The sequence below is a fragment of the Rana temporaria genome, chromosome 9, assembly GCF_905171775.1.
Source record: "Rana temporaria chromosome 9, aRanTem1.1, whole genome shotgun sequence".
NCBI lineage: Eukaryota > Metazoa > Chordata > Amphibia > Anura > Ranidae > Rana > Rana temporaria.
This window is the reverse complement of record NC_053497.1, coordinates 49,326,309-49,397,041: the sequence shown is the minus strand read 5'-3', so window position 1 is coordinate 49,397,041 and position 70,733 is coordinate 49,326,309. Positions and strand designations below refer to the sequence as shown.

The following is a 70,733-nucleotide window of genomic DNA, read 5'->3' as shown; positions in this document are numbered from 1 at the left end:
TAAGAGGAATTTCAGATGACACTGAACTGGAGGTTCCATTGTTTCTTTTGGTTCTGGTTATTTATCTACTTACTCTTGGTGGTAACATGATCATTGTTCTTCTGATCTGCCTGCACCATCATCTCCACACTCCTATGTACTTCTTCCTGGCCAACCTGTCTATATTTGACATATTGTGCTCCACAACCACTCTGCATAGGGTGCTTATTAACTTCCTATTAGGAGATAAAAGAATTTCCTTCTTTTGTTGTATGGCACAAATGTATGTATTCTCAGGTCTAACAAGCAATGAATTACTTTTATTGTCGGCCATGAGTTATGATCGTTATGTTGCCATTTGTAATCCTTTACGCTACAACATGAACATGAATCATAAAGTCTGTTTACTGTTGGCTGCCATATGTTGGTCAGTAGGCCTAATACAGGTTCTTCCTATTTCTGTTGTACTCTCAGTTTCTTCCTGTTACAAATCTAATGAGATCAATCACTTCTTCTGTGACATGATGCCTTTGATCAAACTTTTATGTGATGTTTCCTTTATAGAACTTTTCATTTTTATAAATGCAGTGTTTAATGCAACCTTTCCATTCTTCTTTACCTTTTCCCCATACATACCTATTATAACAACCATACTGAGGATCCGTTCCAACACAGGTAGACGTAAAGCCTTCTACACCTGTTCCTCGCACCTCTCTGTAGTCATTCTTCTTTATTCTACCTTAGTCTGCCAGTATCTAAGACCAACATCGATGGACAATGAGGACTCCAATAAACTTTTTTCATTATTTAATACAGCTGCTCTTCCTATACTAAACCCTTTGATTTACAGCCTAAACAATAAAGATGTAAAGTCATCTTTAAAGAAGAGCCTGAGATAAATGTTAGCGTTTGCAACTATTATTTTTAATTTGCAGAGGGAGTAGTCCAAAAAATGATTTGATGCTTCTTGTTTTGTTATTTAGAATAAATTACTTCAATTTATTCACATAATTAGATTTGTTTCAGTATCCATGAATTAGTCAAGCATTTATATAGTGAAATTGCAGCTATCAAGGCATAACACATTAATTGGGTATGCAAAGGACAATGCTTGTATTGTATTTACAAGACGTTCATAGTCATAATTTTACTTTGGACTCACTTTTCAAATTTTACTTTAATATCATTATATGACACATGAGACATTTCCTAAACTACTATTGTGTTTCCTCATATAAATATTTAATTTAGTGCACACTGAGGTTGAAAACAATAAGGAGTTTCTGTTTGATATTTAATTTCTTTGTCCAGTTCTCTTGGGACATATTTCAGATTGCACATTTGTCATCCTCAATAAGTAAAGGATTGTGCACTTAAAGTGGTTCTAAAGGTAAATGGATTTTTACCCTAATGCATTCTGTGCCTCAGGGTAAAAAAAACAATTCAGCTTTCCTCTCAGTCAATTCCCCCCCACCCCCAGCAGTGGGAGCCATTGGCGCCATTGAGGAGGAAGCGGATCCAAGCCACACTTTGTGTGTCAATGGACACACAGAGCTGGCTCAGGAGCGAACATGCGCAAGTGCCTCCACTATGGGGGCACTCGGCAGGAGGGAGGACCCAGGAGTGCCGATTTGTTTGTTAATTAAAAAAAATACTTTAGAATCAATTTAAACACACATATACTGTATGTTAAAAACATACTGGCTGTATTATTACCAGGGGGTATTTGATCCAAATTCTTACCCACCTAAAAGCAGACATGACATCATGGGGAGGGTACACATTTCCTCAATGCCTTACATCAAGGTGTAGCAATTTTATCACTACATGGAGAGTTTAAAAGGCAGCAACTTCCCCATGTAAGTGAATAAGCCGTGCCGTAACTGCCAGTCATTGCTTCTTGAATGCCTGCAAACCTCATTTCATCGCCCTCTAAAAAGCGATATACTACAGATAGCCTTTCATGTGAGCATTAAACACTCCCAGTAGAAATTGCCTTTCATGACTGGAGATTATATTTTATAACATATATGCATTAATATTTGTAATTTCTGTATGAAGATTTTGAACTAGTTTAGTATATCAGTTTTATAGTTCCTTTATGGAACCGATTATAAGATAGTATGCAAAGTGCAGCATTCTGCAGGAATTTTCAATTTTCATGCCTAAGAACAATTTTTCAATTTTGACACATGTTGGTAAAACCATACATATCATCACAACTATTTTGTGCATCTAGGTGATTATACCTTGTTTTTTTTCAAGGACAAATCGGGCTTTCATTTGGTTGTAAATGTTAATGGGTATCTCCTGTTTAATTATCAAAATGGTAAAAATATATATTTTTTTAAGTTTAGCTGTATATTTCTTGTTACTATCATAACCTTCCACGAAACAAATACCTAAAATAAATTCTCCTGATTCAGACGATCACAGAGATACCAAATATGTGTATGTTAGTTGTTGTATGTACCCCGTAGTTGTTACGGAACCATGAACCAGACGTACAACAAGAGATAAGTGAAAATAAGAAGGCTTTATTGAAAATCAAGCTGTAAAGCAAAAGTCCAACGGATGGTGAAACCAGAGGTCAGGAACCAGAAGGGTAGTCAGACGAAGCCAGGATCAGGAACCAGCAGGGAAGTCAGACGAAGCCAGGATCAGGAACCAGCAGGGAAGTCAGACGAAGCCAGGATCAGGAACCAGCAGGGAAGTCAGACGAAGCCAGGATCAGAACCAGAAGCAGCAGCAGTCTTAGAAGCATGTGCACACAGGAGGACCAAGCAAGGAACTGAAGTCACAGACCTCCTATATATGTGAGCCAGGCATCCAGCTCCTCCCAGTGGGAAGGAGGAGCCGCAGGGTGGGAGGCTACAAGAGACCTAGAAACCAAGATGGCCGCCAGCACATGTCAAACGAAGGAGACAGGAGAGAGGTAAGACCATGACAGTACCTCCCCCTCAAGGGCCCCTCCTCCGCGGTGCAAAAAACGGTTTCTGAGGGAAGCGTGCGTGGAAGGCTCGGAGCAAGGCAGGAGCATGGACATCTGCGGAGGGAACCCAGGAACGCTCCTCAGGGCCATAACCACGCCAGTGGACCAAAAACTGCACCCGACCGCGGACCAGGCATGAGTCCAGGATATTGCTCACCTCATACTCCTCGTGATTGCCCACTTGGACCGGACGAGGCCGAGGAACCGAGGAAGTGAAGCGATTGCACACCAGTGGCTTCAACAGGGAGACATGAAACACGTTGGAGATCCGCATGCCAGGAGGAAGCGCAAGGGCATAGGCTACCGGGTTTACCCTGCGAAGCACTCGGAAGGGACCAACAAAGCGAGGAGCCAGCTTGGGAGTGGGCACTCGAAGGTTGAGGTTGCGAGTGGACAACCATACACGGTCTCCGACCTGGTAGGAAGGAGCAGGCGCTCGTCTGCGATCAGCCTGGAGTTTCTGGCGCTGCGCAGAGACCTCAAGGGACCTCTGGATCTGTACCCAAGAAGCACGTAGAGCAGAAAGGTGATCCTCCACAGCCGGAATATCCTGGGGAGAGAATGCCTCCGGTAACACGGCAGGTTGGAACCCATAATTGGCCATGAAGGGAGACGTCCCAGAGGAAGAGTTCACAGCCGTGTTCCTGGCAAACTCAGCCCAAGGCAGGAGGTCAACCCAATTGTCCTGGTGATCGGAGACATAGCAACGAAGGAATTGCTCCAAGGCCTGATTGGATCGTTCTGCGGCCCCATTGGACTGAGGGTGGTAGGCCGAGGAGAAGGAGAGATGAATCCCCAACTGGGAGCAAAAGGCGCGCCAGAACCTGGACACAAACTGACTCCCCCGATCCGACACTATCTCCTTGGGCAAACCGTGCAACCGGAAGACCTCCCGGGCAAAAATCGTGGCCAACTCTTGTGCAGAGGGTAACTTCTTGAGAGGAACACAGTGGCACATTTTGGAAAACCGATCCACAATCATGAGAATGACCGTATGGCCTCGGGATGCAGGGAGGTCCACAATGAAATCCATCCCCAGGTGTGACCATGGGCGCTCCCCGGTGGCTATGGGTTGCAGCAGGCCCAACGGAAGGTGCCGAGGGGACTTACTTTGGGCACAAACGGAGCATGCCGCTACATATGCGGCGATGTCGGAACGTAGGGAAGGCCACCAGAACAGACGTGAAACAGCCCAGGACAGCTGATTCTTACCAGGATGCCCCGCGGTCTTGGAGTTATGGTAGGTTCGCAACAACCGAGTGCGCAACTCCTCAGGCACAAAACATCTGCCGTTGGGTGTCCCAGAGGGAGCACCAGACTGAGCCGCCAAAATCTGCTCACCAAGGGGAGAGGTCAGGCTGGTGCGAATGGCGGCCAGGATCTGATTCGGAGGTATGACCGAAGTCGGTATAGATTCCTCCCTGGACAGCTCGGAGTACTGCCGTGATAAGGCATCCGCCCTGATGTTCTTGGAACCAGGTAGGTAGGAGACCACGTAATTAAAACGTGACAAGAACAGAGCCCATCTGGCCTGACGTGGTGTCAATCTCTTGGCCTCAGAAAGGTAGGTCAGATTCTTGTGGTCCGTCAGGATGAGAACCGGAACCACCGAGCCCTCGAGCAAGTGCCTCCACTCTTTGAGAGCCTGCACTATGGCCAATAACTCCCTGTCACCAATCTGATAGTTGCACTCCGCGGGTGACAGTTTCCGGGAGTAAAACCCACAAGGAAGCAGCGGACCCTCTGGTGTCCTACGCTGAGACAGAAGGGCGCCTACTCCCGTCTCGGACGCGTCCACCTCGAGGACAAAGGGCAACCCAGGGTTGGGATGAGACAGAATCGGAGCTGACACAAAGGCGGATTTTAGGGCCTCAAAAGCCCGGATGGCCTCGAGCGGCCAGACCTGGGAATTACTGCCCTTCCTGGTCAGATCCGTGAGAGGCTTGGCCAGCATGGAGAAGTCCCTGATGAACTTCCGATAATAATTGGCGAAGCCCAAAAAGCGCTGCAGGGAACGAAGACCACTGGGCTGGGGCCACTGTAAGACAGCCAAGACCTTCTCAGGATCCATGGAGAACCCCTCAGCAGAAATGATGTAACCTAGGAAGGTTACCTGGGATCGGTGAAATTCGCATTTCTCAAGCTTACCGAACAGCTTGTTCTCTCGTAACCGTTGCAACACTCGTTTGACATCCAGAATGTGGGCCTCCATGGATTCAGAATATACCAAGATGTCATCCAAATAGACCACCACACACTGCTGCAACAGGTCACGGAAAACATCGTTGATGAATTCCTGAAAGACTGCGGGCGCATTGCACAACCCAAAGGGCATAACCAAGGATTCATAATGACCGGTCCTGGTGTTAAACGCGGTCTTCCACTCATCGCCCGCCTTGATCCTTACCAGGTTATATGCCGCCCTCAGGTCGAGTTTGGTAAAGACCGTGGCCCCTTTCAGGCGATCGAACAGCTCAGAAATCAAGGGTATCGGGTAAGCGTTCTTGATCGTGATGCGATTGAGACCCCTGTAATCGATGCAAGGCCTCAACTCACCGCCCTTCTTTTTCACAAAGAAAAATCCAGCCCCTGCCGGGGACGAGGATTTGCGAATGTGACCACGGGACAGCGCCTCCATCACGTACTCCTCCATGGCCTCATTCTCCGCAACCGACAGTGGATAGACCCTGCCGCGAGGAGGAACGGCACCAGGTTGTAACTCTATGGCACAATCATAGGGGCGGTGCGGAGGTAGGGCAACTGCGCGTACCTTATCGAATACATCCCGGTACTCCTCGTATTCAGGAGGCAACAGAGAGTCCGAGGAAGTACACAGCAACTTGACAGGCCCATGGATGCACTTAGCCCCACACTGTGGTGACCATGAGAGGATCTCGGCCGATCTCCAGTCGAAAGTCGGATTATGCTTCTGGAGCCAGGGGTACCCCAAGACCACCGAGTAGTGTGGAGACGAAATAACTTGGAAGCAGACCGACTCTCTGTGAGCGACACCAATGGCTATCCCCACTGGAAGGGTCTCATGAGTCACGTGTGACGGCTGGAGGGGTCTGCCGTCTATCGCCTCTAGAGCCAGCGGGGAACCTCGAGCCTGTAGAGGAATGGAATTGGCGGCAGCGAACTCACTATCAATGAAAAAACCACCAGCACCAGAGTCCACCAACGCCTGGGTCGTCACCGAGCCCCCGACCCAGGAGAGGACAACAGTGATCAGTGGTTTATCAACACGGGAAACCGGGGACGAGGAGACTCCACCCAAGATCTGCCCCCGACAGGATCTCAGGTGCGAGCGTTTCCCGGACGGTTCGGACATGCCAACCGAAAATGCCCACCGAGACCACAGTACATGCATCGGCCCTCGCGTCTCCGGAGTACCCTCTCCCCCTCGGACAGGCGAGCAAACCCCAGCTGCATGGGTTCACCCCCAGACAAGTCAACACCAGGAGGCGTGGGAGGAGAGGGAGGCACGGGTGGGACAGCAAAAGTAGGCGCCAAACTGTTAGGAGGCCTCCGCAGGCGCTCCTTAAAGGAAGGTCTCTCCCTGAGTCTGGTGTCAATCAAAATCAGGAAAGAAATAAGAGCCTCGAGCTCCACTGGTAGGTCCTTAGCTGCAACCTCATCCTTCAAGGCATCCGAGAGACCATGAGAGAAAGCAGCGACCAGAGCCTCATTATTCCAACCTACCTCTGCTGCCAGGGTACGAAACTCAATGGCGTATTCGGCTACGGATCGTGAACCCTGTCTGACGAACATAAGGAGCTTCGCAGCAGAGGCGGCGCGAGCCGGCACATCGAATACCTTCCGAAGAGAAGCAACAAAACCGGAAAACTCGGCAACCACCGGATTGTTGTTCTCCCATAAAGGGCTGGCCCAGGCCAAGGCCTTGTCCGAGAGCAGCGAGATCAAGAAGCCCACCTTTGATCTCTCAGTGGGAAAGGCATGTGGCAGCAACTCGAAATAAATGCCCACTTGGTTAAGGAAACCTCGGCACTGAGTTGGCTCTCCCCCAAATCGTTGTGGAAGGGGGGCAGAACCGGACATACCCCGAAACACCGCAGGCGCAACATCAGGTGTCGGGGTAGACTCTGGCGCAACAACCGGAGCGGCAGTAGGAGCGGGCCCAGGAGCAACAACCGACCCATCGGCAACGGGAGCGACATGAGCCGTGCGTTCAAGCAGGGTTTGCAACGCCACGGCGAACTGACCCAACAGGGACTCCAGCTGATCAAGTCTGGCAACCAGCGTGGGTAGCGAGGATGGCTCTGTACCGTCAAAATTCATGGCTTGGTCCTAATGTTACGGAACCATGAACCAGACGTACAACAAGAGATAAGTGAAAATAAGAAGGCTTTATTGAAAATCAAGCTGTAAAGCAAAAGTCCAACGGATGGTGAAACCAGAGGTCAGGAACCAGAAGGGTAGTCAGACGAAGCCAGGATCAGGAACCAGCAGGGAAGTCAGACGAAGCCAGGATCAGGAACCAGCAGGGAAGTCAGACGAAGCCAGGATCAGGAACCAGCAGGGAAGTCAGACGAAGCCAGGATCAGAACCAGAAGCAGCAGCAGTCTTAGAAGCATGTGCACACAGGAGGACCAAGCAAGGAACTGAAGTCACAGACCTCCTATATATGTGAGCCAGGCATCCAGCTCCTCCCAGTGGGAAGGAGGAGCCGCAGGGTGGGAGGCTACAAGAGACCTAGAAACCAAGATGGCCGCCAGCACATGTCAAACGAAGGAGACAGGAGAGAGGTAAGACCATGACAGTAGTACAGCGCAAAAAAATAAATGTGCATTTTGCTTTTTTTATCCTACCTAAAACACACTGACACCGATACTAAGTAAAAAAATGTTTTTTTCTTTAAAAATGCTGCCTGAAATATACTGACCATGACCTTTGACCCTTAGTTGACCCAAACACTAACCCTGGCACTGACCTACAGTAGATCAAACATTGATCTAGCTTTTTTTTTTTCTATTGTTATGTTCATTATTATTATTATTATTATTATTATTATTATTTTTTTACACACACTTTTTTTTCTTTCTCTCTACAAGGAAAGATGGAGATACAATGTATCTCTCCCCTCCATTCACAGAGAGAGAAACACAGGGGAGGGCTTCACAGTGAATGATCACTGTGATAGCCAATCAGAGGCTATCACAGCGATCAGGTGACCCAGAAATGGGAGATCCGGGTCCCGATCATTAGTACAGGGCCTGGATCTCTCGGTGAGACCCCAGTATCTGTGCTGGGAGTCCAGTAAGGCTGCATATATGTGTTATGTCGGTGTGAAGGTACCGCTTATCTTCCCCCTCCCCCCAAAAAATTTGGTTGGTTTCTTTTTTCTGCGGATACTTTTTGCTGACAGTTACCCACTCTTGCTTTTCTCACTTTGGCGAGAAATACGTCAGCTTGGCCCCCCACCCCACCCGCAGCTTCTTGGAACACATCACACATCCCAGGAGGCTGCGGGACCAATCTAGCGGCACAGGGCAATCTCACACATCAGAATTTGGGACCCGACTATGAAACAGCAGGAATTCACAGCTGACGCCCATATCCAAGATGGCTGCACTGGGGGATCTGAAGACTGGCAAATAACTGACCGCAGTGAAGACAGTGCTGGAGTTCTGAGCTGGTTACTGTCTGCTAATCTACAATATTTGTAGCTGCTCACTTTTAGTAAAAAACAAAACAAAAAAAAACAACTGGAGTTCCCCTCTAAATATGTTTCATTTTACTTCAGTCCTAGTATTACCTCTTGCATCACTCTAATCTCTTATTAATATATAATATTAATACAAATATTGGCAGAAAAACACACATAGAACTTTACTTTCACAGAAGCAAACTTTACTTGAATAACTTTGCAATTGTGTTGTAATGATCTCTAGAGACAGCAGACTGTACAGGTACAGAGATATATAAAAGCCTGGCATTCATAACATGACTCAGCCTGTGTTATATGAGGTTATTTGTGGGTACATATAGAAAATAATGGTAAATGAATGCAAATCACTGCATTTTTCACTACAACATTTGTAGTATACCCAAAGTTCAAGGTGAGTTTTTGAAATGTTTTTTTTCCCAAGTCAGACAGATAAATAGACAGTTGAAAATGATTAGATTCCTTGCCTATTCATATTGCTACTCTACTCATGAGAGAATAATTTAGCTCTATAATTTTTTAAGAGAGTAGAGATAAGGAGGCAGATTTACTAAGGGGGTTGATGATCTTTACTTAAAAGAAAATGTGTAAATATAAAATGTAATTATTTATTCTTCTGAAAATAAAATGAACAGGAATATGTCTTTAACGTGACATGGATAATGGATGTAAATATTGACGCAACTTTTTTTTTTGTGAAGGTTATCAACTTCTTTAGTAATATAGTATAATATAGTATTATATTGTAGTAATGAAAATTCTATTTTAAACTGTTTTCATCTGCAATCAATCTCTTACAACTGTTGTGGTCAAACTATTATTCAGTGAGTGTAATTCTGGAGAAAGCTGTCAGAGATTGCAGATATACAGCGGGCTAAAGCTCTCTCTAGGCTGATGTCACAGAGCCGGTGCAGGCGCAGGAAGGATTCTGACCATATGGTCGAGATCCGCCCACATACCTGGACCAGCAATCAGCTAAGCCTCTCAGCGAGCCGCTGAAAGCTTAAGCCGGATGCTCCCACCCCCTTCACAGCCCAGCGCTCCAGTAAAAGCGTGAGGGTGGGCATAGCAGAGATCTGCTGACTGACAGTCACCAGCTTTCTGCTTACGGAGCTCTGAGAACCGAGTGATAGACGGTGTTAGATTGCTGCTTCTTAGTCTTAGAGGTGTCGGGGGACAGATGCAGCATCTGTATCAGTATGATTCTGAAATAAAAAGTAAACTCATACTTCTCTTTTAACCTAAAGGGTAAGTTCACCTTTGTACACTTTTTTTTTTCTAAATTCCAGCTCCCCTATGCACCAATATAGCATTCATATACTTTTTTTGCAAAAACATTAAAGCTTTCCATTAAATCCACAGTCCCTTTCTTTTCTTATCCTAATCCACGTTTCCAGATGATTCCATTAGTAATGTCTTTGGGCCAGATTCACAAAAGAGATACGACGGCGTATCTACTGATACGCCGTCGTATCTCTGTTTCTAACTATGCGGCTGATTCATAGAATCAGTTACGCATAGCTAGTCCTAAGATCCGACAGGTGTAATGGACTTACACTGTCGGATCTTAGGATGCAGATGGGGGCATTTCTCGTCGTAATCCAGCGTCGGGTATACAAATTAGCACTTACGGAGATCCACAAAGCTTTTTCCCTTCGTGAAGTCGCCACAAGTGTTAGTTTGCCGTTGCAAAGATAGGGCTACTTTTACAAAGTGTAAAGTTAGTACACCATGTAAAAGTATACCCGTCTTTCCCGCGTCGCTGTCAATTTTTTTTTTACATTTTTTTTCCCGCCACATCTCTTTTTTACCCGTCGCGATTCACAAAACCTCAGCGCAACGTAACTTCGCGCAAAGCACATTGGGAAAATAGCGTCGGGAGCATGCGCAGTATGTCCGGAGTGATTTAGGATACACCGCTGCAAATTTCCAGGTAAGTGCTTTGTGAATCGGGCACTAACTTGTGTAATTTGCGGCGGTGTAACTTAAATCAGAAAAGTTACGTTGCGCCCGCTGGTTGTGAATCTGGCCCTTTGTTCCTGATGAGACTTTAGGTCATGACACAGGAATGAGTTGACCAGCTAATCTCATTAGCACACACCCTGCATCATCCACCCTCCCATTCCCAGGTGCAGGTTTTTTAAATGAAATGCAATCAGTGATCACCCTTCTCACTAAATACACAATCAAATTGCATAGTGTATGGCCATCTTTATACAAGTACATAGAAGAGAGTGGACAGAAACACTCAGCTGTCAAGCCCAATTCACAACTCTGCATAGCGGGAACTCACAATCCCACATGCATTTTTTTTTTTTTTTTTAGCAAGGGGGGAGGCGTTTCAAGGCATTTTTACTCATCACACATAGGGCAGCCCATCCAGATAAATGTGCTGCCCTACACACAGCAATCCCTCCAAAGAAGCTTCAGAACTTTTTTTAGAGTGGAGCTAGGTGTGTTTTTTACTGCTATTTTTGGTGCAGCGCATTTCTGAAATGCAAGAAAATGCACAGATGTGAATGGAGCCTTGTTGTTCTTGTGTTATCACACCAATATCACATTCAGGACCCATTCACATCTATCATAGTGGGAGCGCACATTTTGTGTCTAGTTTTTAGGGTGATATGTATAGAGAAGCCCGTTGATTTCAAATGACTACACTGCATGTGGTTAATGGGACATTTTGTGGGTTACGTGTTTTTTACTGTGCGTTTGGCAGCATTTGTCCCTCGTTTTTTCACATGGCAAAATGTGTGTTTGCTTCTGTGTTTGGTGTGACATTAACAATTAATGGCACTGATAGCACAACTAGTAATTTTAGGTGTATAAACTTTGCCATACACTATGCAATCTGATTGTATATTGTGTATTTAGTGAGAGGGGTGCACCTGGGAATGGGTAGGTGTATGATGCAGGGTGTGTACTAATGAGGTCAGCTGGTCAACTCCTTCCTGTGTCCTGACCTAAAGTCCGATCAGGAAGAAAGACATTACAAATGGAAACATCTGGAAACATGGATTAGGACAAGAAGAGTAAGTTACTGTAGATTCAATGAAAAGCTTTGATATTTTTGCAAAAAAAAAGTAAATTTATTCTATATTGGTGTATAGGGGAGCTGGAACTAACAAAAAAAGTGTATAAAGGTGAACTTACCCTTTAAATGTAAATAAATTGCAGCAACTACTAACAATAAATAAAACAATACATGTTAAATGACTACCGCAGTTACAATTATTTCAGTCCCAAAAACTTATTTTTTTACCTATGTCTCTTTAAAACCTGAGAGTGCAAAATCTGGTGCAGCTTTGCATGGTAGCCAATCAGCTTCTAACATCAGCTTGTTCAATTAAGCTTTGACAATAAAACCTGGAATCTGATTGGCAGAGCTGCAACAGATTTTGAACTCTCCGGTTTTAGTAAATCAACCCCACTTTGCATTGACACAAAGTCATGTAACTTCAACATCAAGACACTGAGAAACAAACTGGCCACCCATAAAGGGTTTTTGCTGTATAAATCTATAGTAAAGAGACATATTCACAATATGTCAAAAGACCTAGCAAGAGCTCATTCCTCAAATTAGAAGTCAGGATCTCTGTAAAACAACGTGCCTAATGAGTGGTACACACAATGAGATTATGGCCCCATACACACGAGAGGATTTATCCGCGGATACGGTCCAGCGGACCGTATCCGCGGATAAATCCTCTCGAGGATTTCAGCAGATTTCTATGCGATGGCGTGTACACACCATCGCATTGAAATCCGTGCCAAAATCCTCTGGCGATGACGTGTCGCGCCGTCGCCGCGATTATGACGCGGCGACGGGCGCGACGCTGTCATATAAGGAATTCCACGCATGCGTCAAATCATTACGACGCGTGCGGGGAATCCCTTTGGACGGATGGATCCGGTGAGTCTGTACAGACGAGCGGATCCATCCGTGGGATCCGATTCCAGCGGATAGATATTCTGTGCATGTCGACAAATATTTATCTGCTGGAATTCGGAAATATCCGCGGATAAATATCCGCCGGAGTGTACACACCATAGAATCTATCCGCTGAAACCCATTCGATAGGATTTATCTGCGGATAGATTCTATGGTGTGTACGGGGTCTATCTGATGAATGACCGTCCATTTTTTCTTTGCATGCTAGTCCCTTTTTAAAAATTAAGAAGTTACTAAAGTTATAAAAATTCTCACACAACAGAATTAAAATTTGGAAGTGATGTAATGTGTCAACTGTACTGATTAAATGAAAATCGTACAATCTGTTATCTTATGAGAAAAAATTTCGTGCTTGTCCCATAGGATAATTTTGCATACATTTTCACGATTGGCTCTTGAAAGCTGTGTACTAACGATCAGATTATCGCACGATCGCTTTAAAAGCGGTATTTTTCATACGATTTTCTGATGGTGTGTAAGGGCCTTGAGACAGAAAAAGAAAAACACAGGTGGGACTATCAAACATATTTAACATTAGAAAAGGAATACTTAAAATGACTAAAAAGGATAAATATATATAAAATGGCTAAATAACTGCATAAATATAGTTTGCTCAGTAATCATAACATAAAGGGTGTTCACTTTAGTTTCTGTCCAGCTCTTGATTTCTTTCTTTTCGTGCCTCCTAGGCCACTTAATTTAATGACAATAGGAGGAAGTCCAGAGTGCCATTAGGGGGTCTATTTATAACACATTTTTGGTACAAATATATTCCCTCAATGATGAAAATAGCACTCTTGCAGATGTTTCTAAAATGTGCAAAGTGTATTTTCTTATATTTATGTTGTCTTGTGCAGGAGGAATGTAATGCCCTGTACACACGATCGGTCCATCCGATGAAAACGGTCTGATGGATTTTTCCATCAGTTATCCGATGAAGCTGACTGATGATCAGTCGTGCCTACACACCATCGGTTAAAAAAACGATCGTGTCAGAACGCGGTCACATAAACCATGTACGATGGCACTATAAAGGGGAAGTTCAAATCCAATGGCGCCACCCTTGGGGCTGCTTTAGATGATTTTGTGTTAGTAAAAGACGATTCGCGCTTTTCTGTCTGTTACAGCGTGATGAATGTGCTATTTCCATAACGAATGCTAGTTTTACCAGAACGTGCGCTCCTGTCCCCTAATTTAGTCTGATCATGCGTGGATTTTTAACCGATGGACGTGCCTACAGACGATCGTTTTTTTTCTATCGGTTAGTTAACCATGAGATAATTTTAAAACAAGTTCCTATTTGTTTAACCGATGGTTAAAAAACCAACGGGGTCCACACACGATCGGTTAGTCTGATGAAATCGGTCCACCAGACCGTTTTTCATCAGACAAACCAATCGTGTGTACGCGGCATAACATTCACTTCATGAATCCTGCTGTCTTGTTTTCTTATTTCTAGAATATGTTAACTATTTTATATGTATCAATTTCTGGCAAATACAATCAATATTGAATTCAACATACTCTAAGAACATTCCATTCTAAAAATAATTCCTGAGGAACCCTGGCTCAGAAGAGAAACTACCCGGAGAACATTTGACTAACAACATTAATTTCTCATTGACGAATGAGCCAATATTCACAATAAACTTTGAAACTTATATCATCACTTGAAAGCAAAGTTCGCCATAGAACATTCCTTTTACCCAAAAGCCAAAACGTTATACATTATACAAAAAAAAAACTAAAATAATTAAAAAATTCAGATTTATTTACACAGAATGAAAGGACATGCAATTTTGCTGGATGGATAGCTATGCATTTTTTTTGTGCACTTCCTCCTGCACTTTCTTTGTAGTAGTAAATTAGTTACTGATGAGTCCAGCTGTTTCTATGGCTGATTAAATGCAAGTAAGTCACAGACACATATAGAACTTTCATAACACAGATACTTTGGGGATGATTTTCTAAAGGCTTACATAATCTTCACTTAAAGTATTGTAAACTATAATCACATGAAAAGCAATTTTCTGTTTATTTATTGTATCCTAATGTGATTTGGCATTCAAAAAGCTACAATTTATTGAGTAAAACAGCTTCTATATGTCAGCAACTCTGGAGCTACAGAGCAAAATATGGATATCTCCTCTTTTGTCTATATTGGATATCTCCATGCCATAACAATATGTATTTGCAGTGATAATTTTGTAGAGGCCACCTTAGAAGACATCAGTAATCCTAATTAAACAATGATGAACAGTTATCCATAGCAATCAATCAAATATCACCTATTGGGTACAGCTAGAAAACAGACAGATAATTGATTTAATGCATTGACTTTATATATAAGGGTCAAGTGTTTCACTTTTTTTGACTTTTGAAGTACAACGCATGATTATATTTCTAAAGATATTTTATTCAGAGAACTATGTCATGTATTTAAATAATTCCAGTACCAAATATTTAATTATTAAAGGAATTTCAAATATTCCAGAACTGCAAGTTTTAGTTTTTCTTCTAGTCCTACTTATTTTTCTTGTGACTCTTGCTGCTAACATGACCATTCTTCTACTGGTCTGTATAGACAATCATCTCCACACTCCCATGTACTTCTTTCTGGCCAATTTGTCCATCCTGGACATGTGTTGTTCTACAACTACTCTACACAGAGTTATGACAAATTTTATTTTGGGAGATAGAACAATCTCTTTTGTTGGCTGCCTCACACAGATGTATGTATTTGCCTCACTCACAAGTGATGAACTTTTTATTTTGACGGCCATGAGTTATGATCGTTATGTAGCCATATGTAATCCCTTAAATTATCATGTGATTATGAATCATAGAACCTGTGCTCTTTTGGCCACCATTTTTTGGCTGTTAGGGTTCATTGAAGTTTTCCCCGTTCTTGTAAACTTTTTGTTGGTCAGTTGTGACCTGTCTATAGAGATAGATCACTTCTTCTGTGACCCTCTGCTTCTTGAAAAACATATATGTGTCTACTCTTATTACTTAGATCTGTCAATTTATTTTGGTGGGATTTTTGATGCAACCTGTCCACCTTTTCTTACTTTCCTTACTTACAGTTTTATAATTGTAACTATATTAAAGATCCGTAACAGCACTGGTAGACAGAAAGCCTTCTACACCTGTTCTTCTCACCTTACAGTGGTAATTTTACTCTATGTTACTTTGATTTGCCAGTATTTAAGGCCAACCTCCAATAATGTGAACTCCAATAAGCTCTTCTCTATGTTTAACACTGCTGCTGTACCTATGTTGAATCCATTGATCTACAGCCTGAAAAACAAAGATGTAAAATCAGCCTTTAGGAGAAAAATTATGGGCATGCTGAAACCGTTTTCTTTACATTAACACATATATATATATATAATATTACATATATCTTTAAAAAAAATGTAGTACATTTGTGATATTTGTGTGAGATCTGTTAGAGAAATTTAATAAAATTGAGTATTTTCTCCACCCGGGTCAGAATTTTTTATTAAATATCATAGATATTTTGAAAGAACAACATTCTAAAACATTAATGTCAACTGTAACGCAGAGATCTGACAGAAGATTTTTTTAAGTGAAATAAATACAATTTTATTAAATAGTTTAGATCATCAATACAGTTGAATACGTACATTTTTTAGGACAATTATTTGGGACATGTACTTTCTTGTTCTGGTCCAAGCAGCACTTAGCAAAGATTCTGAAATAACAATAAGCCTTGCAACAATATGCACTGCAAACTGTGCAACCACATGAAATCACAAAATGTGACATACATGCAAAAAAGAATCTTCAACAATATAGGATCATACAGCTGTGCCTTTAGTAATGTGGTGTATTTCATTCAATGTAAAAAAAGCAACTGAGAATGTTACACTGGTGCCAAAACAGAAGCAATTTATGTGGACAAAATTTCTAAATTCAAAGCACTATGGAGCCCATGGATAAATCAACATTTACCGCAAGTCTTTGACCTTACATTAGTACTGACTTAAATGCAGAACTTCGACCACCTCCCAATCCAATTTAGTCACATTATTATCAATACCTAGTTCCCTCTGGAGAAATTTCCCATTTTCTACCCCTCCCTTCCTGTTCCCCTGAATTTAACAAACATCATATAGGTTTACATAATCTATTGCTATTTACTAAACTGTGTATACTCATACCACAAACAATATACGTTTTTATAGATCTACCATTTTTAGATTCTGTTTGCTATTTATTCGTACATTCTAGACAGTTGATGACCCTTTTCTTGCCTTCAGGACAAGCCAAGCCACTTACCCGAATCCTGGCTCCTGTTACATTATAAGTTGATCCCGACTGTCCCCTGACAGATTGTTAATTTGAACTGTTTGCCTTACCTTCTGTATGTCTAAAGCTATGCCATTAATGTATAAGTATACAAATGGTAAAAGTTACCGTATTTATCGGGGTATATCGCGCTCCCGCGTATAGCGGTGTCTTGCGCGGCATCCGAGACTGCCCGAAGATACACGAGTGTTCTGCGCTAGGTATATGCCGGCGCAGTATTCAAACTCGTGGCGGGAAAGCGGGTATCGGCGTATACCGCGCACCCACGATTTTGCCCTGATTTTCAGGGCAAAATAGTGCGCGGTATACGCCGATAAATACGGTACCTTATTTCATTATTATTTTTATTTTTTTTATTTTTTTCGACAAAGGTTTTTATTTTATATTTACTTAAAAATATTGTAGAGAAGATAAAAGTTACATATATATTTAACTACTTAATTTTAAAATGTGTATAACCAATATGTATTGTATTGTACAATCTTCAATAAAATATTTAAAATAAAGAATGGTAAAACAGGTCAGCAATTGCAAAACAATAATACATTCACATACACACACCATACCAGGACTTAGGGATACCTGTTGAACATTAAATTAAAGGGCAGATCAATTTAAACATTTTCTTAAAGAAAAACTGTTGTGTCAAAAAACAACAGGCAGAGGACAAATGACTATTCATCTGTATGGTTTGTGGTCTCCCTGCAGCTGATCATTTCCCACTTACAGCTCATTGGTTTACATTGTTTTCATCAGGGCCCTAGATGAGGGGCTACCAGCAGTCCCCTGTATGGGCCCTGGGCCCCATCAGATCAACAGGGGGGCCTGGAAAGCTGACAAGCAGAAAGAAGATGAACCTGGACAGGAAGGGTGGCAGGGGGGTGCATTTTCTGGAACAGATGCCCTGTAGTACCCCCCTACAGCGGCTAAAAACAGACTCCTCCTCTCCCTTCCACCATTTTCAGCTGCTTCATGGTGGATCTACAGAGGATCAGTTCCATCAAATGCCACCCCACTCCCCTGTCCAGGTTAACCTTTCTTCTGCTTTCTAGGCCCCCTGTGTGCTCCCATGGTCCCTCCTTCCCTCCGCAGCACTCACTGTGTTCAATCGTAACTGAATTATATTAAACCATGTGAATGAACAGGACGGCTGTGCAGAGCTCTTCCTGTTCAGTCATTCTGTGCAGCTGAGAATTTTCTCAGTTTTTGTCTTCTATGTGTTTGCCCTTTCATGCGCTCCTTGCTGTGAAGGTCAGTTATAGGTGGGGGCAGGGGCCATTTGTTTGATTCTGTGCAGCTGAGGCTGCAGAGATAGAGATTATCCACAATCGCTTTCTCTGTCTCAAAAGTTGGACAACATTCTTCGTTAATAATATCCTTTAATTCAGAAAGGAGTAAAAAATTGTAATGTTCATTCTCCAGATGCTTAAAGAAATTCCTCTACTTAGCCGGGGGAGTGGAAGAATCTTCCCACTTAAGGGCCTCTTTTACCTCTTTAATTAGTGGGGAAACCAGGGTAAAGTTGAAGCCACCAACAAATTCATCTCCCTCCAACTCGCTGTCCGAAGACTCAGGGGAGGCATCAAAAGGCTGGAAATGGGCCCGGATCATCCTGGGCCTCATCAAACAGGGAGCCAGATAGTGTGGTGGACTGGCTCCGCATGTGGGATGCGCCCTACTCCTTCAGGGATTGCTGCACCACCCACTTGACTAGCAATTCCATTTTACAGCTTTCAGACGTTTTTTTCCCCTGACCGCCTTGGCATAACAAAGGCCACATAAAGATTTGCCATCTGGGACTCAGGTCCCACATACCCAGCAGGCTCTGCGATCAGAGTGGCTGTCATAGCAGTGTGTGTGGACACAGGGACCTTCCCAGGGACTCCATATACACAGATGAGCCTATGATATTCTTACTTTTTGTAAGTATGTTTTTATACCTTGCCATTAAAGCTGCTTTTAAAACTGCACTTAGGTGCCGCTTCCCGTGTTCTCCCTTTTAAAACAAATCTAAATGACTAAGAACAATTATTCAATTTTGACACATGTTGGTAAAACCATACATATCATCACAACTATTTTGTGCATCCAGGTGATTATACCTTTTTTTTCAAGACAAATTGGGCTTTAATTTGGTAGTAAATGGTAATGGGTATCTCCTGTTTAACTATCAAAATAGTAAAAATATATATATATTGTTTCTTAAATCTAGCTATATATTTGTTGTTACTACCATAACCTTCTACCAAACAACAACCTAAAATAAATTCTCCTGCTCCAGATGATCGCAGAGATACGAAATATGTGTATGTTAGTTTTTGTATGTAACCCAAAAAAATAAGTGCGCATTTTGCTTTTTTTATCCTACCTAAAACACACTGACACTGTCTGACACTGATACTAATTAAAATAATGCTTTAAAAAAAAAATCCTGCCTGAAATATACTGACCATGACATTTAACCCTGACCTTTGACCCTTAATTGACCCAAACACTAACCCTGGCACTGACCTACAGTAGATCAAACATGATCTAGCGTTTTTTTTTTTTATTATTATTATTATTATTATTATTATTTTTTTTTTTTACACACACTTTTTTTCTCTCTCTCTCTGAAAGTAAAGACAGAGATACAATAAATCTCTCCCCTCCATTCACAGAGAGAAACACAGGGGAGGGCTTCACAGTGACTGACCACTGTGATAGCCAATCAGAGGCTATCACAGCGATCAGGTGACCCAGAAATGGGAGATTTGGGTCCCGATCATTAGTATGGGGCCTGGAATGCTCAGTGAGACCCCAGTCTCTGTGCTGGGAGCATGCTGTGACAGGTGCTTCCAGCACAAAGACAGATGCGCATATATGCGTCCCCACAGCACAAAGCCCAGTCCAGTGAGGCTGCATATATGTGTTATGTCGGCGTGAAGGTATTGTTCCCATCCAAAAAAAATAATGTGGTTGCTTTATTTTTCTGGGAGAAGGTACTTTTTGCTGACAGTTACCCACTCTTGCTTTTCTCACTTAGACGAGAAATATGTCAGCTTGGCCCCCCACTCAACCCGCAGCTTCTTGGAACACATCACACATCCCAGGAGGCTGCAGGACCAATCTGGCGGTACAGGGCAATCTCACACATCTGCAGTGGGGTCCAGACTATGAAACAGCAGGAAGTCACAGCTGAAGCCCATATCCAAGATGGCTGCACTGGGGGATCTGAAGACTGGCAAAGAACTGACCACAGTGAAGACAGTGCTGGAGTCCTGAGCTGGTTACTGTCTGCTAATCTACAATGTTTGTAGCTGCTCACTTTTAGTAAAAAAAAAACAACAACTAAAGTTCCCCTCTAAATATGTTTCATTTTACTTCAGTCCTAGTATTACCTCTTGCATCACTCTAATCTCTTATTAATATATAATATTAATACAAATATTGGCAGAAAAACACACATGGAACTTTACTTTCACAGAAGCAAACTTTACTTTGCTGAATAACTTTGAAATTGTGTTGTAATGATCTCTAGAGACAGCAGACTGTACAGGTACAGAGATCTATAAAAGCCTGGCATTCATAACACGACTCAGCCTGTGTTATATGAGGTTATTTGTGGGTACATATAGAAAATAATGGTAAATTAATGCAAATCACTGCATTTTCGCTACAACTTTTGTAGTATACCCAAAGTTCAAGGTGAGTTTTTTAAATGTTTTTTTTTTTTCCAAGTCAGACAGATAAATAGACAGTTGAAAATGATTAGATTCCTGACCTATTTATATTTCTACTCTACTCATGAGAGGATAATTTAGCTCTATCATTTTTTAAGAGAGTAGAGACAGGGAGGCAGATTTACTAAGGGGGTTGATGATCTTTACTTAAAAGAAAATGTGTAAATATTAAATTTAATTATTTATTCATGTGAAAATAAAATGAACAGGAATATGTCTTTCACGTGACATGGATAATGGATGTAAATATTGACGCATTTTTTTATTTTTTTTGTGAAGGTTATCAACTTCTTTAGTAATATAGTATACTATAGTATTATATTGTAGTAATGGAAATTCTATTTTAAACTGTTTTCATCTGCAATCAATCTCTTACAACTGTTGTGGTCGAACTATTATTCAGTGAGTGTAATTCTAGAGAAATCTGTCAGAGATTGCAGACATTCAGAAGGAGACAGAGCTTTTGGGTATGCTATTAGAGAGGATCAGAGAATGCAGACATTCTATAAGACACCAATATAGGAGGATGCTATAGGACACAGGCTTGTTTGGCTGTACTTCTTCTCTGTGGATCACTGGAGTGCAGTTTGTTCTGCATTCCTGAGACCCTTTTTCAGCAGACAGTGGGCTAAAGCCCTTTGTCGGCTGATGTCACAGAGTCGGCAGGTTCAGGAAGGATTCTGACCATATGGTCGAGATCCGCCCACATACATGGACCAGCAACCAGCTCAGCCTCTCAGTGAGCTTAAGCCGGAAGCTCCCACCCCCTTCACAGCTCAGCGCTCCAGTGAAGGCATGAGGGGGGGCATAGCAGAGATCTGCTGACTGACAGTCACCAGCTCTCTGCTTACGGAGCTGTGAGAACCGAGTGATAGACAGTGTTAGATTGCTGGTTCTCAGTCTTAAAAGGTGTTGGGGGACAGATGCAGCATCTGTATCAGTATGATTCTGGAAAAAAAAGTAAACCCATACTTCTAAAAACAGAATACATATATGGTAGAGGGGAACCCTCTTCCAAATGTTGGGATTTTTGATGTGAGATGTCAATTGTAGTAATAAGGTAAGTACACCAAACACAGAGGTTTACAAATTTATCAAAAGGATTTAATATATGTACATAAAGTTTTCATAAAAACACATATTACATTAAATGGACCACAATAGTTACAAAAAGTGAGGGTAAGATATAGTATGCAGAATGCCAACTAGTTTCACACTTTCGTGCTTCGTCGGGGCCTTGCAACTTAGTCTTTTTGGATTTAGTGGTCTGTGTGTGACATAAAAATGCCGTTAATACACAAATAACTAGTACATTGTAATATATTGTACATTTTAATATCAAAGAAAAGAACATAGGGGGTAATCCACAAAGCCGCGGCGCAACGTAACTTTTCGGATTTAAGTTACTCCGCCGCAAAATTCCCAAGTTAGGTGCCGATCCACAAAGCACTTACCTGGAACTTTGCGGCGCTGTAACTTAAATCCGTCCGGCGCAAATGGGCGAGTCCCATTTTAATTAGGCGTGCTCCCGCGCCGGACATACTGCGCATGCTCCGTCGGGTAACTTACCCGACGTGCATTGCGCTAACTGACGTCGCTCCGACGTCATTTGCTTAGACGTTAACGTAAATGGCGTCCAGCGCCATTCACGGACGTCTTACGCAAACGACGTAGAATTTAAAATTTGACGCGGGAACGACGGCCATACTTAACATGGCTTAAGACAACTAGGGCTTAGCCCTAGTTTTACGCGGCGGAACTCGACGTAAACGACGTAGATTTAGAGCGACGGGCCCGTCGGAGCGTTCGTGGATTGCCGTAACTGGTCATTTGCATATTCTACGCCGGCCACAATGGCCTCGCCACCTAGCGGCCGGCCTAGAATTGCATCCTTAAGATCCGACAGTGTAATTCAATTACACATGTCGGATCTTCGTCCTAACTATGGGAAACTGAGTCTGTGGATCAGTTCCATAGTTAGGACCAGGGATACGACGGAGTAACAGCAGTTACTCCGCAGTATCTCTTTTGAGGATCTGGCCCATAGTATCTGTGTGCTCACCAATTCTGTCAACGACTGGACCAAAAAACATGTCAGAAAACCCATACTTCTCTTTTAACTTAAAGGATAAGTTCACCTTTGTACACTTTTTTTCTAAATTCCAGCTCCCATATGCACCAATATAGCATTTATGTACTTTTTTTGCAAAAACATTAAAGCTTTCCATTAAATCTACAGTCCCTTTCTTTTCTTGTCCTAATCCACGTTTCCAGACGATTCCATAAGTAATATCTTTCTTCCTGATGAAATTTTAGGTCATGACACAGGAAGGAGTTGACCAGCTAACCTCATTAGCACACACCCTCCATCATCCACCCTCCTATTCCCAGGTGCATTTTTTTTTTCAAATTAAATGCAATCAGTGATCACTCTTCTCACTAAAAACACAATCAAATTGCATAGTGTATGGCCATGTTTATACAAGTATATAGAAGGGAGTGGACAGAAACACTCAGCTGTCAAGCCCCATTCACAACTCTGCATAGCAGGAACTCGCAATCCCACATACGTTTTTTTTTTTGCAAGGGGGGAGGTGTTTCAGGGCATTTTTACTCATCACACATAGGGCAGCCCATCCAGCTGAATGTGCTGTCCTACACACATCAATCTCCCCAAAGAAGCTTCAGAACTTTTTTTTAGAGTGGAGCTTGGTGTGTTTTTTACTGTGATTTTTGGTGCAGCGCATTTCTGAAATGCAAGAAAATGCACAGATGTGAACGGAGCCTTGTTGTTCTTGTGTTATAACACCAATATCACATTCAGGACCCATTCACATCTATCATAGTGGGAGCGCACATTTTGTGTCTCGTTTTTTCTGTGATATGCATAGAGATGCCCATTGATTTCGATTGGCTGCACTACATGTGGTTAATGGGATATTTTGGTATTTTGTTGGTTGCATGTAGTATTTGCCCCTCATTTTTTCACATGTCAAAATGTGAGTTTGCTTCTGTGTTTGGTGCGTCGTTAACAATTAATGGAACTGATAGTGCAACTAGTAATTTTAGGTGTATACACATGGCCATACACTATGCAATATGATTGTATATTGTGTATCTAGTGAGAAGGGTGATCACTGATTGATTGCATTTCATTTAAAAAACGTGCACCTGGGAATGGGAGGGTGGAGTTTCTGTAGGTTTAATGGAAAGCTTTTATATTTTTGCAAAAAAAGTATATTAATTCTATATTAGTGCATAGGGGAGCTGGAATTCAGAAAAAAAAATGTGTATAAAGGAGAACTTACCCTTTAGATATAAATAAATTGCAGAAACTACTAGTTGAAAAACAGTAAATGTTAAATGACTACCGCAGTTACAATTATTTCAGTCCCAAAAACATATTTTTTAATCTATTTCTCAGGTTTTAATCTTCAGTCATGTGAGGCTGTTTTTAATCTCCTCTTCCATAAAGCAGAGGTAAACACTTTCCCCATCTGTGTACTCTGCACTCCTGAATTCAGTTTGACATCAAGGCTGGGAGTCACTGTCAATCAAAACAGCAGGATTGGGCGGAGGGTGTGGTGGTTGAATTGGTTTCTATGCAGAGCTGCACCAGATTTTAAACTCTCCAGTTTTAATAAGTCAACCCCACTTTGCATTGGCACAGAGTTGTGTAACTTCAACATCAAGACACTGAGACACAAACTGTTTTTGCTGTATAAATCTATTGTAAAGAGACATATTCACAATATGTCAAAATACAAAACAAGAGCTCATTCCTCAAATTAGAAATCAGGATCTTTGTAAAACAACATGCCTAATGCCTGGTACACACAATGAGATTATCAGATGAATGACCGCCCATATTTTTTTTGCATGCTAGTCCCTTTTTAAAATAGGTTACTAAAGTTATAAAAATTCTCACACAACAGAATCAAAATTCAGAAGTGATGTAATGTGTTGTAGTGTTTGTGTATTGTATTTTTGAATGACAACTGTACTGATTAAATGAAAATCATATGATCTGGTATCGTATGAGAAAAATTTTCGTGCTTGTCCCATCGGACAATTTTTCATAAATTTTCATGATTGGCTCTTGAAAGCTGTGTACTAAAGATCAGATTATCGCATGATCGCTTTAAAAGTGGTATTTTTCATACGATTTTCTGATGGTGTGTAAGGGCCTTTCTGATGGTGTGTAAGGGCCTTGAGACAGAAAAAGAAAAACACATTAACATTAGAAAAAGAATACTTAAAATGACTAAAAAGGATAAATATATATAAAATGGCTAAATAACTGCATAAATCTAGTTTGCTCAGTAATCATAACATAATGGGCATTCACTTTAGTTTCTGTCCAGCGCTTGATTTCTTTCTTTCCGTGCCTCCTAGGCCACTTAATTTAATGACAATAAGAGGAAGTCCAGAGTGACATTAGGGGGTCTATTTTTTAACACATTTTTGGTACAAATACTGTATATTCCCTCAATGAAGAAAATAGCACTGTTGCAGATGTTTCTAAAATGTGCAAATGTTATTTTCTGATATTTATGTTGTCTTGTGCAGGAGGAATGTAACATTCATTTCATGAATTCTGTTGGTCTTGTTTTTGTTGTCAAATTACAGTATTTCTAGAACATGTTAACTATTTTATATGTATCAATTTCTGACAAATACAATCAATATTGGATGCAACATACTCTAAGAACATTCCATTCTAAAAATAATTCCTGAAGAACCCTGGCTCAGAAGAGAAACTACCCTAAGAACAATTTATTAACAACATTCATTTTTCATTGACGGATGAGCCAATATTCACAATAAACTTTGAAACTTATATCATCACTTGAATCAAAGTTCGCTATAGAACATTCACTTTACCCAAAAGCCAAAACTTTATACATTATACAAAAAAAATATATAATAATTAAAAAATGCAGATTTATTCACATGAAAGTACATGCAGTTTTGCTGGATGGATAGCTATGCATTTTTTTTTTTTTTATAAATACGCTCCAACTTTTTGCACTTCCTCCTGCACTGCACTTTCTTTGTAGTAGTACATTAGTTACTGATGAGTCCATCTTTTTCTATTGCTGATTAAATGCAAGTAAGTCACAGACACATATAGAACTTTCATAACACAGATACTTTGGGGATGATTTACTAAAGGCTTACATAATCTTCACTTAAAGAATTGTAAACTATATTCACATGAAAAGCAATTTTCTATTTATTTATTGTATCTTCATGTGATTTGGCATTCAAAAAGCTAAAATATATTGAGTAAAACAGGTTCTATATGTCAGCAACTCTGGAGCTACAGAGCAACTTTTGGATATCTCCTCTTGTGCCTATATTGGATATCTCCATGCCATAACAATCTTGCAACTGAAGAAAAAACTGTGAAAGAATATGAAATGTTTTTATGAGCTATTAATTAAGCATGTGTGGCATAATATGTATTTGCAGTGATAATTTTGTAGAGGCCACCTTAGAAGACATCAGTAATCCTAATTAAACAATGATGAACAGTTATCCATAGCAACCAATCAAATCTCACCTATTGGGTACAGCTAGAAAACAGATAATTTATTTAATGCATTGACTCTTCTCTTTGTCCATTGCTCTCTTTGTATATAAGGGTCAAGTGTTTCACTTTTTTGACTTTTGAAGTACAACGCATAACTATATTTCTAAAGATATTTTATTCAGAGAACTATGTCATGTATTTAAATAATTCCAGTACCAAATATTTAATTATTAAAGGAATTTCAAATATTCCAGAACTGCAAGTTTTAGTTTTTCTTCTAGTCCTACTTATTTTTCTTGTGACTCTTGCTGCTAACATGACCATTCTTCTACTGGTCTGTATAGACAATCATCTCCACACTCCCATGTACTTCTTTCTGGCCAATTTGTCCATCCTGGACATGTGTTGCTCTACAACCACTCTACACAGAGTGATCACTAATTTTATTTTGGGAGATAGAACAATCTCTTTTGTTGGCTGCCTCACACAGATGTATGTTTTTGCCTCACTCACAAGTGATGAACTTTTTATTTTGACAGCCATGAGTTATGATCGTTATGTAGCCATATGTAATCCCTTAAATTATCATGTGATTATGAATCATAGAACCTGTGCTCTTTTGGCCACCATTTTTTGGCTGTTAGGGTTCATTGAAGTTCTCCCCATTCTTGTTAACTTTTTGTTGGTCAGTTGTCACCTGTCTATGGAGATAGATCACTTCTTCTGTGACCCTCTGCTTCTTGAAAAACATATATGTGTCTACTCTTATTACTTAGATCTGTCAATTTATTTTGGTGGGCTTTTTGATGCAACCTGTCCACCTTTTCTTACTTTCCTTACTTACAGTTATATAATTGTAACTATATTAAAGATCCGTAACAGCACTGGTAGACAGAAAGCCTTCTACACCTGTTCCTCACACCTTACAGTGGTCATTTTACTCTATGTTACTTTGATTTGCCAGTATTTAAGGCCAACCTCCAATAATGTGAACTCCAATAAGCTCTTCTCTATGTTTAACACTGCTGCTGTACCTATGTTGAATCCACTGATCTACAGCCTGAAAAACAAAGATGTAAAATCAGCCTTTAGGAAAAAAATTATGGGCATGCTGAAACCGTTTTCTTTACTTTAACTTTTATATATATATATATATATATATATATACACATACACACACCAGTATATATATATATATATATATATATATATATATATACAGTATATATATATATATATATACATATATATATATATATATATATATATATATATATATATATATATATATATATATATATATATATTATATATTTTAAAAAATATGTAATACTTTTGTAATATTTGTGTGACATCTTTTAGAAAAATTAAATAAAATTGAGTATTTTCTCCACTTGGGTCAGAAATTTTATCATAGATATTTCGAATGCTAACAACATTCTAAAACATGAATGTCAACTGTAACACAGAGCGCTCACAGAATTTTTCTTTAAATATTTTATTAAAATAGCTCAGATCTTTAGGACAATTATTTGGGACATCTACTTTCTTGTTCTTGTCCAAGCGACACTTAGCAAAGATTCTGAAATAACAATAAGCCTTGCAACAATATGCACTTCAAACTTTACAACCACATGAAATCACCAAATGTGACATACATGCAACAAAAAAATCTTCAACAATATAGGATCATACAGCTGTGCCCTTAGTAATGTGGTGTATCTCATTCAATGTAGGGATGAGCCGAACTGCCCCACGGTTCGGTTCGCAGCAGAACATGCGAACAGGCAAAAAAATGGTTCGAACATGCGAACACCGTTAAAGTCTATGGGACACGAACGTGAAAAATCAAAAGTGATAATTTTAAAGGTTAATATGCAAGTTATTGTCATAAAAAGTGTTTGGGAATCTGGGTCCTGCCCCAGGGGACAGGTATCAATGCAAGTGACTTTAAAAAGTGACTTTAAGTGACTTTAATAATGCTTAAAGTGAAACAATAAATGTGAAATATTCCTTTCAATTTCTTACCTGGGGGTGTCTATAGTATGCCTGTAAAGTGGCACATTTTTCCTGTGTTTAGAACAGTCCCTGCACAAAATGACATTTCTAAAAGAAAAATAGTAATTTAAAACTACTCGTGGCTATAATGAATTGTCAGGTCCCTGCAATACAGATAAAAGTAATTAACCTCCCTGGCGGTATGATTCTGTCTGAAAAAACATGCTGAAAGCGGTACAATTATTTGCAAGGAAATTTGGTGTTTTATACTGTAGGCCTGTAATTTTTAGGAATAACTCACTTAAATCTGACCAAACAAGAATCTAATAGGCATCCCGGGTATGACATTTTTTTAAAAACAAAATTTTAAATTATAATATAATAAATAATTATAAATAATTATAGCAAGTAATAATATAATTAAAATAACAATTATTCAATAATGTAATCAACTCAAAATCACTGAAATTTGCTCAGTTGCAGAATTGTCGCTGTCATTATTATTATTTTTTTATGACAAATTTCCCCACAAATCGCTATCGCACATTTCTGCAAGTGATTATAATTTATTATCGCTGTTTTCTAGCTGATCTAAAACCATTTTTGACATAAAGGGACACTTTTGGACAATCTACAGTTTTTAGGCAGAAATTACATTTTTTATTTTTATAAAAGAACATGTATGACACTGGACAGACCACTAGGGACAAGGGGGGTGTGTATTTTTTACATACAGTACTGTAATCTATAAGATTACAGTATACTGTATGTAAAGTGTTTGTTTACTTTTTTGAATTTGGCGCCGTTCTCCGCTCCCGTGCGTCGTAACATCGCAGGGAACGGAGATCGGCGGCACACGGAGACTGTGAATCGAGCGAGGAGGACCCGCTCGCTCACACAGCGGGGTGGCATCGCTGGATCCAGGGACAAGGTGAGTAACTTGCCTGTGGATCCAGCGAGAAGGTAAACCGCGCCGCTGCACACTCTGCACGTCCACCCCGAGCGTGACTCGGGGTTACCGATCCTAGCATAAAAAATCAACCCCGAGTCACGCTTGGGTTTACCGCCAGGGGGGTTAAACAAAAACGTCACGGGTTACCCCCCCAGTCCATTACCAGGCCCTTTGGTAATGGACTGGGGGTCCATTACCAGGCCCTCCTGAACCATACCAGGCCACATGCCCCCAACAAGGGCCTCATCCCCACAAACCTTGCCCGGTGGTTGTGGGGGTCTGCGGGCGGGGGGCTTATTGGAATCTGGAAGCCCCCTTTAACAAAGGGGAACCCCACATCCCGGCCCGCCCCTATGTGAGTTGGTAACGGGGTACCTGAAGGGTCTGGTATGGATATTGAGGGCGACCCCTACACCATTTTTTTTTAAATTGGCGCAGGGTTCCCCTTAATACCCATACCAGACCTGAAGGGCCTGATATGGAATTTGGGGGGGACCCCCACCCATTTGTTTTTATTTTGGTTTGTTGTTTCGTCTCCATTTACCCATGACTTTTTTTTCAATGACTTTTATCTGTATTGCTGGGACCCGACAATTCATTATAGCCGCAAGTAGTTTTAAATTACTTTTTTTCCCTTTAGAAATGTCGTTTTGTGCAGGGACCGGTGGGGGGTCGGCTTGAACGAACCATCGGGGATCTGGTGACCGGAACATTGACAGGTACACTTGCACTGTCAACCGGTGACCCTAACGCTAATTACTGGGAGGACTTGCTCAATCATTTAGCTCATCCAAGTACTAGGCCTGTGGCAGAGATCTCATCTGAGTCAGGTCTGTGGCAGAGGCCTGTTTCTCCCAGCAACCTTAAAGTGGCACTCCGGCTGCCAGGCCTGTGGCAGGGGTCTGTCCGGGGGCACTTCACCCACTCTGGCTGGAGTGGCGACGAACTGTATTACTGCGGAAAGCAGGATTGCTTTCCTTCTATCCAAAGCCTGATACCGCAAAGTTCCTTTACTTCATCACCCTTTTCTGTCTACCTCAAGTTGATGTTGGTCGTGTTGGGCCAAGAAATAAAGCATTCAGAAAACCTTATCTACGAATTGGACATTCGCTTATTGCTCTACTCACTACCTTCACCCCTAGACAACACATAGAGGTAACTTAATACGCCGATCCCAAAACAATCAGCGGCTCCTGAGGGGGTAGCGCTACATAAAAATTAAAACCACATAATTAAGGGCTCATTCACACATGTTCTCTGGCCCATACAGTGTGAATGAGCAGTTTGTTCAGCTGTAGCCATCTGTTAAGCCTAGTACATATGGGCTGAATGTCAGACGGTATCAGCCGGTTCAATAGAAATCTGCCGACATTCAGCCCGTGTGTACTGGATACAGTCTGACAGAAGCTGGCCATTCGATCGACTTCTGTCTAAGGGGCATGACTGCAAAAAAGGTCTGCCAATCGACTCCCGATCAGCGCTTTTAGCCAATGGCAGAGAGAGCTGACCGGAGTGTTCTGGCAGGGGGGCCAACCCCCTGTCAGAACACAATAGCACAGCAGGGGAGGTTGATGTACTAACATTGGATAGTTAGTACAGGGTCTCTTCCTAAACTGTCAGGTTTTTTCCCGATTAGCCCGATGGGTTGTACAAAAAAAAAATACTGGTGTGTACAAGGCTTTACTCCATGGGGACACAGCGGCAGTACAAACACAGCCATAGGTTTTTTATTATGACAGGTCCTGCGGCTGTGTTTGTACAGCTGCTGAGTCGCCATAGAGTAACATAGGCTGCCTGCACACAGCTCCAGCCATGTAAAATAAATGTTGATTCACACCATATAAGGCCACAGCATCCATATGAATGAGCCCCAAGACCTCATTCACACAAACAGAATATTCGGTCATCACATCTATAGACTAAGAATATTTAACTTTCCTACTTCTGAGTGAACATCATATGAAGTCCTCTCAGAAGGCACCACTCACGCAGCCACGGGGTTGCACAGGGATGCAATTTGTCAAAAAAGCCACCGACACAGCCAATGACTGATTTATATACCGGCCCACTGCCTGTGTCATGTGATCATTATGACGTGACCAATCACAGCAGATCACATGACAATTGTAAACACTGGATGGCTTCCTTTCATGCCAATCATTGTGCAAAATTGTGTTGCTAGCTGTGATTGGTCAAAGTGATCACATGGTACAGACAGGGCCAATTACAGCCCATCTATACCTGTCACTGTCTGGAGTCAGGCTCAGAGGCCAGTAGCTATAGCAGCAGAGCGGATATTCACACAGGTCACCCTGGCTGATGACACGGATTCACCTGAGGTGCGGGGTCTAAGCACTAACCAGTATTCACCAGAGCTCCTGATGGTGGAGATGGGCTTTGCTGCGTGTTAGTGCCAGGTCGCAGTCCTCATGATAGCCCCACCAGGAGGTGAGCAAGCCGGGGTCCGGAAGCAGATATAACAGGTAGGGATCAAGCAGAATCGTAGCCGGGGAACGAGCCAAAAGTCGGTAACAGATAGTTGCAGGTTGGGATTCAGCAGAAGCATAGTCGGTGGACGAGCCAAAAGTCGGTAGCGAATGGTAGCAAAGATCGGTCTGCAGCAAGAGAGACAGGAGCAAGATATTGGCTGGTGAAGGCACAATATTCTGGCAACCAGGAAGTGCAGGGACATGGCTTTTATAGGAGGTTCATGGGAGGAGCAAAAGGGTTCAAGGTTCAAGGCAAACAAGATTCAAGACAAGATCATTCAAGGAACTATCCGAAGAACTGTCCAAGGAGCTGTCCAGCATTCCAGATGGCTCAGCAAGAAGAGTCACTACCAGACACACCAGAGGTCCTAGGTTCAAGCCCAGGTCCTAACAATACCATGTGAATAGCTTTGGTCAATCAAGGCTAATCAGAACAAAATATGCTGAATGAATCAGTTTCATTCAATACAAATTGTTGCTTATAACAATGAAATTCATTGGTATAAACAATCATAATGTGTAAAAATAAATAAAAACCTAATCACTTCTACAGAGTAGTACAGTGATAATATGGTAACACTGTATTACTGTGGTCACAGTGTGTTAAAAAAAATCCTTGATCAAAGAAAAGTAATATAATATAAAAGAACATTTAATTAAAATAAATTGAGCAAAAATTATAAAAAAAATAGTAAAATAGAGAATAGTTATTACATACAGACCACCCTTGCTCTGTCTTGACTAATCAGACTGGCAAGTGGTATCTTAAAGTGGATGTAAAGCCATTTTTTTATGTCACAATGTAGAGAATGAGATTTCCTATCATCTGTGCCCAGTCTTGCCACACAGAGTTAATCCAGCTCTGAGCAATTCTCTTTTATTGTTCAGTGAAAATTAACAGACTTCCAGATAAAACCCTGTCTAAATTAAAAGTAAAAGGGACACAGACACAAACAAAAACACATATTTAGTAAAGTTGGGAACTGTTTCTGACAATGCATTATTATTTTTTTATTTGAGAAAAAGCTTGGTTAACAAATAAACAATTCCATGGTAAGTATCATCAAAAAGAAAGTCAAATTGACCGTGAAATACAATGGTCCAAAAGTGGGTACAAAAACGTATTCAATCATAACCAAGCATAATAAAAAATGGTGTACAAAAACACGGTATATCACCAATTTCAGTAAATACACTGCTCAAAAAAATTAAAGGAACACTTTGAAAATATATCAGATCTCAACAAACAAAAATCTTATGCTGGATATCTATACTGATATGGACTGGGTAATGTGTTAGGAATGAAAGGAAGACACATAATTTGATGGAAATGAAAATTATCCACCTACAGAGGGCTGAATTCAAAGACACCCCAAAAATAAAAGTGAAAAAATTATGCAAAAAGCTAGTCCATTTTGCTGAAATTTCATTGTAACAACTCAAAATGGTCCTCAGTAGTTTGTATGGCCCCCAAGTGCTTGTATGCATGCCGAACAACATCGGGGCATGCTCCTAATGAGACGACAGATGGTGTCCTGGGGTATTTCCTCCCAGATCTGGACCAGAGCATCACTGAGCTCCTGAACAGACTGAGGTGCAACCTGGCGGCACCAGATGGACCAAAACATAATGTCCAAGAGGTGTTCTTTTGGATTTAGGTCCGGTGAGCATGGGGGCCATTCAATGGTATCAATTTCTTCATCCTCCAGGAACTGGCTGCATGCTCTCGCCACATGAGGCTGGGCATTGTCGTGCACCAGGAGAAACCCATGATTCACTGCACCAACGTAGGGTCTGACAATGGGTCCAAGGATTTCATCCTGATACCTAATGGCAGTCAGGGTGCCATTGTGTAGCCTGTAGAGATCTGTGCGTCCCTCCATGGATATGCCTCCCCAGATCATCACTGACCCACCACCAAACCGGTCATGCTGAGCAATGTTACAGGCGGCATAAAGTTCTCCACGGCTTCTCCAGGCCCTTTCACGCCTGTCACATATGCTCAGGGTGAACCTGCTCTCATCTGTGAAAAGCATGGGGCACCAGTGGCGGACCTGCCAATTCTGGTGTTCAATTGAAAATGCCAATCGAGCTCTACAGTGTCCGGCAGTGAGCACAGAGCACACTAGAGGACATCGGGCCCTCAGTCCACCCCATAAAATCTGTTTCTGATTGTTTGGTCAGAGACATTCACACCAGTGGCCTGCTGGAGGTCATTTTGTAGGGCTCTGACAGTGCTCATCCTGTTCCTCCTTGCACAAAGGAGCAGATACTGGTCCTGCTGATGGGTTAAGGACCTTCTACGGCTCTGTCCAGCTCTCTTAGAGTAACTGCCTGTCTCCTGGAATCTCCTCCATGCTCTTGAGACTGTGCTGGGAGAAACCTTCTGGCAATGACACGTATTGATGCGCCATCCTGGAGGAGTTGGACTGCCTGTGCAACCTTTATAGGGTCCAAGTCAGAAAAGATGAGTAGGGAAAAAAAATGTCAGACACCTCCCCCTGAAAAAACATTCCTGTTTTGGAGGTCGTCTCATTGTTGCACATCTAGTGCATCTGCTGTTAATTTCAATTAACAGCAAAGCAGCTCAAACTGATTAACAACCCCCTCTGTATACAACCCTCCCCCTCTGCTACTTAACTGACCAGATCAATATCCCAGGAGTTCCGATTCAAAAGTGTTCCTTTTTCATTTTTTTGAGCAGTGTACAATCAAGTACATACATCAAATTTGTACCCTTTAAAAGCCGGAAACAAAGTTGTGTACCTTAAAGGCAGCTACTGAATATTTGGAAAAGAGAAATGATATGATATCGAATAGCCAATCAAACGGCATTCAGGGTGGAAAGTAATAGTAAGTAGACATGTGCACACTGAAATATTTTGTTTCAGAATTTCGTTTTCCTCAGAAAAAAAACATTTATTTAGTTACTCCCAAAATTAATTTTTATTTATTTTGTTTTGTTAAAAAAAATGCATTTGTTCGAAAATCCGAAAAAAATTAAGGTCAAATTGAAGGCTTATGGTGTCTGTCGAATGTTCTAAGAAGATTCGATAAAGCAGCTAAACTGTACGATGCAATCTTACATTTCCGGGCGAATGCTCCGCCCACAAGCTATTGTAGAATTCTAATGTTGTATGACTAGTAATAATTATATTTATTAAAATGTGTAGATATATAAGCGCTATTACAGTGCAAATTCAAGTGAAAACAAACAAAGGATAAATAAATGGTAACAGCTGTGACCATTCAATGGTAATCTGGAAACCAAAAGAGCAAATAATGAATAAATAATGATGCGCTAAAACCAACCCTAGTGCAGTACACTGTGATGAAAAAGGTATAAATAAATCCTTAAAAATGTACACTACTCCTTGCACCAATGTGCAAAATCGTACGATAAACTATATATGTCGTGAACCAATGTGCAAATACATTTAGCCAGAGAATCAGAAGCGCATAACTCAGCTCAGTGGAGCGATCTCCTGACTCAGCTTCTAATACGATCAGAACACCACTGGTAGCGTCACTCTGCTCCTCCCCCTATGCGTTACGTCACACGCCACGTGACTTATTCATGGGTTCACATGGCATGTGACGTAACACGTAGGGGGAGGAGCCGAGTGACACTACCAGCAGTGTTCTGTTCACGATGTATACTTTATCGTACCATTTTGCACATTGGTGCATGGAGTAGTGTACATTTTTAAGGATTTATTTTTTACCTTTTTATCACACTGTGTACTGCACTAGGGTTGGTTTTAGCGCATCATTATTTATTAATCATATTTATTAATTATTGAAATATGGGGAGTGTTATGGCGCTTGCTAATAAATAAATAATACTAATAATAATATAAAGTGCTGAGTGCAATCAAATGTGCAAATCCACAAAGTGCAAATAACTCTAATGACAAAGCACAAAATGCTGACAAATTTCTGCTGCAAGAAATGAGCATAAATAATTATGTAACAGACAAACAATTTCCGGTGTAAAAATCTCCAAAAAAGTGAAAAATTCCTATATAAAAAAATTGTGAATGCACTGTATACACTGTATGACCTCACAGATCCGGGGAATGATGGGACTGTGAGGTCATATGGGGGCGTGGTCACCGGGTGCCTAAATAAATCATTGCGCACCGTGCAACCGGCACTACAGCGGGGGGAAGCATTGAGTCAACATCTCAAGAAGAGAAGAGGGAAGAAGGCGACGAGGAAGACCGGGCCCCCGCTAGTAAAAGAGCTACAAGAAGATAGCAGTGGTGCCTGGCAGAAGGAAGAAATCACCGGAGAGCGGGAGGAGAACCGTAGAGCACAGAGAAGGCACCGGAGAGCGGGAGAAGAGGCTGGAGAGTCACAAGAGACCCCCGAATTCAGAAGAAGACCCCCGGAGCTGCCTAATAAATAATTATTGACATTTTTCTTCCACCAGGTGAATGGGTAGGGGTACGATGTACCCCATACTCATTCACATAGGGTGGGGGCTGGGATCTGGGGGCCCTGTTATTAGAGGGGGCTCCCGGATTCCAATAAGCCCCCCGCCCGCAGACCCCGACAACCAATGGCCAGGGTTGTCAGGAAGAGGCCCTGTCCTCCTCAACATGGGGACAGGGTTCTTTGGGGTGGGGGGCCCGGGGCCCAGGGCCCCCCCACCCCCCCACCCCAAAGCACCCACCCCCCATGTTGAGGGCATGCGGCCTGGTACGGTTCAGGAGGGGGGGCACTCGCTCGTCCCCACCCCCTTTACTGACCGGCCGGGCTGCATGCTCGGATCGGGTCTGGTATGGATTTTGGGGAGACCCCCACACATTTTTTTTGGCGTAGGGGTTCCTGTTAAAATCCATACCAGACCTAAGGGCCTGGTATGCTCATGGAGGGGAACCCATGCCGTTTTTTTATTTAAAATACTCCTCATGATCCCTGTTCAGAACGCAACACATGTGCGAATCAGATGCGTGCCCATAGAAGATAATGGGCCTGAATTCGCATCTGAGCCACACCGCAATGCCTAGAAAACACACGTCGCACATATGTGAACCAGCCTAATTGAAATGAATGTATTTTATAATGTTATGCAAATTGGATGCGGTTTAAGCTGCAACCAATTCGCATAGGTGTGAACCCGGCCTAAAGGTTCTGAGGATTGTTTTTTTCCTTGTAGAAAATGTAAAAAATGTGTTTACAGCAAAATTAAAAAGATTTACAACAAAATCAGTCAGTAGCATCAGACAACAAACTATGTACTATATACTAAACACTAAATTTTTAACAAACTAATTAAACTGATGTATACATACAATTAAGCGCTAATTATTACTTCAAACCAACATCCTTAAAGGTAAACATTTGCTGCAGAGTACCAAGGGAGTTATGTTTGTAGCAAATGTGCTAATTAGTACTAACAAAGCTTCAATGTACACAGATATAGGTGGTGTACAGTATATAAATAGGACCAGGTGTAAAATAATGTATTTCTGTCCTCAGTATGGTAAATGCATACATACCAGATGTGCAGAGGGCCATTACGAATCTAGGAACATTACTAAAATTCAGATTTTCATCACCATAAATTTTAGCATGTGAACAATTTTACTATGCATGCTTTTGGACACTGTACCTGACAATTTGTTAAAATTAGCATAAAAAGATAAGCTTTCCCAAAGAACAAGAGCGCAAAACAGCATCCCACCAAATAGGTAAGACTGTTGTTAACCAATATGGTGGCTAAGAAATTGACATTGTTGTCTTGTAGGGCTGAATTGTTGGGTTTAGGTCCAACTAAGAACAATATGTGCATGCAGTTTCTATGTCTTCTATCTACCTGGGTTTGTGTTTAGTGTATAAGTTTCACCCTCCAGTTAAAAAAAAACGACTTAACTGTCTATCTATCTATCTATCTATCTATCTATCTATCTATCTATCTATCTATCTATCTATCTATCTATCTATCTATCTATAGTATCTATCTATAGTATCTATCTATCTATCTATCTATCTATCTATAGTATCTATCTATCTATCTATCTATAGTATCTATCTATAGTATCTATCTATCTATCTATCTATCTATCTATCTATCTATCTATCTATCTATCTATCTATCTATCTATCTATCTATCTATCTATCTATCTATCTATCTATCTATCTATCTTGTATAGGTAATGATAGAACATTTAAAGCAGTATTAAACCCAGAAACAAAAATGTACACACTTATATTGCAGTTTACCAATCCATAAATGTAGTGGCTGCATTATTTATTTGTCTTTTTTCCTTTATTGCTACCTGGTAAGTCTTTTATTTCCTTTAACAGAACAAGCTGTCCAGCAAAAGTACCAGTTAGAGGGTTGATATAAACAATTTACCTCCAAGAGGAGTGGAGCCAGCTTTTATTCATTTACTGAATGTTGTTGAACCAGCTTTAAGTTATTACTCAAGTCCATTAAAATCTGCTAGTGAATCTAATACTACTCTGTCCAAAAAGAATCTCTGTTGCTCCTCCATGTACAGAGGAGACACCCTAGGACCGGAAGTATGCTATTTGCTGGATCATCAGGTGAAAATAAAGGTACAACAGCCTAAAACAAAAAAAACGAAAGCAGCCAACACATCTAAGAATTGTTAAGATTCAATATATTACGTGTTTTGTAGTTTAATACTGCTTTGAGCATGATATTGAGTTTGGCTAAATTTATTCACAGATTTCAAGTTAAATCAGTTTCTAGACTTATTATTTATTTAATTATATTCCAGATCCTATCTCTATTGATTTCCAATGGGACATAATTTTATAATTCTAATTTGTTTCCCTGTGTGCAAAGAAGATTAACTGAAGAGTGTTTTATTATTGTGAAAAAAGGTAAACTGAGTTTCGCATTAATAGCTTGTTTCTGTAGTTAGGTGAATTTCATAGAAAATTTGTGCACTGTGTCAAATTTTTACATTGTTATTATCACTATTCTCTTTTCAATACAGTTTTTATTGCCATCTTTTAATTTTTTTTTTTTAATTAGGTGTTTTTTTTGTACTGTAAAACAATACAACTATAACTAAAAAACGATACAACATACGATAACATATTTCCTGCCTTAAGCCTCATACACACAATCCAACTTTATGGTCATAATTGTCTGATGGACGTGTTGTGTTGGATAATCTGACTGTGTGTATGCTCCATCAGACAATTGTTGGCTGAATTAACAACAACAAAAGTTGGCTGTTCATGCTCACCAACTGTTGGGCAATAAATCTGTTACGTCGGTTTATCCGATCGTGTGTATGCAAGTTTGTCCAACTAAAATCCAATGTACAAACACGCATTCTCAGAACCAATGTTAACCACTTAAGGACCCGCTCATGTACATATACGTCGGTACTTTAAAGATGGATATCTCGGTAACGGCAGCAGCTGCTGCCACAATCCAGATATCCATCTTTTCTTTGAGCGGTCCTGTAAACGATGCTGGTGGTCTCTGCGGTGGATTCACCGCAAGATCACCGTTATCGGCAGCGGGAAAGGCTCCCGCCAATCTCCAGAGCCGTCGGCAGCGGCAGAGGCGATCGGGTCCCGTCCCCTGCTCGGCTGGGATACGAGTGAGGGCAAGATGGCCCTCACCTGTCTCCATAGCATAGCAGGGCGGAAGCGATGTCAAAACGTCACTTCCACCCATGCTTCCTAAAGTGACATCTTGTTGTAATTTTTTCAAATGATTTTTTTTTTTGCATTTTAGTCTAAATATGGAATATGGGAGGTCTTTTTGACCCCAGATCTTATATTTAAAAGTGACTCATTTTTTTAGTGTAAAATTTAATAAAATAAATAAAAATAAATAAGACAACAACATTTTTTTTTAAAGCGCCCCGTCCCGACGAGCTTGCACGTAGAAGCGAACGCATATGTGAGTAGCGCCCGCATATGAAAACGGTGTTCAAACCACACAAGTGAGGTATCACCGCGATTGTTAGAGCGAGAGCAATAATTCTATCCCTAAACCTCCTCTGTAGCTCAAAATATGCAACCTATAGAATTTTTTAAACTTTGCCTATGGAGATTTTTAAGGTTAAAAGTTTGACGCCATTCCACGAGCGGGCACAATTTTGAAGCGTGACATGTTGAGTAAAATACTCAGCGTAACATTATCTTTCACAATATAAAAAAATTGTGCTAACTTTACTGTTATCTTATTTTTTTATTAAAAAAAGTGAATTTTTTCCTAAAAAAGTGCGCTTGTAAGACCGCTGCGCAAATACGGTATGACAAAAAGTATTGCAATGATCGCCATTTTATTCTCTAGGGTGTAAGAAAAAAAATATATAATGTTTGGGGGTTTTAAGTAATTTTCTAGCAAAAAAACCTGTTTAAGCCCAGGTTCACACTGGGTACGATTTCCTTCGATTTGAGATACGATTTCACATGTGAAATCGCATCTCAAATCGGCGGCATTTGCCGCCAATTGTCGGCAATGATACTGTCCTAATCGGTGCGACGCCGCATCTGCGGCGCTGCACCGATTTAAAAAAGTAGTTCCTGTACTACTTTTTGCGACTTCGGGCCACGATTTACATAGACATCTGTGCAGAAACCTGCACAGATGTCTCTTAAATCGCGGCCGAAATCGGGACTGCCGGTGGGAGTGAAATCGTGCGAGTTCAGCTGAACTCGCACGGCTTCACTCCCGCAGCCCAGTGTGAACCAGGGCTTAATCTTGTAAACACCAAATCTGAAAAACAGGCAAGGTCCTTAAGTGGTTAAACATCAGCCAACAACATCAGAAGTTGCCCAAAGGGTGGTGGTAAAGAGCTGAAAAACCACAGGGTTTGGTGAATGTTGGCTGAAAATGTTGTGCCGTGTGTATGCAGAACAATTTCACGGCCAACGCCCTTCAGACCTAAATCCACAGAAAAGTTGGTTGGAAGTCTGATCGTGTGTACAAGGCTTTAGGGTGACTACATGTATTCACTGCACTGTGTCTATGGATCATCAGCTTTGTCACCCTAGACTCCAGATTTGGAGTACAGAACACCTCCCCCTCAAATCAACTCAATAACTTGGAGGGAAGGGGCGTTCTGTAGTCCACAGACATGAACTGGGGAACAAAACATGGAAATGTATATGGATTATAGAGATGTCCTATGTTTTTTCTTTCTTTATGTTGCCTATACATATGCATTAAACTGATGGTTCAGTGATAATCATTCTTTCATGCACAACTTTTTTAGGTTAAGTCTTTCAGAAAGCAGCTATGTACACAAATCCTTCAAATCACACCACCTTCATCTTTTTCATTATAACTGGAATTTCAGACATTGAAGAGTTTCAGAATCTGATCTTCATTCTCGTTTTGTTTATTTATCTCCTCACCCTTGGTGGTAACATGACCATTTTGCTTTTGGTCTGCTTTGATCGTCATCTCCATACTCCAATGTACTTTTTCTTAGCCAACTTGTCTATTTCAGACATGTCTTCCTCCACCATAACATTGCATAAGAGTCTTGTTATCCATATTACAGGAAACAAAATAATTTCTTATTCTAGTTGCTTGGCTCAAATGTATATGTTTGCATCACTAACAGGACATGAACTTTTTATACTGACAGCTATGAGCTATGATCGTTATGTGGCCATCTGCAACCCATTGCGTTATCACACTATCATGAGCAATAACACGTGTGTTCTGCTGGCCATGTGCTGTTGGGTGTTGGGTTTTGTAGTGGTCATTCCACCAACTGTCACTGTATCAGGATTTATATGCTATACCTCCAACAAAATCAATCATTTCTTTTGTGAGATGGCGTCACTTACAATGCTAACTTGCAGTGACACTTCCGTTCTGGAACTTCTGAACCTTACGGAAGGGCTAATTGTGGCAACACTCCTACCTTTCCTCCTGACTTTTATTCCCTACATATTCATTATATCTACCATATTAAGAATTTCATCCAGTACTGGTAGGCGTAAAGCCTTTTATACATGTTCCTCCCATCTCACTGTCGTTGTACTTCTCTATGTGATTCTAACTTGTCAGTATATCGTACCAACTTCTACAGACTCAAAAAAGTTTTTCTCGCTCTTTAACACAGCTGCTGTCCCAATGCTAAATCCATTGATCTACAGTTTAAAGAATAAAGATGTGATGTCAGCTCTTCGAAGATGTCTCAGATGGTGTAGGGTCAAGTATGGAAAAACACATGGGCTAGAAAGAAATATTTAACTTTCATGACATACGTTTGCCAAAATGGCAAACGTATGTCATGAAAGCTAAATAAATAAATAAATGTTTTCAAGTACAAAAGACATTCAGCCTCACTAAGCAAATTAAACTACATAGGAGTACCTGTGTAGCGCATAGACAAAACAGATTAAAGTTTTTGTTGTCTAACTGCTTTTTTCTATTAAATAAAAGATTTAATCTCATTGGTATCTTGTGGTCAAAACAAACATATTTTATGTAGCACAAACTGTTTAGCAAGGTTTTTTGTAAAACAAGTAATGCCGCGTACACACGATCAGTCCATCCAATGAGAACAGACCGACGGAGCGTTGTCATAGGTTAACCGATGAAGCTGACTGATGGCCCGTCGCGCCTACACACCATTGGTTAAATAACCGATCGTGTCAGAACGCGGTGACGTAAAACACAACGACGTGCTGAAAAAAATGAAGTTCAATGCTTCCAAGCATGCGTCGACTTGATTCTGAGCATGCATGGATTTTTAACTGATGGTTGTGCATACTAACGATCGGTTTTGACCTATCGGTTAGCAATCCATCGGTTAAATTTTAAAGCAAGTTGGCTTTTTTTTAACCCAAGGTTACATAACCTATCGGGCCTACACACGATCGGTTTGGACCGATGAAAACGGTTCTTCAGACCGTTATCCTCTGGTTAACCGATCGCATGTACAAGGCCTAATGTTACTATTGGTTTTCTTTGTTGAGATTTATTGAGCGTGAAGACGTCTTTCTAAAATAAGAACATTTAAATATAGAACAAGCAAAAAATTATACAAATATCAGATATTTAACGTTTCTGATGGCCTTACCTTCTGATAGAAGTATATTCTTTATAATAAAACTCCTTGTTTTTATGTATATTTGATATTCAAAGCTACTGTAAAGGCAAAAAATAAACTTTCAATTGATTACTTTAAAATAAATATACCTTGTGTAATTACTGGATGTTCTTTCATTTTTTTAAGGAGTTTTCTGTACATATATTTCTGGTACGATATAATTAATATTTTTATGTTTTAGCTCCAAGCATGATCCAAATTTACCTCCTAGCATCCCTCTCCCCTCTAGAATAGGTCTAATGCTGACCTTAACCAGTAGATTTCCATTTGAACATTTGGATGAGAATGGATCAAAATTGTTTATCCGAGCAATCAATGGTGCTTTCACGGACTCAACTAATGCCGAACAACTTTTCATTTGAGTACCATGTCAATGTCTTGATTTTCGATTGATGATCTGAATTACCTTTGATGAGTGCACTTGCATAACACAAGTTAGATTTTTCTCATCTGGAAGCCATTTTAACAAATAGAAGTTTGTTTATTACTATTTTATTTGACTATTATTATATTATTATTATGATACAGGATTTATATCGCACCAACACTTAGTGCAGCACTTTAAATAAAGGGAGACAATACAGCAATACAAGAGGATTAGGAGGGCCCAAGGTAATAACTGTAAGGGATGAACCGATGGGAGAGTTAGTAAATTTTGTTATTAGCTGAAAGCAGGATAGGCTTCCCTGAAGAGCTGAGTCTCAAGGGATCACCTTAAAGTGGACACAGTAGGAGATAAAACATTGCAAGTACCCAGGGAGCATGCCAGAAGCTCTGTGACATACTATTTGTTTTTATTGTAGACCAACAATGCTACCTTCTGCAGAAAGGGGGTGGGGAGTGAGCATGCAGGGAGGCTGATCTTCACATGCTGGCAGTGGCATTAAAGGGTAACTAAAGTTTTGTTTTTTTGAACAAACATGTCATACTTACCCCCTATGTGCAGTTGGTTTTGCACACAGTGGCCCCAGTCCTCCTCTTTTGGGGTCCCTCAGCAGCACTCCTGGCTCCTCCTTATAGCGGCTACAAAATAGGGGATAGAATTATGATTTTTTTTACTAGTAATGGCAGTTATCTGCGATTTTTGTCAGGGCTGTGATATTATGGCGGACACATCGGACACTTTTGACACATTTTTGGGACCATTCACATTTATACAGCGAACAGTGCTATAAATATGCACTGATTATTGTATAAATGTGACTGGCAGGGAATGGGGTTAACACTAGGGGGCAAGGAAGGGGTTAAATGTGTTCCCTGGGAGTTATTCTTGCTGTGGGGGGAGGGGACTGACTGGGAGAGGTGACCGATATGTGTCCCTATGTACAAGGGACACAGCATCAGTTTCCTCTCCCTGACAGGACGTGGATCTCTGTTTTTACTCACAGAGATCCAAATCCTTGGCTGTGTAATGGCCGATCGCGGGCACCTGGCGGACATCGCGGCTGCCAGGCACGCGCAATGGGAGATCTCAGTGATGCGCCGGGCACGCACGTGCACCGCCGGCGGCGCTCGCACGCACCCCAGTGGCCGGAGGCCAGACTGCCTCCCGGCATTGTAGAGCCACCTTGTGGCCATCTTTTTACAATGGCCCAGGTCTGAAGAAGTTAAACCAGCTTTTGCTGAAATATTTCCCCCACAGCAAATTTCCCCCACAGTACTTTTTCTGATGCTAGTAGTCCTCAGTTTTATTCCTGCTTCAAGGTGATAGCCATCTCTGAAGTATGCAAAAACAGCTTTCCATTAATTCTACACAGACTTACCTCACTACCAATATAGCATTAATGTACTTATTTTGCAAAAAACATCTTTCCATTAATTCTACACTAATTCGTACCTAACTCTCTTCATAGCAGTTTAAAAACACTGCTCCGTTACTTCTGCCTTACTTCCTGGTCAGACTTTAGATCATGACACTAAAAGTAGTTGACCAGTCGAGGGTAGATGATGCAGGGTGTGTGTTAATGAGATCAGCTGGTCAACTCCTTCCTGTGTCATGACCTATAGTCTGACCAGGAAGTAAGGCAGAAGTAATCAAGTAGTATGTTTAAACAGCTATGAAGAGAGATAGGTAAGCCGGTGTAGAATTAATGGAAATATGTTTTTACAAAATAAGTACATTAACCTTCCTGGCGGTATGATTCTTTCAGAAAAAACATGCTGAAAGCGGTACCATTATTTGCAAGGAAATTTGGCGTTTTATATTGTAGGTCTGTAATTTTTAGAAATAACTCACTTAAATCTGACCAAACAAGATTCTAATAGACATCCCGGGTATGACATTTTTTTAAAAACAAAATTATAAATTATAATATAATAAATAATTATAAATAATTATAACAAATAATAATATAATTATAATAAAAATTATTCAATAATGTAATCAAATCAAAATCACTGAAATTTGCTCAGTTGCAGAATTGTCGCTGTCATTATTATTATTTTTTATGACGAATTTCCCCACAAATCGCTATCGCACAATTCTGCAAGTGATTATAATTTATTATCGCTGTTTTTTTAGCTGATCTAAAACTATTTTTGACATAAAGGGACACTTTTGGTTGCTATGGACAATCTACAGTTTGCAGGGAGAAAGAAAAGTTTTTATTATATAAAATGACATGCATGACACTGGGCAGACCACTAGGGACAAGGGGGGGTGTTTTTTTTACATACAGTACTGTAATCTATAAGATTACAGTATACTGTATGTATTGTGTTTGTTTACTTTTTTGAATTTGGCGCCGTTCTCCGTCCCCGTGCGTCGTAACGTCGCAGGGAACGGAGATCGGCGTCACACAGAGGCACTGTGTGAATCGAGCGAGGTCCCGCTCGCTCACACAGCGCGGTGGCATCGCTGGATCCAGGGACATGGTAAGTAAACCAAGCCTGTGGATCTAGCGAGGCAAGCCCGAGTCTGACTCGGGGGTTACCGCTCGCAGCAGGAAAATCTAACCCTGAGTCAGACTCGGGAATTCCGCCAGGCAGGTTAATGTTATATTGGTAGTGAGGTAAGTCTGTGTAGAATTAATGGAAAGCTGTTTTTGCATACTTCAGAGATGGCTATCACCTTGAAGCAGGAATAACATAAACAAAGTCCTTCAAAAATCACTAAGTATTATTTTAATGAAATCTACAGATTTAAAAATAAAATTATAAACACAGAACAAACTGTGTGCTTAGTGCAAAAGGAGGTAATACAGCAAACAATATTCCAGACACAAAAGAATTACAAAAATAATTGCTCTAAAAGGTGCACCAAACCAATATCTCTGTAGTGATAAATACAACAATATGTTTATGAAAAAATCAGGTTAACTCATATTAAACCATAATAAAAAGTGTGCATCAAATAAATGATGAAATAGTAGTCTCATAACACATAAATTACTTATGCATAACAAAGAAGTAAACTTCAAAGAGAAATATATAAAAGTCCAAATGTAAAATCTTGAAAATTATCTTACGTGTAAGAATCCCAAACCACCTCACAGACAGGTGTACCAGTTCCCTTACCAAACAGTAATGATCTCCAGATTTCACATTTGGACTCTTATTTAGTTATCTTTGAAGTTTACTTCTTTGTTATGCAAGTGATTTATATGTTATAGGACTGCTATTTCATCATTTATTTGATGCACATTGTTTATTATGGTTAAATATGAGTTAACCTTTTATACTAGATATGTCGGGCTAGTGGTAGAACACCCAATTGATTAGCACCTCATCCCAAATAATTAAATATGTAAAGTGGAAAATAAGAAGGGGATTATCATGGTGGTTACAGATAATAATGGAAACCATGTATTAAAAAATATATAATTTTAAAAAAATACAACAGAGCTGATTTGTTCAAGGTTAAAATAAAATTGGAAGAAAATATAATTGTCGAACGTTTTTTCTGGACAAAAATAAACACCCTTCCACCCTCTTACTGGTTCAGGCTTTTTTCTAACTATCTCCTAAAGCAGGGATATACTCACCTAATGAGAAAAATATAAATCGCGCTACCTCTAAAACATGTGAAAAAAGTGTTTAAATCACAAAGCAAAAATAAGTAATGTATGATGGTATATATAAATCACTAATATACCAAAAGCAGGAGAGGTTGATTGCCACTATAGAACACTATAGAGCACTCTCATACCCCTCAATAACAGTGAGTCAGTGATAACATTAATAATGAACATCAAAATAAATTAACCAGTTCCCGACCACCGCATGTACATATACGTCCACAATATGGCACGTACAGGCACATGGGCGTATAGGTACGTCCCCGCCTTACCTCGGTTCGGGGGTCCGATCGGGACCCCCTCCGGTACATGCGACGGCCGGGAACGGTGTACGGGAGGTCCGGGAGGAGGGGGCGGCTATTGGTTTCCAGCCGTCCCCTCTCGATCTCCCTCGGCGAATGAGATTGCAGCAGAGCCCTCCCTGCCTGTGTAACTGTAAACACAGGCAGGGAGGAAGTGACGTTTTCTCCCCTCTGGCGGTCTTTTCGTCTGATTCCAGAGGAGAGAAGACGTCAGTACTGTGAGTTGCACCAACAGCACACTGACACAGCACACATAGGCACATAACCCCCCCCGATCACCCCCCCAGCACCCCCAGATCACCCCCTGTCACAGTGTCACTGATTGCAGTGATCATTTATTTTCTGATCACTGCTTTTAGTGTCAGTGTGACAGAAAAAAGTGTCAGGGCAGTTAGGTTTAGGCCCCTTTAGGTCCAGGGTAGCCCCCTACCCCCCCCCCCCAATAAAGGTTTAACCCCTGATTGCCCCTAAAGTTAACCCTTTCACCCCTATTGCCAGTGTCACTAAGCGATCGGTTTCTGATCGCTGTATTAGTGTCCCTGTTGCCGCTAGGCAGTTAGTTTTTTTTGAGGTTCGCCGCCAGGTTTATATAGCGTTAGGTACCCCCATAAATAAAGGTTTTAACCCCTGATTGCCCCTAGAGTTAACCCTTTCACCCCTATTGCCAGTGTCACTAAGCGATCGGTTTCTGATCGCTGTATTAGTGTCACTGTTGCCGCTAGGCAGTTAGTTTTTTTTGAGGTTCGCCGCCAGGTTTATATAGCGTTAGGTACCCCCATAAATAAAGGTTTTAACCCCTGATTGCCCCTAGAGTTAACCCTTTCACCCCTATTGCCAGTGTCACTAAGCGATCGGTTTCTGATCGCTGTATTAGTGTCACTGTTGCCGCTAGGCAGTTAGTTTTTTTTTAGGTTCGCCGCCAGGTTTATATAGCGTTAGGTACCCCCATAAATAAAGGTTTTAACCCCTGATTGCCCCTAGAGTTAACCCTTTCACCACTGATCACTGTATAAGTGTCACTGGTGACGTGGTTAGCCAGTTAGTTATTTAGTTATTTTAGGTTCGCCACCAGGTTTTTAGAAAGCGTTAGGTACCCCCATATATTACCGAATAAAGGTTTTAACCCCCTGATTGCCCCCTAGTTAACCCTTTCACCAGTGATCACCGTATAAGTGTTACGGTTGACGCTGGTTGGTTAGTTTGCTGTTTATAGCATCAGAGCACCCGCCGTATATAACCCAATAGGTTTAACCCCCTGATCACCCGGCGGGTGATATAAATTTAATTTTAGCGCCAGTCAGGGTCTGCGTCACCCCAGGCAGCGTTAGGTTAGAGCCAGTACCGCTTACACCCACTCGCTAAGCATACACCCCCCTTAGTGGTATAGGATCTGAACGGATCGATACCTGATCTGATCAGATCTATACTAGCGTACCCAGCAGTTTAGGGTACCCAAAAACGCATTGTTAGCGGAATCAGCCCAGATACCCGCTAGCACCTGCGTTTTCCCCCCTCTGCCCAGCCCAACCCACCCAAGTGCAGTATCGATCGATCACTGTCACTTACAAAACACAAGACACATAACTGCAGCGTTCGCAGAGACAGGCCTGATCCCTGCGATCGCTTACAGTTTTTTTTGAAGCGTTTTCTACATTTGCTTTTCTATAGTCAGGTGCTTTTTTTACCTGTGAATCCTTACCATTGTACCACTAAATTTAGAGTCCAAAATGGCAAACCGAAGGTACAATGATAAGCAGGCCTTGGAGTTCATGTGCATGTCAGATAGTGAAGAGGAGGAGGTCACGCATCTGACAGATTCTGGCTCAGAATATGAACCCATTTACGACAGCGGCTCCATGTCAGATAGCTCGCACGACGAAGTTGAGGTCCCTGCTAAGGCCAGGCGTACCCGATCCCATTCTGATGTTGTTGAGCAGCAAGAACCGCAGGACCCTCGTATGGAGCAGAGATCCAGTACTAGCGCCGCTATTCCTTCTGGTGAATTGGCAAGCACCAGCGGCCTAGTACACCCTGGTCGTTTATCCAGCACTGCAGTAACACTTGGTGACGTGGCGAGTCCCATAAGTGCAGTTGAAGCTGGCGATGTGGCAAGCACAAGTAGTGTCCCGCTGCCACCAAGAAAAAGACAGAGACAGGCCCGTCGTGCCCATAGTGCCCTTCCTGTAGAATTTGCCTATCCTGATTGGGTCCCCACCACTTCTACAGCACCTGTACTTCCCCCATTCACTGGCCAAGCCGGTATTCAGGTGGATACAGCGAACTTTATGTCACTTGATTTTTATTCGCTGTATTTCACGGAAGATCTCTATAGATCTATTGTGGACCAGACTAATTTATATGCTGGTACTTACATCGCCGCTAACCCCCAGTCTCGCCTTGCCAAAGAATGGAAACCTCTCGAGGTTTCCGAATTTAAGACCTTTCTGGGCCTTACCCTCAACATGGGCATACACAAATTTCCGTCATTGCGGATGTATTGGTCCACACATCCCATTGACCATATGTACATTTTCTCTGCTCACATGGCCAGGAGACGATACGAGGCGATCCTGCGGTTCCTGCATTTCAGTGACAATGCACTTTGTCGTCCACGTGGAGACCCTGAATTTGACCGGCTCTACAAAATTCGGCCCCTCGTAAACCATTTCAACGAACGTTTTGCAGCCTTGTTTAATCCCCAGCAGGTTGTATGCGTTGATGAGTCCCTGATTAAATTTGCTGGCCGCTTGTCTTTCAAACAGTTCCTTCCCAGCAAGCGTGCCAGATACGGGGTCAAGCTCTATAAGCTCTGTGACAGGGCCACAGGCTACACATGGAGCTTTAGGGTTTACGAGGGAAAAGATAGTCAGGTAGAGCCGGAAGGATGCCCAGATTACATGGGGAGCGCTGGCAAGATTGTTTGGGACTTGGTGTCACCCTTATTCGGAAAGGGGTACCATTTGTATGTGGACAATTTTTACAGCAGCGTGCCACTTTTTAGCCACTTATTTGATCAACAGATTGGAGCATGTGGCACCGTGCGACCTAATCGCCGGGGCTTCCCCCAGCGGCTTGTAGATGCCCGTGTTAGGCCGGGGGCGAGAGCCTGCTGCAGATGTAAAAATTTGCTCGCTGTGAAGTGGCGGGACAATAGGAATGTTTTCGTTCTTACCACCCTTCACGCAGACACGACAGTCCAAATTCGTACGGCGACTGGTGTTGTGGAGAAACCCCTCTGTGTCCACGAATATAACCTTAATATGGGAGGGGTGGACCTCAACGACCAGTTGATGGCGCCGTATCATATTGCCCGTAAGACGAGACGCTGGTACAAAAAAGTGTCTCTACATTTATTTCAATTGGCTCTACTGAATGCTCATGTCGTATACAGAGCTTCAGGACGGAATGAATCCTTCCTTCAATTCCAGAGGGATATCATCACAGAACTCCTGTATCCAGGCGGTATTGTACCTCACCATCTCCTACCAAATGCAGTAAGCCGACTGCATGAGAGGCATTTTTCTTATGTCCTCCCGAGTACCCCTACCCAACGAGCCCCCCAAAGAAAATGTCGTGTCTGTACCAAGCGCGGATTTAGGCGTGACACCCGTTATTTTTGTCCCAAATGTCCTGGCAATCCTGGTCTTTGTATTGGTGAATGTTTTGAACGCTTCCACACACACGTTAATTATTAGTGTAGGGTGAAACATTTCACAGGCTAGGCACACTCACACAGGGTCTCCCAAGATGCCATCGCATTTTGAGAGACCCAAACCTGGAACCGAAAAGTTGAAGTTACAGTTCACAGTTACAAAAAAAAGTGTTAAAAAAAAAAAAAAAAAGTAAAAAATAAAAACACACAAAAAAATATAAAATAAAAAAACCAAAAATAGTTGTCGTTTTATTGTTCTCTCCCTCTCTATTCTCTCTCTATTGTTCTGCTCTTTTTTACTGTATTCTATTCTGCAAAGTTTTATTGTTGTTATGTTTTTTCATGCTTGCTTTTCAGGTATGTAATTTATTTTACTGTTTTCAGGTACGCCATTCAGCTGTTGCGCGGACTTATTTATCTTGACAGCAACAGCGTTTGCTCCCACGATATATAAAGCCGCGACTCCAGTGCTGTAGGAGGTGATTTCACCACCACAGTTAAAAAAAAGAGCATATATGCCGAAGCATGCGGGCAGCAGGGGCGGAGGAGCGATTTTGCTCCTAATGCCGCGTACATACGGTTGACATTCCTACGGAGGCTTTCCCGTGGAAAAGTCTGACCATGTGTACACGGCATAGAAAAGTCCCACCGTGTGTACGCGGCATAGAAAAGTCCGACCGTACGCGGCATAACTTTTTTGCGGGAGGATGCCCCCATGCTTTGGCATATATATATATTTTAGGCACAGGTTGCGTTAAAAAATGTTTTATTTTTTACTATGTTTTTTTATAGGTATTTGCTTTGCAGGTATGGTATGATCTTACTGTTATACTGGAATGTTACTTTGTTTTAATGTTAACCATCATTTGCTTAGCAGGTACGCCATTCAGTTGCAGTGCGGATTTATTTAGCGTGACAGCAACAGCGTTTGCTCCCACGATATATAAAGCCGCGACTCCAATGCTGTAGGAGGTGATTTCACCACTACAGTTCAAAAAAGAGCATATATGCCGGAGCATGGGGGCATTAGGGGCGGAGGAGCGATTTTGCTCCTAATGCCGCGTACATACGGTTGACATTCCTACGGAGGCTTTCCTGTGGAAAAGTCTGACCATGTGTACACGGCATAGAAAAGTCCGACCGTGTGTACGCGGCATAGAAAAGTCCGACCGTACGCGGCATAACTTTTTTGCGGGAGGATGCCCCCATGCTTCGGCATATATAAATGGTGCATGTATGCCCATCATTAGAAGTGGGTGGATGAAGGGAGGTATTCTAATGGTGGGCATACCCACCGATCAATCTTTTTTTTGTTCAGCCAACAGACTGCATGAAAAAAAAAAAGATTACAATACATGTCCAACAAGAACCATCAACGTACTGGTATGTTGCAGGACTTTGAATGGTTATACCAGAATGATGCCTGCGGGTTTAGGCATCATCTTGGTATCATTCTTTTCAGCCAGCGGTCGGCTTTCATGTAAAAGCAGTCCTAGCGGCTAATTAGCCTCTAGACTGCTTTTACATTCAGTGGGAGGGAATGTCCCCCCCCCCAGATATAAACGGCGCCATTGAGAATATGGGAAAGCATTTTATCACACCGATCTTGGTGTGGTCAGATGCTTTGAGGGCAGAGAAAAGATCTAGGGTCTAATAGACCCCATTTAAAAAAAAAAAAGAGTACCTGTCACTAACTATTGCTATCATAAGGGATATTTACATTCCCTGAGATAACAATAAAAATGGTAAAAAAATAAATAAATGGAAGGAACAGTTAACAAATAAAATAAAAAAAGCGAAATAAATATATAAAAAAATAAAAAAATAAAAAAAAGCATCCCTGTCCCCCCCTGCTCTTGCGCAAAGACGAACGCAAGCGTCGGTCTGGAGTCATATGTAAACAGCAATTGTGGTATCACCGCGAAGGGCAGATCGAGGGCAGTCATTTTAGCAGTAGACCTACTCTGTAAATCTAATGTGGTAACCTGTAAAGGCTTTTAAAGGCTTTTAAAAATGTATGTAGTTTGTCGCCACTGCGCGTTTGTGCGCAATTTTAAAGTATGTCGTGTTTGGTATCCATGTACTCGGCCTAAGATCATAATTTTTATTTCATCAATAATTTGGGCAATATAGTGTGTTTTAGTGCTTTAAAATAAAAGTGTATTTTTTCCCCAAAAAATGCGTTTGAAAAAACGCTGCGCAAATACTGTGTGGAAATTTTTTTTGCAACACCTACCATTTTAATCTGTAGGGCCTTTGCTTTAAAAAAATATATAATGTTTGGGGGTTCAACTTTACTTTCTTGCAAAAAAATAATATGTTTTTATGTAAACAAACAGTGTCAGAAAGGGCTTTTTCTTCAAGTGGTTAGAAGAGTGGGTGATGTGTGACATAAGCTTCTAATTGTTGTGCATAAAATGCCAGGACAATTGAAAACCCCCCCAAATGACCCCATTTTGGAAAGTAGACACCCCAAGCTATTTGCTGAGAGGCATCTTAAGTCCATGGAATATTTTAGATTTTGACCCAAGTTGCGGGAAATATAAATATATATATATATATATATTTTTTTTTGCGCAAAGTTGTCACTAAATGATATATTGCTCAAACATGCCATGGGCATATGTGGAATTACACCCCAAAATGCATTCTGCTGCTTCTCCTGAGTACGGGGATACCACATGTGTGAGACTTTTTGGGAGCCTAGCCGCGTACGGGACCCCAAAAACCAATCACCGCCTTCAGGCTTTCTAAGGGTGTAAATTTTTGATTTCACTCCTCACTACCTATCACAGTTTCGAAGGCCATAAAATGCCAAAATAGCACAAAAAAAAACCCAAATGACCCCATTTTGGAAAGAAGACACCCCAAGGAAACTGCTGAGAGGCATGTTGAGTCCATTGATTTTTTTTTTTTTTGTCCAAAGTGATTGAATAATGAGAAAAAAAAAAGAAAAATGTGTCACTAAATGATATATTGCTCACACATGCCATGGTTATATGTGGAGTTGCACCCTAAAATACATTCTGCTGCTTCTCCTGAGTACGGGGATACCACATGTTTGGGACTTTTTGGGAGCCTAGCCGCGTACGGGACCCCGAAAACCAAGCACCGCCTTCAGCATTTCTAAGGGCGCAAATTTTTGATTTCACTCCTCACTACCTATCACAGTTTCGAAGGCCATAAAATGCCAAAATAGCACAAAAAACCCCCAAATGACCCCATTTTGGAAAGTAGACACCCCAAGCTATTTGCTGAGAGGCATGTTGAGTCCATGGAATATTTAATTTTTTTGCCCCAAGTGATTGAATCATGACCAAAAAAAATTAAAATAAAAAAATGTACAAAACATTGTCACTAAATGATATATTTCTCACACATGCCATGGTTATATGTGGAATTGCACCCCAAAATACATTCTGCTACTTCTCCTGAGTACGGGGATACCACATGTGTGGGACTTTTTGGGAGCCTAGCCGCGTATGAGACCCCGAAAACCAAGCACCGCCTTCAAGATTTCTAAGGACATAAATTTTTGATTTCACTCACACAAATCTTGAAGGCAGTGCTTGGTTTTCGGGGCCCCGTACGCGGCTAGGCTCCCAAAAAGTCCCACACATGTGGTATCCCCGTACTCAGGAGAAGCAGCAGAATGTATTTTGGGGTGCAATTCCACATATAACCGTGGCATGTGTGAGAAATATATCATTTAGTGACAACGTTTTGTATTTTTTTTTTTTTGGTCATTATTCAGTGACTTGGGGCAAAAAAATTAAATATTCCATGGACTCAACATGCCTCTCAGCAAATAGCTTGGGGTGTCTACTTTCCAAAATGGGGTCATTTGGGGGGGTTTTGTGCTGTTTTGGCATTTTATTGCCTTCGAAACTGTGATAGGTAGTGAGGAGTGAAATCAAAAATTTATGCCCTTAGAAATCCTGAAGGCGGTGATTGGTTTTCGGGGTCCCGTACGCGGCTAGGCTCCCAAAAAGTCCCACACATGTGGTATCCCCGTACTCAGGAGAAGCAGCAGAATGTATTTTGGGGTGCAATTCCACATATAACCGTGGCATGTGTGAGAAATATATCATTTAGTGACAACGTTTTGTATTTTTTTTTTTTTGGTCATTATTCAATCACTTGGGGCCATAAAATTAAATATTCCATGGACTCAACATGCCTCTCAGCAAATAGCTTGGGGTGTCTACTTTCCAAAATGGGGTCATTTGGGGGGGTTTTGTGCTGTTTTGGCATTTTATTGCCTTCGAAACTGTGATAGGTAGTGAGGAGTGAAATCAAAAATGTATGCCCTTAGAAATCTTGAAGGCGGTGCTTTGTTTTCGGGGCCCCGTATGCGGCTAGGCTCACAAAAAGTCCCACATATGTGGTATCCCCGTACTCGGGAGAAGCAGCAGAATGTATTTTGGGGTGCAATTCCACATATAACTATGGCATGTGTGAGCAATATATCATTTAGTGACAACTTTGTGCAAAAAAAAATCAGTTTGTCATATTCCCGCAACTTGTGTCAAAATATAAAATATTCCATGGACTCGACATGCCTCTCAGCAAATAGCTTAGGGTGTCTACTTTCCAAAATGGGGTCATTTGGTTTTTTTTTTTGCTATTTTGGCATTTTATGGCCTTCGAAACCTTGATAGGTAGTGAGGAGTGAAATCAAAAATTTGTGCCCTTAGAAATGCTGAAGGCGGTGCTTGGGTTTTGGGGCCCCGTATGCGGCTAGGCTCCCAAAAAGTCCCACACATGTGGTATCCCCGTACTCAGGAGAAGCAGCAGAATGTATTTTGGGGTGCAATTCCACATATAACCATGGCATGTGTGAGAAATATATCATTTAGTGACAACTTTTTGTAAACATTTTTTTTTTTTTTTTTTCGTCATTATTCAATCACTTGGGACAAAAAAATTAAATATTCAATGGACTCAACATGCCTCTCAGCAGTTTCCTTGGGGTGTCTACTTTCCAAAATGGGGTCATTTGGGGGGGTTTTGTACTGCCCTGCCATTTTAGCACCTCAAGAAATGAGATAGGCAGTCATAAAATAAAAGCTGTGTAAATTCCAGAAAATGTACCCTAGTTTGTAGACGCTATAACTTTTGCGAAAACCAATAAATATACGCTTATTGCGATTTTTTTTACTAAAGACATGTGGCTGAATACATTTTGGCCTAAATGTTTGACTAAAATTTAGTTTATTCGATTTTTTTTACTTTTTGTTATAAGAAAAATCATTTTTTTTCAAAATTTACGGTCTTTTTGCGTTTATATCGCAAAAAATAAAAATCGCAGAGGCGATCAAATACCATCAAAATAAAGCTCTATTTGTGGGAAGAAAAGGACGCAAGTTTCGTTTCGGTACAACATTGCATGACCGCGCAATTACCAGTTAAAGCAGCGCATTGCCAAATTGTAAAAACACCTCTGGTCTTTAGACAGCGTATTGGTCCGGAGCTTAAGTGGTTAAATAAGAATTAAATAAAAATTATGCATTCAAATGAATCTTCTTAAAATGAAACAAACATTTTTAATTAAAGTTATAGGATACTATAGCAGAAAAAGTCCATAAATGTTTAACACATGAAATGCCAAACACCCATGCTCTGTGCCAAATTCCAGAATATGTTGAAAACGTTTTCAGAGAAAAGTGATGTATCCTCCACCAAACAATAGATTGGCTCCTTACCAGATCGCCATGATCCCTTATGACAGGGGATCATGAACAGCATATAATAGGTAGTCACTTCCAGCCACGCAGTTCAGACAGATTCGTTCCTTAACATTGGGTCTCATCCACAAGTGATAAAATCACCAGCATAAATGCCCACCATGTAAAAAACAATAACAGCTCCACATAGAGCATTAAATGAGTAGAAAAATTGATTAAAAAGTTGTATTGCACTTACAAGCATGCAGTAAAATAATGCCTCAAATCTGATGTGCCGGCCGGTACACAAATTTCCAGACACCCGTCCTCTGGGGGAACGTTTGGAGCTCTTGGGTGACGACAGCGCAATGCTTTTTGGGCGGAGCGGCGCGCTGTCTTCGGAGGTTGGCCCAAGATGGCTGCAATAGTTTTCTATCCTAGGGTAACAGTTCTCACTCACTGTATTGTATCTTTTGAGGAGCTGCGTTTTATTCTATTTTATCCTATGAAAGGAAGTGTGTTAGGACTACAGAATGCGCCACATCATTTATATAAAAAGGGAGATGTGTTCTGTAGTCTTAATACACTTTGTTTCTTAGGCAAATTAAGTTATCAGGCCACTGAACTTCTGGAAAGATTAACAGGTATTTTTTGCACTTACCAAAGAAATATATCGAAACAGTTTCAATGGTATATTTAACCAGGAAGATTTAGCTACTCAATGACCAGGCCATTTTTGCAATAAGGCACTGCGCTGAATTAACTGACAATTGCGCGGTCGTGCGATGATGTACCCAAACAGAATTGACGTCCTTATTTTCCCACAAATCGGGAGTTAACAGTTTGAATGGAGACAAACAAGATTCATTCGAGTTTACATACATATTAATGGTATGCATTAAGTGAAAATATATTGTTATATCCAGCCGAATAACAAATGGTATGTTTTCTTCTGTTTTTGTACCAAAAATATTGAATATATGTTTTTTGATACTTTGTATATGACAAGCAAGTATATTAATGCAAATTTATTGTGAACGTTTTCTTTATGAAAATTTTGAAACAATAAGATCTCTTTCACATTAGCGGACCAATCAGGTCCGCCTGTCATATTTTCAGGCAGACCCGATCGCACCACCCATTGCGGATGCCAGAGGCATCTGATCTGATAAAATGCGCTAAAAATAGACGTATGCCGATATGTTCGCTATCCAGCCAGCACGCCGGATCAGAAGACAATCAGATGGAAATGCAGTCCGTTTCCATCCGACGGCCCCATACAGCAGAGCGGGCTGTGTCTATGTCTGCTCTGCATAGTGGAGTGGACACAGGCCTGTTATCCGCCTGCTCAGGGGGGATCAGTGGAGCGATCCCCATCTGAAAGGGGCCTAAAATGATACCAAGAAGGCATCTATCATACCATAAAAGTTGTATGTATGTATTTGGAAATTGTGTCGACTGTGAAGTCACATAATGCAATTATAATCAATGCTGTGCTACATGTGCTAGAGCTGACCTGAACTCAAAAAGGGAAAATTTGCTATATTATCACGAGCAACCAAAAATGTATATTGGGACTAAGTGGTACCCCTAAAATTACTTTTTTCTGGAATTCCTCTTGAAAAAGCAGAGCCCTTTCTGACGTGGTGCCTAGGCACTTCTGTGTCTACAGCCTCATAGCTGTATAACTGCAATGTGTGATTAGGGCTGACCATACTGTATATTATGCAATTTTCTTGTACAATTTTCCTTTAGATTTACCTGTAGCGCCCACCCCAAATCTAGAGGGCGCTATTTCAAACTTAAGGGAAGTCTGGGCCAATACTTGGGCCCAGACCTATTCGATTAACTCAAATTTGCCTCTGTTCTGGCTGTGGTACTGCTTGGTAGTTTCCCTTGTTGCCTGCAGGTGGTGTTGCCATCTTGGCCTTATGTTGGAACACGGGTGTACCATGGTTTATTGGGTGTCCTTTCTCGGCATTAGTACAGTGGGAGTGGTGACCCCGCTGTGCATGCTGGGGAGGGGTACTTAAGTGGCAGATGCCATTTTACGGGGTCCTTCGCCTCGTGGCCCTCCTGGCATGAGGTGTGCATGTGTGTGAGCCCGACTTCGGGGGCCACGTTGGCCCGGAGTTGCTTCACTTTTTAGTAGGCCCAGCTATGCTGGTTGGGGCCTGCAATCCTAAAAGGGGATCCCAAGCTGTCTGTCTACAAGGCAGGAAGCTATCTTAATGAAGGAAACCGGGGGATAACCTGCCCTGGAGGAGACCGGCAAAGTGCTAGTGTCTCAGGTGAGGCCTGCTGACCGAATCAAGGAGGGATCCACTACATTGAAAGCCATGCAGTCTGCCGATTCTGGCTTAAAGGCTCTTCTACTGCATGGTTGGAGGTCCAGGACTTTAAAATCCTGTGGCAGAGGATTCCTGGATGCATCCAAGTACATTCAAAGGTCTGTGGCAGAGACCAAGTACATTCAAAGGTCTGTGGCAGAGACCAAGTTCATTCCAAGAGGTCTGTGGCAGAGACCGTCTGGACATTAGTTTGTGCATCATCCCGGCTGCTAGGCCACGTGAGAGGGGACTATACGGGTGAGCAATTCCCACTCAATAGCTGAGAGTGGAGACTGATTGACTATTTTTTAAGCATTCTGTACCGTGTACCTGAACCTTCCCCTGCTCTTCTCCTCCCTTCTACTTTCTCTACTTCAAGTTACCCTGCAGTAAAAGTAAAACCCAACTGTTGAAGGTTTTACATCTGTCTGGACTCTGGACATTGCATTTCTTATGGACTGACAACAAAGCTATGAAGGTAATGTGCAAACCCAACATTTTACCAGAAGCTCCTTCAGGGTAGTGCTACACGTGGAGGCTCGTCCGGGATCATTTGCCGTTGCCTTTGGAAACTTGATTAATGTTTTTTTGCATTTGGGAAGTCAATGAGAAAGTTTTGGACTGTGCTTTGAACAAGAGAAGAAGGGGTTAAGGGGTACAGATCTCTACTTTGCCAACTGTGTAGGTCACTGAAGAGAAAGCCCTCGAACTACGTGCCAAAAGAGCTAAACTGGGAGGAGTTCCCGCCACCAACATGAACCGCGAGAGTGTTTTTTTCGCGCCAAAGACCAGGAGTTGCTGGATCAAGTGAGTGGATCGAGCAGCATGTCGTCCTTCTCTTGGGCACCTGCGATGTCGGGACCCAGGATGTTCTCTGTGCCTACTGCTGCGGATGCTTCTCAGTCCGGAGCCCCGCTCACAGATACAGGGATCTGATTGAGGCCTCGAGGTCGCTTCACGCTGTACACCATTTGAGATGTGGAGGCCTTGGGCATGCTCTGCCCTGGAGGTGAGGGACTGTCCGTTCAACTGCACCCATTCGGCTGAGGTCAATCCTGCGGGGAGTATCTCTTTGAGGTGAAACAGCCCATCGTGCCGCCCCACGTTTATCGGGTGAACTGGGTAACAGGCACCGTCACATCGGAGGAAGTCGTCTATGTCCCCTCTACTTTTTATCATACATTGTTTTTCAGCTAACTGCTGCGTATATTCTCCACCCTCTTAGAACTACATTGTGTCTACATGCACTCGATCCATCATCTGTGGCACACCATTGCTCTGGACTAGTTTTGTGCCTGCACAATTAGTGTTGGTATGGCTGCCTGCATTCTCTATGGAGTGAGGCTTAAAGGGGTTGTAAAGGTAAAACTATTTTCCTCCTAAATTAAAGTCTTACAGTAGCTGATAAAGTAAAAAGTGATGTTTTGCATTATAACTAGTTTGATACCTGTTGAAATCGAGCTGTTTTATTCACCTCCGTCACTCCTGAATCGTTATTCTCACTGACTTCCTGGTTTGCGGTGCGCATTCATTCTTCCTACATCAAGGCCTAATGGGAACTACAGTTCCCATTAGGCTTAGCCTCCATGCCTGTGAGGGGTAAGAGAGCATCTTCACGCAGGGCTGTAGTCATAGGGAGGGGGTGAGCACATTCTGCTTTCCACCATGCAAAACGGCTCAGATGCTGGTGGAAAGCAAGAAGAGGAGAGACAGGAAATGGCATTTTCAAACCTGGATTACTGTATTTTGGAGGTCAAAAGGAAAAACGAGGTAAGTGATATTTAAATGCTCTAGCTTACAGCAATCAATTGATCCAATAAAAAACGAACCTTTAGTGTTCCTTTAAGTACAGAAATCTTTAATCTTTATTTTTTTTTGCATTTAAAGAAGACTAAAATTTATATACTGTACAGTGTGTTTATGAAACAAAAAATAAATAAAAACGAAGCATGTTTTGCTTTAAATAATAAAAAATAAAAGAGTTGCCATTTATATTTTTCTGATCTGTCCTGTGGGATCAATATGCAATGACACGCAAATACTCAATGGATTAATTAAAGGTATACAGATGTATATACATACATACATACATACATACAGTATATAAGGAGGCACATCAATCACTTGTAACAAGCAAGTATGAATTTCTTGGGTTTAGATTGATTTCAAACAGCAAAATTGCTCTTTCAATGCTTGTGAAAACTAATATTTAAAACACATTCAAATAATAGTAAATATATTATATTAAAACCAGGGATAGCCAAGGATATCCAGTCTGATCTCTGTTGTTCTCATGGGGCTGTTGGTACAATATTCAGCATTAGAAGAAAAGGTAACATTTTTCAAAAAAGACAAAAATTATAACGAGTCAGCTATCTAATGTAGCAGGTAAGTGAATCAGTATAATTTATGCTATCAACTAACATAATATTGTATTTTCCTTTCAAACATTAAAGGAGCGGTAAAGGAAAAAAAATGTTTTGCTGAAATGACTGTTTACAGGGTATAGAGACATAATAGTTAACTGATTCCTTTTAAAAATGATTAAAAATAGATAAAAATCAATCATATAATGTACCTGCAATTTAGTTTAGTTTTTAAACTAGTTTCATGTTTCTGTGAAGTACAGAGACACACAGAACAAAAACAAACAAACACAGGGCAGTGTTTGTTTTTAAAATGAATCTGATTGGTTCTGAGGAGTTTTAGATACACAGTAATCACACCTTCTTGATCATGGACCACAGTGAGAAGCTCGCATGAGTTTTTTCATAAGGAGCCAGACAAGCAGGAAGTGTGGAGATCAGAGAAGGATTACAGCTACTTCAAAGCAAAAATAAACAATAAGGACATGAAACCAGGACTGCAGTAAGGTAAAGGAAGCTATTTAGCTAAAAAAAAATCCTTTAGTGACCCTTTAAGGTTGATTTACTAAAAAAAAGTAGAGACTGTTCACTTTGCAAAGTGAATTTTCACATAGCTCAGCTCAGCTTTGCTCACAAGACCCAATAATGTGAAGAAGGAAAATATGGTTCTAGCTTGCACATGATTGGATAGTTCATAGCTTTCTGGTGATCATAACTTCACCTTATTTACCCAGCTAAGAAGACAGTCTATTTGGCACATTAACATTTATTTCCCTAAATTAACAGCCTCTACTCATTTAGTAAATCAAACTTATAGTTTGTATGGTATTTATGACGTTGTCTACACATTTTCTACATGTTTAAATTAGCAATTGAGTAAGGTTACGTATTAGTCACCAACCCCCCCTCCCCCCCTCCATTCTGACCATCTTCTCACACTATACACATATACTGTACACTGCTGCATCTCTGAGATCAGTCACTGCAAACAAGCTTATAGTAGGAAAAATAATAACGTTTGAAGTGAGTAATTTCCCTGAATATCAGTCCTCCAAGCTCTTTCAAGTGAAATCATATGAACAAAAACCTCTGTGGGAGCCAATAACAACATGTTTTGTGTTTCAGGATAAGTGAGCATTCCAGGGCCCTTTTGTCACACAAAATGCTGTTAGTAGGATGGTCAGGATGCATGAGCTGGTCACTATAGAAAGGTTTACAAATATATGTGTCCCAAAACCTCACTGGGTATATTAAATAAGTTGGTGTCATTGGTAAATGCTTTGATGTATTTTGGTATAATACATCATTGATGAATTTCTGTTAAGTAAAAAAAAAAGAGATATAATTACCTAAAAACATACATTATTGTACACTATGGGGGGTATTTACTAAAATTGGTGCACACAGAATCTGGTGCAGCTGGGCATAGTAACCAATCAGCTTCTAAGTTTTATTGTTAAAGCTGAACTGAACAAGCTGAATTTAGAAGCTGATTGGTTACTATGCACAGTTGCACCAGATTCTGTGTGCACCAGTTTTAGTAAATCGACCCCTATGCCACCCAATATCTTACTAACATAATTTTTTCCCTTACATATTTTGGGAGGCAGTTTAGAATTGTGCCCTAGGGCCTGTAATCTTCTAACTGAGGTATTGAGAAAGAGTGATGATTTAAAAATGAAGATGAAAAATACATGTTTGCTCACCATAGGAAAGTTGTTCCATCTATATTTATATAATATCTCTTTAAAGTCCTAATTGCATAAAGTGTTATATTATTCATAAAAAATAATTAAATCATGTCAAGTTTGTATTTACAATTATATAAGTGATTAAATGCTCAGTGATCTTCTTTTTTATATCTGGTAGTTTTTTTTTATTGAGGTTTTAAATTATACATATACATAAATCAAATCCCCCAACCCCCACACCACACAGCTCTTCCTCCCCAACATGTCAAACCAAAAAACATTTAGCCCTGGTTCACACTGGGTACGATTTGGAACGATTTGAGATGCGATTTGACATGTCAAATCGCATCTCAAATCGGCGGCAATTGTCGGCAATGGCACTGTCCTAATCAGTGCGACGCCGCATCTGCGATTTAAAAAAGTAGTTCCTGTACTACTTTTTGCGATTTTGGGCCACGATTTACATTAAATTGCGGCCGAAATCGCAGCCGCGAAATCGCGGTAAAATCGTGCATTTTACCGCGATTTTGAATTCGCAGCAGTGTGAACCTAGGCAAAAGGACAGATCAGTTCCATTCAGATTTGGATATACTCTTACATAATGACAATATAGGTTTTCTTGCCATGTACATCTAAGATCTTAGAATCTTTCCACATGTTTGTAAATATTGTACTTAAATTGTATAAAACCACATATCTTTATTACCTCATTTAATGTACAGTAGTAATATTCCTGCGGTAGTGGATAGGATATTGTTAACAGCACTTAACATATGTCTTTGTAAAATTACGTGTGAAGGTACAAGACCTGAAGTTCAACAATATTTCCCAAATTTTGATGGGTTACCCCTATTTTGGTTCAAAGGTTTTTCTATTTGAGTGTGAGTGTTGTTAGATTGTTACCATAGGTTAAAAGTAGGAGGAGTGGGAGATATTCATTTTTAACTATAGGTTTCTGTACAATAAATTGAAGTTGGGTAATAGTAGTGTTGTAAAGTCTTTGTCATCTACTCAATATATATTCTGTAAGGTCATTGGTATAGGTTAATTTAAAATATGTTTTACTCGTACACACGATAGGTTAAACAGAGCACAACGGTCTGATGGACCGTTTTCATCGGTCAAAACCGATCATGTGTGGGCCCCATAGGTTATTTAACCATCGGTTAAAAAAAAGCCAACTTGCTTTAAATTTAATCAATGGATTCCTAACCGATGGGAAAAAACGATCGTTAGTAGGCACAACCATCGGTTAAAAATCCATGCATGCTCAGAATCAAGTCGACGCATGCTTGGAAGCATTGAACTTCGTTTTTTTCAGCACGTTGTTGTGTTTACGTCACCGCGTTCCGACACGATCGTTTTTTTAACCGATGGTGTGTAGGCGCGACGGACCATCAGTTAGCTTCATCGGTTAACCAATGAAAACGGTCCATCGGTCCGTTCTCATCGGATGGACTGATCGTGTGTACACGGCATAAGTATTGAAAAAAAAATGGAATCCCATATTCCACATGCATAGTTGAAAAACTAGACTTGGAACACATATATAACTCCATGCTGATACTATAATCCAAAACCCACGAATTTCTGAACCCTAGGGTAAGGGTCCTTTCACATGGGCGGTCCGCTTTGTTCAGCAGGGAATCGATCTGCTCATCCACGCTCGCTGAGCAGGCGGTTGACAGGTCTGTCTCCACTCACTGTGCAGAGACAGACCTGTCAAAGTTCAGCTCTCCTCTATGGGTCCTATCCGATCCACCAGACGTATGGAAAATAGGGTCTCTATTCATCTGGATTTCACGGACAGGATCAGATAACAGCGGGTGTCAGCAGACATGTGACCGCTGACATCCGCCGCTCCTTAGGGGTGAATGGAGAGACCAATCAGGTCCGCCTAAAAAACTATAACTAAAAAAAGGTATTTAGAGGCACCATTTTAAAAAGACACTTATACAATGTGGTATTGCTATATACAAGAGAGGGCCTGCCAGCGAATATACATATTTGGGTTACAACCACTTTAAGTGTTTCACATTTAAATTTCACATTCACATTTAATATTCAAATGGTGTTTTGTCCAAATTAGATCTCTGACAAGAGATTTTATTTGTTTAAATCGTTTTGAAGGCATATAGACGTATATATGTGGATTTTTCCAAGTTTACGGCAAAACCTGGATGGGGGAAAATTCATACACTAGATACATGCAAGTTTCAAATTAGGAGAAAGTGTCTCCTGGAAATAATAGGACATCCTCTGCATCTCCCCTCTGAAAACTCACAATATTATAAATATGAATTTGAATGTTAGAGGCCAGGGGGTCAGGGAAAGTAGATAGCAATGGGCACCCTCCTCTGGTATCCCTCTTTAAAGTGGTTCTACAGTCATAGGCTTAGATTCACGTAGGGCGGCGTAAGTGTGGGCGGGTGTAGCATATCGTATTTACGCTACGCCGCCGCAACTTAGAGAGGCAAGTGCTGTATTTACAAAGCACTTGCGTCCTAAGTTACGGCGGCGTAAGCTCGCCTAATTCAAATTGTGAAGAGGTGGGCGTGTTTTATTCTAATGAATCGTGACCTGACGTGATTGACGTTTTAAACGTCAATCTACTGCTAAACTTATCTACTGATACGCCGTTGTAAATCTTTAAGAATCTGGCCCTAAATGTTCTTTTACCTCAATCCTGTACATTCTCTGCATTAAGTTAAGCTCCCTCTTACCTGTTCTCCCCTCCCCCAATTCCTAAACAGTTATCTGTCTTCTCTCACCGATTCAGTTCTGTTCCGGCTCCAGCACCGCTTTCCTCTTTTCCTGGATTTACACTAGACACTGAGAGCAGCGGGTGCCATAGACTCTTGCTGATGTCAGTCAAACTCCTGTGAGGAGGGTGTGGAGACATGGTTTGCTGGCACTGTGTGTGTATATGGACGCACACAGCTCAGGAGCGCGCCTGCATGGGTGCACCCATTACTTGCTAAGGGGGCACTCATAGGACGAAGGAGTGGAGAGTGCCAGCTGGGGACTACTAAAAATGAGATAAAGGGCCACTCTGTGCACTACTGTTGCATTACCAGGTAAGTATAACATCTTTTTTTGCTTTAGCCCCCCTCCCCCCGCCAAAAAAAAAAGACCTTAAGGAAAGTGGTTCTGAATAAAGATTATTTACCCTGAAATGGGCCATTGGGGTTGAAAACAATACTTCGACTCAAGTAAATAAAATTGGGGCCTAGGTCAAAAATATGTACTTGTAAAACTTGTCACAGGTGTTGCCACTGTCATCTAATGACAGGGTGCATGAGAGCCATGGTTATCGGTTGGAAGCTCAATTTTTAATATACACTACTGAGCAAAAGTTTTAGGCAGGTGTGAAAAAAAGCCTGTAAATTAAAAATGCTGTTATTTTTTTATTAAGTATCCAAAATGGAAAGTAAATGAACAGAAGATAAATCCATATCACATCAATATTTGGTGTGCCCAACCTTTGCATCAATTCTTTTAGGTACACTTGCACAAAGTTTAGCACTTTACTTGGCAGGTAAGTTGTTTCAAGTATCTTGGAGAACTAACCACAGATCTTCCTTTGATGTAGGCTGCTTCAAATCCTTCTGTCTCTTCATGTAATCCCAGACAAACATGGTGATGTTGAGATCAGGGCTCTGTGAGGGCCAAACCATCACTTCCAGGACTCCTTGTTCTTCTTTACACTGAAGATAGTTATTAATGACATTGCCTACATGTTTAGGTCATTGTCCTGCTGCAGAATAAATTTGGGGCCAATCACACACCTTCCTGATGGTATGGCATGATGGATAAGTATCTGCCTGTAGTTCAGCATTAGGACACCATTGATCCTGACCAAATCTATGTAAATATGTAAACTGGTAAAAGCTTGAGATTCGTATAAGAAATATATATCTAAAAAAACTGTATGAGTACATGGCAATCATCTAAGGTGGAGGGGCACATTCTTGCAATAAGTATTCCAAATCACATGGATTTTCTTGTTGTCTTAGGTCAGATTTTAAAAGACTAGTTTATTTATGCTGGCTGTATAACATAGATTTTAACTTCTAAAACAGATTTTGGCAGGGCCGCCATCAGGGGGGTACAGGCAGTACACCTGTAAGGGGCCCAGATGGCTACCCCTCCTTTTTTTATATATATTTTTTTTGTAAGGGGCCCTAATTCGTGGCACACCCCTGCTTCTCAATTTACGCCCCCCCTTCTCAATTTGAGGCGGCAGCACCCCCCCCTGGTTCTCTGCTCCAGGGGGCCCATGCCTTAAGCTGTGTAAGGTGCCTCATAATTCCTGATGGCGACCCTGGATTTTGGGATTAAAAGTTTACTTAATTATGCATATGATTTCCTTTTTTTTTTTAGCTTGAAGAGCAAAATAATGTTTTCAAGTCCACTAAATCACACCTTGGTGACATTTTTCTATATTAAAGGGATCACTGATGCACCAGATCTTCAGATTTTAATCTTCATCCCAGTCCTGCTTATTTATCTAATCACCCTTGGTGGCAACATGACAATTCTTCTACTCATTTGTTTGGATCGTCACCTTCACACCCCCATGTACTTCTTCCTGGCCAACTTGTCCATTGTGGATGTGTCTTCTTCCACCATTACATTGCATAAAGTCCTAGTCATCTTCATAACTGGAGATCACATGGTTTCATACCCAGCATGCATAACTCAAATGTACATTTTTGCATCTTTGATTGGACATGAGCTTCTAATGTTGTCTGCAATGAGTTATGATCGATATGTTGCCATCTGTAACCCACTGCGTTACCACATGGTCATGAACAGTAGAGTTTGCTCTTTGCTTGCCATCAGCTGCTGGTTTATGGGCTTCATACAAGTCCTCCCTGCTGTTGTCATCTTCTCAGGCTTCTCATGCTACACCTCTAATGAGATCAACCACTTCTTCTGTGACATGATACCATTGATAAAAATAATTTGTAATGACACATCTGTCTTGGATATTGTGTTTCTAATACAGGGAATCTTTGTTATAACGTTACTTCCTTTTCTTTTTACCTCAATCTCATATATTTTTATTATATCTACCATAATGAGGATCCGTTCCAACACTGGAAAGAAAAAAGCCTTTTTTACATGCTCCTCACACCTAACAGTAGTCATTCTTCTTTATACCACACTTGTCTCCCAGTACTTGACACCAACATCATTGGGAACATTGAATACAAAGAAGTTGTTCTCTCTGTTCAATACAGCAGCTGTTCCCTTGTTAAATCCTTTAATTTATAGTTTGAAAAATAAAGATGTTAAATTAGCTGTAAGGCGTAGGCTGGGAATCTGTAAAATCATTGGCTAAACCATGCCGTACAATCACAATCTGTAGTGTCAAGACTTTATTTTTAATTATATATCATTTCAAAAGGTCATTGCAAAAATAAAATTGGAAGTTAAAAGATTTTTTTCTGGACAAAAATAAAACCCCTTCTCACCCTCTTACTGATTCAAACTTTTTTTTCACCTACAGTATGTCCTAAAGCTGGGAATATTCTCGTCTAATGCCTAGTACACACGATTGTTTTTACTGTTGGAAACACAGCCGTGTTTTCCTTTGGCCGGGAAAACCGTCCGTTTGTATGCTCCTTAGCAGTTTTCCCGACAGGAAAATTGCAGTTTAAAAAATGAGAACACGTTCTCTTTTTTCTCGCCGCGAATCGCTGCGTTTTTTTCCCCCCGCAGTTTTCCTATGGGAAACACTGCGAGGGAGCATACACACGGCTGGTTTTCCCGACCAAAGTTCTCCTGGCAGTTTTCCTATCAGGAAAACTGTCCGTGTGTACAGGGGAAAAGGGACCGAGACAGTTCTCGGTTTTTCCTTTGGTTTTCCCGGCGGTCTTTTTGGTAAATGCATTCCTGGCAATGGTGGGTACATTCCTGGCAATGGTGGGTACATTCCTGGCAATGGTGAGTGCATTTGTGGCAATGGTGAGTGAATTTGTGGCAATGGTGAGGCTACATTTCATGGCAATGGTGGGTCTGCAGATGGGCACTTGTGAGGCTGCAGATGGGCATTGACCCTTATTTTGCTTCACAGTTCTTTATTTTTTTCCTGAAACTTCGCTCTTAAAGTGAAGGCGTGTGTTATACGCCAATGGATACAGTATATCCAAATAATACACCCAAGCTCATCTCTTTACTCACGCACAGCCACAAAGGCAAGATAATTCTTGTTGGGCAGTGTATTAATGCTTGGAGGAACACACTCAGACCAAATTTTAATGGTTCAAAGAATGTCAGGCAAAATGGTCGGCCCTCACGCATGTTCACTTCATCAAAACTGGCCCTCTCTGAAAAAAGTTTAGACACCCCTGCTGTAGGCCATTTTGACCCCCGTGCAAGATCCAGTGCAGAAATCATCAGTGGGCCGAAATAGAGAACGGGAAGTAAGGAGCCTAACACCAATGATGTCTTTTTTTTTTAAGAAAAATAGGAGGATCATGGGTAGGATGAAACAATGACAGTGTGCAAAACCATTAAAAAGAAGATTGTTATCATAAATAAGTGAACTTATTTAATGAATCACTTGACCTCCAGAGGGTTTGACCCCCTTCATGACCAGCATTTTTTACTATTTAACACTGTGCTAATTTAGCTGGCAATTGCTCAGTCATACAACACTATACTCAAATTAAATCTATATCATGTTTATCACAGAAAATAAAGCGTTCTTTTAGTGGTACTTGATCACCACTGGGTTTTTAATTTTTTATAATATAAAGGAAAAAAGACGAAACACGAGAATTTTGAAAAAAAACAAAACAATATTTTCTACTTTCTGATATACAACATATCCAATAAAATCTAATTTCTTCATAAATGTAGGCCAAAATTTATTCTGCTACATGTCACAAGTGCTAACAGTGGTCAGGGGTTGTATGTAATGGTTTGTAGACACAATCTGAAAATCAGACGACAAATATACTGACTAAAAATGTGTTGTAATGTATTGTATTTTCGGACGACAACTATACTGACTAAACAAAAATCGTGGCAATGGTTGTAGAAGAGATTGGCTATGGGATAGCAGAAGCTACTAATTAACCACTTCAATACCCGCATATAGTCATATGACGTCCACAAGGTGGCTCTGCCATCCTGGGTGGACGTCATATGACGTCCTCGAGCCCCCCGGCCGCTAGGGGGGCACGCGTGCCCGGCGTGCGTGCCTGGCTGCTGCGATGTCTGCCATGTACCCGCGATCGGCAGATACAGAGCCAGGGACATGGATCTCTGTGTGTAAACACAGAGATCCACCTCCTGTCAGAAAGAGGAGACCGTTGGTGTGTCCCTTGTACATATGGACACCGATCGGTCACCTCCCCCAGTCAGTCCCCTATCCCCACAGTTAGAATCACTCCCTAGGGAACACATTTAACCCCTTGATCGCCCACTAGTGTCAACCCCTTCCCTGCCAGGTTACATTTATACAGTAATCAGTGCATATTTATAGCACTGTTCGCTGTATAAATATGAATGGTCCCAAAATAGTGTCAGAAATGTCCGAACTGTCCACCGCAATAAAACAGCAGATAGCCGCCATTACTAGTAAAAAAATAATAAAAAAATGTCATAAATCTATCCCCTATTTTGTAGGCACTATAACTTTTGCGCAAACCAATCACTATACGCTTATTGCGTATAAATATGTAGAAGAATACATATCGACCTAAACTGAGAAAAAAAATTGGGATATTTATTATAGCAAAAAGTATAAAATTGAAAAAAATTTATCAGAAAAAACCTGCGGATTATTCTGATCCCAGCGCTCGATGGAAAGAAAGTTAAATGTATAATTGTTTTATGCAGTGGAAAAGCAGCTATTATAATAAAATAGTGACATAAAAACGATGTATTATTAAAAAAATTATTAACAAAACATTAACAGCGCTAGAAAGAGCCTAAAAAAGGCTTATGAGACCAATACTCATGTACTGCAATGGTACAT

The 70,733-nt window shown here is 41.1% G+C and overlaps 2 protein-coding genes across 2 annotated transcripts; both read left to right on the top strand.

Annotated features, from left to right (window-relative positions):
* Nucleotides 1-40,869: 40,869 nt before the first annotated feature.
* Nucleotides 40,870-42,180, top strand: LOC120914429 (olfactory receptor 6C74-like). The gene has a single exon (XM_040325124.1). The coding sequence runs from the start codon at nt 40,887-40,889 to the stop codon at nt 41,853-41,855; it is 969 nt and encodes a 322-aa protein (XP_040181058.1). The 5' UTR covers nt 40,870-40,886; the 3' UTR covers nt 41,856-42,180.
* Nucleotides 42,181-67,131: 24,951 nt separating this feature from the next.
* LOC120914428 (olfactory receptor 5V1-like) lies at nt 67,132-68,113 on the top strand. Its single transcript, XM_040325123.1, has one exon. It carries the CDS (start codon nt 67,140-67,142, stop codon nt 68,085-68,087), a length of 948 nt encoding a protein of 315 aa, XP_040181057.1. The 5' UTR covers nt 67,132-67,139; the 3' UTR covers nt 68,088-68,113.
* Nucleotides 68,114-70,733: the final 2,620 nt, after the last annotated feature.

Bases quoted from the DNA above. Each gene is read 5' to 3' on its own strand.
- LOC120914429 (XM_040325124.1), top strand. From the start codon at position 40,887: ATGTACACAAATCCTTCAAATCACACCACCTTCATCTTTTTCATTATA.
- LOC120914428 (XM_040325123.1), top strand. From the start codon at position 67,140: ATGTTTTCAAGTCCACTAAATCACACCTTGGTGACATTTTTCTATATT.